The sequence below is a fragment of the Diabrotica undecimpunctata genome, chromosome 9 (genome assembly GCF_040954645.1).
Source record: "Diabrotica undecimpunctata isolate CICGRU chromosome 9, icDiaUnde3, whole genome shotgun sequence".
Classification (NCBI taxonomy): domain Eukaryota; kingdom Metazoa; phylum Arthropoda; class Insecta; order Coleoptera; family Chrysomelidae; genus Diabrotica; species Diabrotica undecimpunctata.
In genome coordinates, this window is record NC_092811.1 from 55,713,001 (window position 1) to 55,785,089 (window position 72,089).

A 72,089-nucleotide genomic window follows, 5' to 3' on the forward strand; every position below is an offset into this window, starting at 1 on the left:
ATATCGTCTAATTTTTCTTCTGTGTTTCTCCTGTCTTCGTTAATTTTTACTTCTAAGTTACATTTCTGTAACTCTATTTTCTGTTCTATATCTATCTTATTATCTTGAATAATCCTCTTTACTTCTGTCCTCTCATTGTCTATCCTTTTCTTGTAGTCATTCCGTATACTTTTTATTTCATTTGCAACTTTTTTCTCTGCAGCTTCAAGTTTTTTATCCATTTGTTTTTCCATTTGTTTTACAATTTTATTATTATTATCTTCTATTTTCTTTTCTAATTTTCTATAATTCTCTTCCAATTTCTGTTCCATTTTTTTCATGTCTTCTTTGACTTCTTTTGAATTCTCTTCCAATTTTTTTATGTCTTCTTTGATTTCTTTTGAATTCTCTTCTATTGTCTTGTTCATCTGCATCATTAATGACATCAAAGCTGCCATATTGACATTTTCCTCTCTTTCTGGATTCATTTCTCCAGTATCTTGTGGAACTTGAACTAAACTCTCCTCTTGTATAGGTTGTGTTTCTACTTCCACATCTTCTTCATTCTTTTTGCTTCTTGTACCTTTCTTTCCTTGAGACATTTTGAGACTTTACTTGTTCAAATATAATTAAAAATAAAATCTATAATTTTTCCTTTCTACTGATAATTAATTTAATTATATGAGAGCACTTATCTTCCCAAACTAATTCTTTTAAATAGAGAGCCCCACGTTGGGCGCCAAATTGTTATGATGTGTTGTTTGTTTGAATGATGAGCAATGAGTATTTTTAATAATATAATATATAGGGTTTTTATCGCGGTTCTCAAAGAATTAGCTTGTAAGTACTTTTTTAAATTATCTTTATTATAACTATTATGAAACACACATATATATCTAACCTAGTCAATGTAAATTTAAAATAAACTATCTTTAAACTGATATTCTTATAAAACTAATTAAATTCTATAGACAATCTAAAATTTAAACAAACTATCTTCAAAATTGAAATTGTTATGACACTAACTAAATTATATTAACAAAATTTTGTACCTTTCTTTCACTGAATGCCTAAATGAACTATTTTCCACTAAGTATATAGATTCTAATCACCACTGAATGTCTTCGTACTTCAGTTATCCTTGTTTTTTGTGAAATTACTTTTTTCAATTATCAGCTTCTACCAATTTAAGATATATTTTTCTTCACCAGCATCTATACACCACCAACCAAACCAGCAAACAGCATTTATATTTATTCTTCTTTTCAATATACCAATATCCAATTATTATAAGTTGATTTATACTAATCTCCAACCATAATATAATTTAATTTCTTCCAATATACCTTTTTTTATCTTCAATAATTATTTGTGTATAATTATAAATGTGCATTAAATTATATGCATAATTTTTAATCTTCATTTAACTCACTATATTAAACTATTGGACTATTTGTACTTGATTCACTGACTCTAACTAACTTTCATAATAAACTGCTTGACTTCTGACTAAAAAACTTAAAAACTGCCATCTTGAATCCAAATCACGGGTATTTATATGTTTTTGGATTTCTAGAACCATCTCGTAAGATATCATGTTCTATTCAGTTCTATTTAATACATGTCTGAATTTTCTGGAACAAACCATTTCGCAAACATGGCCATCTCCGGAGATCCAGAGAATTCCATTCTTTTCTATTAATAATTTTGTTTACATTTAGGCTTTTCAGATCAGAATATATAATTAAATTAGTAACTAACACTCTAATTGAATAAAATACACATTTCAAACAATATATTATATAACCCCACTTTTATTCGTAATTATGATTCTTAATTTGACACTTGGAGTATGTATAGTTGGTTGCCTAGGCACATGGCTCACTTAAATCTATTTATAACATTAAAATTACTAAATACAACTTTTTACAATTATTATATGCCAATTTATTAAAAATGCCCTCACATAAATATATTTTTATTAAATTCTCTAGTATACAACTTATTTAAAACAACCAAATATCTAATATTATGTAGTATATAACTTATAAACTATTTTCTATAAACCCCAATCGTCACAATATATATATATATATATATATATATATATATATATATATATATATATATATATATATATATATATATATACATACATATATGAATATACATGCAGATGCTGTATGCTTCAAATATAAATAAAGTTTTAGAAAACTACATTTTGTTTATATTGTCATTAATTCGGCAATTTTTGATTTATATAAAACAAGAATAAGTAAATATTTGTTTCTTTGAAGATTAATTGCAGTTAATTGTTAGAAATTTTTTTGGCAATTGCCCTTTGATAGATTAGGGGATAGATTTGGCAATCGTTAGATTGCAACAGATATTTGCAATTAACCTCGAAAGAGGCCAATATTTACTCGTTATTGTTTCATATAAAATAAAATTGCAAAATTCATAAAATAGTATAATCAAAATGTACTTTTTAAAAGCTTTCTCTCTTTGTATTTGACCATACAATATATGCATTATAAAAACATCCCAACACTGCCAAACCGAAATATTTCATTTCATGATTGACATTACGCAAAGGTTTACCCAAGGTTAATCGAAAAACCCAATGTAACTACATTTAAAAGGAGGTAATTCTTTGAATTGTCAGCAATAACTAAATTTTTTATTCTTAGAAAGTGAGGTTCTGTTTTAGCCAGAACGCATGCGCTGACAAATTCAAGTAGTTCTGATGAATCTTTGTGTCGTTAAGGTTCATTGGTAAAAACGAATGAAATTAAATCCCAGTATAGGGAAATATTATTTTGATTTTCTTTATTTAATTATATTCTATTGTTCATGTATTATATCTTATTGAGATGTATCTAAGAAAAGCAAGGGAATGTTATCTTTTTTAGTTAATGAAAATTAATTATAAAGGTAGGTTAGTTGTTAATGGATATATCAGTCAAGTTAGTTATCTGTGATGTTGTATTGTTCTTGGTATCTGATTTAAGTAAGAAGTGGTATATATCGCTTAGATTCTTAATGTCACTCTTAACATTAATGGAGAAATCGTTAAGGAAAATATACATTTCAATGAACTCTCTGTTAGATTTATTGTTCTCACGGTGGAGAATTGTAGTGTTCGTATAGTCCATGAGATGACCAGTGGAATGGACATGTTTGGCTAATGCACAACGGTCAGGGTGAAGTCGAGAATCACTTTTGTGTAGTGTAATACGTGATTTCAATAATTGAGATGTTTGACCGATGTAGGAATTGTTGCAAGAGAGACATGGAATGTTGTAGACAATGTTAGTAAGCCTATCTATGGGAGTCTTATCTTTTATCTTGGGCTGATCTACAAGCCACATTAAGTTTAATGTTGTTATTATTATTACCAAAGCTATTTTCAACACTTTTCAGAATCCTTGTTAACCCCGGAGTGATATCTCTGAAATATGGTAATGAAAAATATTTGTTGATAGGAGTATCCGAGACTGGGTTCCCACTTAAAACATCAGGATCAGCATTGTTAGTCGCGAAGGAAGGTGAAATATCTTCGTTATGGATAGTATTAAACAAAATCTTATTCACTAATGGTGTTGGATAAGCGTTTGAAATAAAAAGTTTCTGTAGGATTTGTAGGTTTTTTTGTATGAAATGAAGGATCTGATAGTTTTATTACTCTATTTTTCATCTGTTTGATTCAGTTGACTTTGGTAGAATTATTATGGTATGAGTGGTAGTTAAGGTATCTACCAGAATGGGTCGGTTTTTGATACCAATCTATTTTAATGTTGTTGTTTTCCCTGATCATCCTTATGTCGAGAAAGGGGACGGACCAATTACCATCTTCCCTCTCTATAGTGAACTGGATGTAGGGGTCATAACCATTAAAAGTATCTAATAGTTCATCTACCTTGTCATTGGGTATAGCCAAAATGATATCATCAACATATTTTTTAATAAATGGAATTTTAAAGGATAGTAAAGGAATGACTGAGTCTAATACATAATCCATAACGTAAGTTGCAATGATAGGAGAAATCTTTGCTCCCATAGGGGTACCGAAAGTTTGTTGATAGAATTTACCATTAAATGAGAAGTAAGTGTTGTTAAAGAGAAATTCGACGATGCTGATGAATCTGTCGTAAGACATGGAACAACAACCTCTAATACGGTCCCAGTTGATCTCTATTGATGTCAAACATATTCCTAGATGAACGTTGCTGAATAAGGATACAACGTCAAGGCTAACGAGGACATAATTTGATGGTAGTATGTAGTCATTATATTTATTTACCATCTCAAAGGAATCTTTAATGTAATATTGAGTTTCATAATTATATGCATTAGTAAGTATGTCTGTAACAAAAGCTGAGATATTTTCAGTGGGTGTTCCAATGGAAGCTACTATGGGACGAACCGATAGTGTTGGTTTGTGGATTTTTGGCAAAACATAAAACTTTGCAATGTTCCCATTATATGTTGTTAGTTTTTTCTTTGTGTTACGGTCAATCTCATTGGAAGAGGCTAAGGATGCGATTAATGTATTGCATTTCCTTTGTAGAGAAAAAGTGGGATTGGATGTAAGTGAAACGTAAGATCTATCATTATCTATAAGAGAAGAACACAGTTGTAAGTAGTGAGTTCTTTCTAAGATGACTGTAACATTACCTTTGTCTGCTTTTGTCACTAAGAGCTCAGGATTATATTTAAGAAATTTTTTAGTTTTAGTATATAAGTTATGAAAAAAAGTATTAGATGATTTAGAAGTATTCAAAATGTGATTAGTGATAATGTTGGTGGTTCTTGATCGGATTAAGTTTTGCTCTAATTCAGATGGCAATGAAGAAATTATGTATTCTAAGTCTGCTAAAAGTGTTTTTACTTGAAAATCTTTTCCTAACTTTGGTTAGATGCTAAATTTATTTCTTAATGCCAAGAAACCTAGAATATCATCAGGAATAGTTGTGGTAGATAAATTTTTAATCCATTTTAAATCAGTTTTAAGAACAGATTTACAACAGGACTGATATAGTGAGTTAATTTTTTTGATTGTCTGATTTAATTGAATAAAATATTTTATTATATCTAATAGATTGAATATGTGAAAATTGCATCCAATCATATTCCGAGGTTGATCTAATGATTTCGGTTTTTTGTTCAGTGAGTGATTTTTCTAACTGTTTGAGAACTCTATGATTGGTTGCAATCTCAACGTTTAAAAGTTTGCTATCTAACCTGATAATTTGTTGACATCCCTGCAACTGCCAGAAACCATTTCTGTGAATATAGTTTTGAACAGAGGAGGTGGCATGAACAATGTGTTTTGGTGTTATATTAATATTGATATATATATATATATATATATATATATATATATATATATATATATATATATATATATATATATATATATATATATATATATATATATATATATATATTAATTTGCTGTAGTTTTAAAATTGACATGAGAATTTAAAAGCCTATATTTTTTAAATAATAACTTTTATATTTCTCAACCACGAGCATATAAGTTTTTGGAACACCCTGTATAAGACAAAATTGTGTACAAATGATTATATTTAGTTTTAAGAAAGTTTATTCGGAAATTGTGTATTAGCCCCAGAAACAGTAAAGTCCACATTAGAGAATAGGTAATTTAGATAAGAAAGTTTTTGTTTGAACCAAGTACCCAAAGCCGAGGTCGAGGGTAAATCTATATAACAAAGGAATCGATTATTGATTTTTCAAGAAATACATTTAGTAGACATTATCGGTAGTTAAATTATACCTGGATATTATTATGTAAAGATAGAAAAAATACGTTTGATGTTTAGAATTAAGATAGTTGGAAATTTTGTTTTCTTTTGAAATCCCTAATGGCATTTTTGAAAAGAGAAAATAGTTTGGTAGAAAAATTCGTCATGACTGAAAGTTGTTTGATTGGCTAAAATTGGTAAAGAGGAAAGGGAAGGACTGGAGAAGGAGTGAGAATGAATGAGAAGAAAAGGCAGTCTGTTTTGTTCTGTTATAATTTAAGTTAGGTGAAGTCCTCCTTCTAGTTTGAAGACATCAAGAGACAAGGAAATATGTACTTTAGGAAATATGCACCAATAAACGTCTGGCCATCAACAATTATACTTTATTCCTTCTTACATACAGAACAATACAAAACTTGACTGACAGTAGTTTATGACCTATTTTTTGACATTACTCATTGCACTGTCAACAATGTCACTTCATATAGAACAACATCCACTTTTTATGTTGGATATTCTAACACTCTCCCTCAACATGAAAAGTAGATAAGCTAAATAATAGACCTTAACAAAATAAACATTATTTTAAATTCAAATTCTGACAGATTAACTGCAATTTCTTTGAATTTAACGACTTGGTCAACATATCAGCCACCATTTCATTCGTCGACATATATTTTAATTGAATATCATTGTTAGCTACTTTTTCACGAATAAAATGATACTTTACATGAATATGTTTCGTTCTCTTATGGTATACTTGATTTTCCGATAACTTTATGGCACTTTGATTATCATTAAATATAACCATCGGAAAACCTTCAAACAAAAACTTACAATTCACATTGTTTTCAAATATTTCTTTACATAAATATGTTAAGTATAACGATTCTTTTGCTGCCTCAGTTATGCCAATATATTCAGCTTCAGTTGAACTTAAAGCCAAAGTTCTTTGCTTTTGACATTCCCATGAGATAGGACCACCAGCCAACGAAAAAATAAATCCATAAAATGACTTTCTATCTGAACTGTTATTGGCCCAATCTGAGTCAACAAAGCCACTTAAACTAACATTTGACTTTCTGTAATTAATTCCTACAGTTCTTGTACCTTTTAGGTATCTCAAAACACGTTTGGCTGCTAACCAATGTTCTTTCGTATGAGTCTTATTAAATTGGCTAAGATAAGTGACAGAGAAAGCTATGTCAGGCCTTGAACAAACCGCTAAATACATCATCGAATCAATCAATTCTTGATAAGGACATTCATACAAAATTCCTTCATTAGAAAGTTTAACATTCGGTTCTAAAGGAGTATTTACAATGCTACAATTCGTCATTTCAAATTGTTCAAGTATTTTATCAATATACTGTTCTTGACTTAATTTCAATTCAAACTCTGACTTACTTCTCTCTATCTTCATACCCAAACAATGTGTAATTGGACCCAAATCCTTAATATGAAAGTTTTTATCTAATTCATTTTTCAAAACTTTAACCTCATCATGATTATTATAAAATACAAAAAAATCATCTACATAGAGTGCTACAATAAGGATTGAATTCTCACTATTTTTAACAAAAATACATGGTTCAATTTCACATTGTTTAAAATTCAACTTTAACAAAATTTGGTATGCCTTTTTATACCACAGTCTCGAAGACTGTTTGAGACCATATATAGCTTTCCTGAGCAGACAGACTTTATTTTCCAAGTCTGGTTCATCAAAACCTTCAGGTTGAGCCATATATATGGTTTCATCAATCTCACCATTCAGGAATGCAGTCTCCACATCGAAATGAACTGTATCTAGATTTAATTCAACAGCCATCGCTAACAAAAGCCTAAAATTACTAAAACGAATGACTGGAGAATACGTTTCTAAATAGTCAACCCCATATTTCTGTGTAAAACCCTTTGCCACCAATCTTGCCTTGTACCTTACTATTTCACCCTTTTCATTTTTCTTTATTTACACATATAACACCCATTTATTCTGAACAATATTTGTATTTGCAGGTTTATCAACCAATTCCCAAGTATTATTCATTCTGAGAGCTGTCAATTCATTCTGAATGGCTAATTTCCATTCATGGCTCTGACTACTTGACAGTGCCTCAGAGAGACTTGTGGGCTCAAATTCATTTGACATAGTAAACATGGCAAGATCAGGTACATTTTCCAGATCTTTATCTAACAAAAAATCATTATACAATTTTGGTTTACTTCTAACACGTGTAGGGTAACGCTTAGATTCTTGAACACTATCACTATTTCTTTCTTCTCTATTCACTTCTTGATTTTCACTCGCACTTTCTTCTACACTTTTTATATTCTCAGATTCCACAATCTCACCGATACCACTTTTTACTTCTTCGGAGTTTTCATTCACACTAAAACATTCCGACTGATGTTGGTTCACTGATTTGGCTTCAACAATTCGCAAATTGCATATAACCTCAGGTTTAAATCGTACGTCGTGGCTCGATACGATTCTTCTTTCAGATGGAATCCATATCCTAAAACCATCCCTGTCATTCACATAACCAACTAAATAACCATGTATCGCCTTGTCATCAAATTTACTGAGAAGATTCTTGTTAACGTGAACATAACATTCAGTGCCAAATATTCTTAAATGTTTCAAACTTCCAATTGGCTTTCCATACCACAATTCATAGGGACTTTTACTTTCAATTGATGACTTTCCTGTGCGATTCAGAATGTACACTGCAGTATTGCATGCTTCTGTCCACAATTGTTTGGACAACTTACATGTGTTTAACATGGAACGTGCGCACTCTACAATGGTGCGGTTTTCCCTTTCAGCAACACCATTCTGCTGAGGTGTATAGGGTGGAGTGATACAATGCTCTATACCTCTCTTCGCAAGAAGTTCAGATACCTTCTTATTGTCAAACTCTCTCCCTCCATCGCATCTCAGTTGCTTTACTACATGACCATTTGTACTAGCTTCACTTAAAAATTGTTCTAAGAAAGTACATACCTCACTTTTGTGTTTCATAAAGAAAACTTTCCGAAACTTACTAAAGTCATCTTTAAAACATACGTAATAATGTTAATATAATAAAACTGTCAACAATGTCACTTCATATAGAACAACATCCACTTTTTATGTTGGATATTCTAACATGTTCAATTGACAGGGATGGTCCTGTTTGGTGGTTAGTGTACGAAAAAAGGAAATTGCCGGTTTTGTTTGCCCAAAAGTGACCAGTGTAAGATAATTGGAACGAAGAATTAGGTCAAGTTGAGAGATAATACAAAATACTTGAATCAAAAGCATACAGGAATCGTTAAGTACTGTAAAAGGCGGGAACACTGCAGCAGGAGAAAGCCGGAACGATTGCAGGTACGAGGCATAGCAGGAAAAGGAAAACGAGGTGACAGCAAGCAGGGACATATTTGGAAAACGTGGACAAGTTTCCTTGTATCGCCACAGCAGCAACTACGGAGAATTGTTTTTGGTATGAGGACATTTTCGAAGCTACAGTGAAAAGGTCAGTCTTAATTTGTTATGACAGAAATGAATGGTTTTTGCGTATTAAATACCACAGTGCATATTTACATAAATATTTCAATATAAATTTTTTTTTTTATTTAGACATCATTATAATTTCTTGTATCCGGAATATTGATAAATCAAAATTTTTCCTATCAAACTAATTTGGGTCACAAAAGAAAACAAGATTCATAGTTTTAATATTGGTTACATACAATAAAAGATAAAGGAGTCATTGATAAAACTTATATGATTGAACATTTAATACAAATTGATAAAATAAACGAATATTGTTATGTCAACTTTGAAATTCCTGTGTATTATTTATGTCGTTTTTACCTAACCTTTTATTAGGAAGCCACTAAGAAATCTTTTTTGAACCTACGAAACAAAGTAAGTACTAAAATTATTAATGAGCCCTGAGATATATAATTTATAAATTTTTTGTTTTGACTTTGATTAATTAGATAGTTAGTAAATTAATTACTTAATAGGAGTAAATTATTTTCACAAGTAAAAATAGAGTCAAAAATAGAACACAACAATATATATATATATATATATATATATATATATATATATATATATATATATATATATATATATATATATATATATACAAGTAAAATAAATAAGAAAATACTAGATTCAATATTGTACCTTTACACCATCACTGTCAAATTCATTATGATCCACTTTTAATTTAAGGGGAATCATTTTTGCTATCTCCAATACCTCAGGCAAAGGAGATGGTGGTTTAGGACCACCTCCAGTTTTATTTAACTCTCTTCTCAACTGGGACATTTATTGTTTCTTGCAATTTATCTTGGCCAACTTCCACTGATTCATTAACTCTTTCTTATCGCTTTTTCTAACATTGGCAGCATTAAACCTTAAAATAAGTTGAATACTTAGTATCAAATTGTTTAAATACATAAAAAAATGTTTTAACCAACCATATAAATTTGTTAAATAAATGGTTTGAAATAAAAAAGGTTTTGATGAAGTATATAATTTTAAGTAAACACTTACCTCTCCGTTATTTGCAGCCATGCATTTAATTTTGATTTATTTGTGTTGGTACTAAGGTCTTTATTTTCTATTATGTGTAAATAATCTCCAACAATATTCCTCAAAAGATGTTGAAATTAACATATTTATATTGCATTTATAAGTAAAATAAATCAGTTGCTTACTTCTTCTTCACTTTCCCAGTTAACGCAACGTTCTCTTTTATTTCAAGCCATTTTATAATACTTTTTTTCAATTTTAAAATACTCAAACTCACAAGATGTAAAGTATAGTTTCCACCAGAGGAACATGAAGGAACTTTTGTGTTTCTGTTGCTTGTTGCTTAAAAATGTTTCGCAAAGTTCCTCAAAGTTCCTAAGTGTTTCTTCTTGTTTCGACAACAAATGTTGCATGTTTGCGATTGTTGGTGGTTTCCAGTTTTAGCGGTAAACTTCAAAAGAAATACGGCAACAACAGGCAACATAAACATATTGTTGTCTGAGTGGAAACAGATACAGCAACTTGTAGTGACTTGTTTTTGTCTAGTGCAGCTCGACGGCGAACGTGGAATAATTTATAGTCGGTCGGACGTGTGAAAAAATAGAAAAATGCCGTTCATGTGGACAAATGAGTTAGTACTCGAATTAATCGAAAACTATAAGCTTTGTGAGTGTTTATGAAATACAAAGCACGCCCAGTATAAATGTAGAAATGCGAAACACGATGCTTGGACAACATTGGCAGAAAAAACAGGCTTAAATATAGAAGAAGTGAAAAGAAAAATGTTATTGCACAATTCTATAGAGAAAGAAAAAAATATCGTACGTTAAAAAAGTCGGGAGCCGGCGCCGTATTTATTTCAAAATGGTTTGCTTATGAAGTCTTGTTGTTTCTTGCGGGCAGGAACAAAGTTAGAAAATGTACTGAAAAAGGAATAACTACAAGTGAGGTACGTATTTTTGTTGTTTTATTTGTAATTTTTATACAAAGTTAAAAATTATTTTGCCATGGAACCATTCCTTCGGGTGACATAAAATATTGAGCAAATTCATCTCGAACTTGTTTAGCTTCCAACGTTGAATTACGTGCTTGTTTTTGCAGTGATGCAAACATATTGTTCTTTATTTCGTTTCTCCAAGAACCTGGGATCCTTTCGCCCGTATCTTTGTCTTCTGAATCAAAGGTGCCAGGAGGTGAGTATGACTTTCGGGAATGTAAACTGCTTCTCAGAAAATTATGGAGATATACACATGCAGCAACAACTAATTCCACTCTGTCGGGTTCAAGTAGCATGGGTTTTCTTAATACCCTGAACCTAGCAGACATGATTCCAAAAACGTTCTCAGAAATACGCCTAGCGCGTGACAAGCGGTAATTAAAAATTCGTTTTGAGGAACCTTTCTCTTGAGTGCCAGGGTAAGGTTTCAATAAGTTTGGTGATAGGGGAAAAGCGTCATCTCCTAGAAAAACAAACGGAACAGCTTTTGTTCTTCCTGGCAATGGTTCTAATTCAGGCAAATTGAGCGTGTTTTGATATAACATTTTTTTGAAATGAGTACTGTCAAACACTCCACCGTCGGATATACGACCTTGGCTGCCCACATTAAGATACATCACCTCATAATTTGCGTTGGCCACAATAAATAACACCACACTGAAGAAGGACTTATAATTATAAAATTCACTGCCACTATGTTTTGGTGCTTGTATCATAATGTGTTTGCCATCCATAACCCCGGCACATTTAGGAAAATTCCAAAGATTAGCGAATTGATGTCCCGTAATAAGCCACTCCTCTCTACTCTGAGGCATCTGAAAAATTAAAAACCGGTAAATTTGTTTAATCAAAACTTCTCTCGCTTTAAATATAATTTGTATTTCATATTAAAAGAGTAAGAAGTAAAAATATATTTTTAATTTTCAGGGTGAAGATGATGGGTCAGACAGCAGTACAACGGACAGCGGGGAAGTTGAATCGCAAGATTCCAATATAGCAGACGAGGCAGATGCAGTAACTGATTCTTCTTTTATTGTTGGAGAGGCGAACAATGACGTCGACACTCTGAACAAAACTGTTGCTGCTATTACTGAAACACCTACAAAGCCTAATGAAAACAGAACCAGATCTCCAACGCCTTCCACAAGCAGCACTACAAAAAGTAAACAGGGACCTAGGCTCTTTAAAAGTCCAAAAACAATGAAGAAAAGACAAGCTGATGTGAAAACTGACGAACGACAGGAAGAGGCATATGTATTGCTGAAGCAGCTACAAAATAAAAAGCCACGTAATCGGTTCCAAATTTTCGGCGAACTAGTTGCTTGTAAAATCGAAAATCTTCAAAATGAAAACGCTAAAAACACGGTAGAGCATTTGATCTCTAATATTTTGTATGACGCATCTATGGGTAAATACGATCAGCCATTTCCATGTTATCAAAGTTGGCATACACCTTCGGCCAATAACAACACAGCAAGATATTATTCAGATAACCAGAACTATTACTCATCCAGTACCAATGATTCTGTAACATCACCAGCCTCAACAACACACACACCTATGCCATCCCCAAATAGCTCTTGTTATGACACTAACTATCTTCCCCAAACAGAGACAAACAATTCGACACTCTCAAAAGAAAAGCAGCCTTGTAGAAATCTTCAAGAATCATCTATATCTGATGCGATACGTCTGGCCATGTCAGATGCAGGACTTGATGTAAATTACTGATAAAATATTATTTGTTAAAAAGAATATCTCTTTAATTTTTTAATTAGATTTTTTAAATTTTTTATTTAGAATTTAAATAGAATATCTTGTTAATTTTTTTCTCACACTTCAAAAAATTGGTTTTTATTAAAATTTAATAAAATGTCTACTACTAATTACATTATGTCATTTGATTGAAAAGCTGTATATCTACCGAGGTATCTACTTACCTTAAGTTTATCCTTCAGAACTTCAGCGATTACTTTACATACTTCTGGTATAATTCTACTAATTGATGATACCGAAATTTTGAACAAGTACATCAAGGAATGGTAAGAATCGCCTGTTGCAAGGAATCGCAGTGTGAGCAGTAGTCGTTCCATTGGTGAAATGGCTTGTCTATAATTTGTATCTTCTTTCTGTATTTTGGGGGCAATTTGACATAATAACCATTCAAAATCGGTGCTGGACATTCGTAAAAAATTTTTGACACTACCATTATTTTTATTATTTCCTATGTATACATCGTCTTTTTTTAATACATTGAGTAGATGCATGCCACCATATTCACTTCTATCACAGAGACTTGGTTTAACCCAACATTTGTGCTTTCTTTTTTTCTTTTTTGCCGACAAGACTATATAGGCCGCCGCTGCTGCAGCTATTTCATCATCTTGATCCATGTTTACCAACCGCGGTGGAAACACTAAGTTGCTCTCTCTCAGTTATCAGAAACGACCGGAAACAAAAAGTTCTGTCAGTGGAAATAAAAAGTTTACATTTGTTGCTAATAAGTTCCTAAATTTACAAACAAGAAGAAACACAGGCAACAAAAATGTTGCTACATATTGCTATTTGTTCCTCCGGTGGAAGCAATTTTTAAGATAACCAAAAGATAACAAATAAAAATATATTTGGTGTCAGTTCAGTCAGTTGTCAGTTTTAAAGAAAAATCAAAATTGACATATTTCATTCAATATGTTGTTGTTCTATGTATTTGTACAAAAGATTGCGACATTGCCAAACTATTATTTCGGAATAAAGTGGGAATACTTATAACAAGTTTATACTGAGTTTATTTGTAACAAATTATTTTAGTATTATATTTACCTTATACTTAGGATAACTATTCTAGGTATAAATAAGGAATAACCTTAGAATACGAGTGTTTTATTAGTAAGACTGTAAATGTTTAATATTACAGAGGAACTCATGTTTTACATACTCCCAAACAAACTTTAGTGTGGTATTTTCCGTCCATTTCGATGCCATTTTGAAAAGTAAATAGGTAAAAACAACACTAAAAACTCTCACAACTTAAAACTTGTTTACTAATCCCTTGCGTGAAGGTGTTTAAACGAGGTAAAGGACCAGTAAAAGCGAGTCAACTTGCACGAAAAATAGAATAAATTCTAATACAGTCAACTAAATTTTCACTTGCTCCGTAACTTATTACTTACCACAGTACGCCGTTCAAACAGGTTCAAGTGACTAATGATTTAGTTAAAATTTAGTTGACTGTCCGTGTAAACACAAGCCATAAGTCGCGTCGAGCCGGAGCCAGAGCAGCACAAGCCACACAAGTAAGATACTTGCAAGCTTCCGGCGAGTGTCGGTACGTCAAAGGAAATTCGTGTAAGCTTGCGAGTCTATTTGGACAAAAATCTTCGCATTTTTTATACTTATGTGACTTGTATTAATCGGGCGTGCATATCGTGCAGCTTTAAGTTTAAAATGGAGTGGAATAACGATAGTGTGATTGATTTAATAAATATGTACAAAAAACACGCAATTTTGTGGGATAGTTCTAATAAATTTTATAAAATCCTAAATAAAAAGAACGATGCGTGGAAGGAAATATCCCAGGAGCTAAATGTAGATGTGCAAGAGATTAAATGCAAAATGACTTCACTATTGGCAACTTACAGAAAGGCTCGTCAAAAAGTGGCCCAAAATAATAAATCCGGAATAGAAACCGATGAATTGGATTCTCCTTGGTCTGCTTTCAAACATTTCAGTTTTATGCACACGAAATATCAACCTAAAGCTTCGTTCTCACTGTACCGCGGTTGGTTGTTGGCAAATCCAACGCAGCAAAGCCGATTTTGGCTTGCCGTCTACACCTGAGTTGGCATTCAGTCGCAAAATGTCTGCCGAGGAGGATTTACTAGTTGCTTTAGGTGCGTTTATAATTATCATTAAAAACAGCGAAAAAGTGCGTAAACGGCGCAAACAACGGTTTTGAGTGCGTCCAAGCCTTCAAAGTAGAAGAAAATACGGAACTAGTGAGTTAATGAAGGATCTGTTATTGGATGATGCAGGCGAATTAAATCTCGAGTACAGATCTGGATGTGGTTTCAAAAACTTTTTGAATGACAAGTAGTGACTTTGAAGGTCTTCTAAATAAGATAGCTCATATCATCCAGAAACAAGACACACCCTTCAGAAGTGCTATTCCTCCACATAAACGCCTTGCAGTTACTCTGCGGTTTTTAGCAACGGGAGACTCTTAGTCTTAGGAGACTCGTTAAGTTACACATTTAAGATTTCAAAGCAAATAATATCAGCCATCATCCCTATTGTTTGTGAGGATATTGTCAGAGTTTTAAAGGATTACATCAAGGTAAGAAAACATAGTCTATGGCATATACAAAACCTTTATTTGGTCGCCATGCGTCTCAAGTGAACAAAACAATCTCTACAAATGAAACATGTACTCAGTTAAAATGTGTCTTAAGTTTATTCTAACACAAAATGAAGAAAAGTCTAACTCAAATTTGAATTTTAAAAAGATAAGGTGGTAACTACAGCTGCATCAACATAGTGTCAAGAGAGTCATTGTCCGTTACCGTATGGGTTGAAGACGTGGAACTCATGGCTGACTGCGGACAGTTGGTTGTGTGTGTCCCTGAAAAGACGACTGCTCAAAATATGGGTTTGGATTGGGACAAGCTGGTGGCATTGGAGCAGAAATCGGTTGGTGTACGTTGTTCGGTATTATGTAGAAAGGCTATGAGTAACTTCCGCTCAATGGGTTGCCATAATCGCACTTGCCCATTTCAGCTTCAAATAGAATATTGCTAATAAGTTGTTTTACAATTTTCTGAGTATTTGACGATGGGAGGTCTTTAATACGCAGTCCTACTAGCTCTCCAAAAGACTTGAACTGATCCATACCTGATGTATGCCGTCCTTGGATGGCTCCTTCTTCTGTCGCTGATTTCTTTTGTGGGCCTCCGCCTGGCCGAACAGACGGTTCCTTTGGCAAACTTTTATTTCCATTCTCACCTCTTCGAGGTGTGCCTTTACTTGGTCCTGGTCGACAATCTGGGTTTCGTCTGCAGCATCTTCATCTGAATGCTCGTCCTAAAAAAAAAAAGAAAAGATTAATGATTGAATATTGCTATATCGTTATAATTTTGTTTCAGATGCCACAAAATGAAGCAGAGTGGAAAACTATTTCAAAAGAGTTCAATGATAAGTGGAATTTCCCAAACTGTGGGGGTCTTTGATGGGAAGCATATTACGTTGCAAACATCTATCCATAGTGGCACAGAATATTTCAACTACAAGGGGTTTTTCAGTATAGTTCTATTTGCGGTGGTAGATGCGCACTACAACTTTACCTATGCAAATGTTGGCTGTCAAGGAAGAATATCAGACGGAGGTGTGTTTAGTCATACAACATTCAAAGATTGCCTTCAGAAGAACACAATGCATCTTCCTCCTCCTACTGCTCTTCCTGTAAGAATAGATGAAACACCGTATGTTTTGTGGCCGATGATGCTTTCCCTTTGTCAAAAAACATTATGAAACCATTCCCAGGTGTTCAAAATGAGAATTCCAAGGGAAGCGTATTTAACTATTGGTTAAGTAGAGCGAGTAGAGTGTCAGAGAATGCGTTTGGCATAATATCCTCTGTGTACCGCATACTACGAAGACCTATGCTATTACAACCAGAGCGGGCTACGATGGTTGGCAGTACTTTATCTGCATTACTTGAGGAAAAGTAACTCCAAATTAGTGTACACTCCCTCCGGAACATCCGACTCTGAGTGCTCAACCACAGGTGAGATCAATCCAGGAACTTGGAGACAATCCCCTTCAAATCAAGCTTTGGTCAACATTCCTCGAACTTCAAGAAGAAGCGCTGCCGAGGCACAAGTCGTTAGAAATAAATTTGCAGACTTCTTTACTTCCCCGGCTGGAATAGTATCTTTCCAACACGACAAATAATAAGCCCTAAACTATGTCATGTGTGTTGTATATTAATGTAAAATATAATTACTAATCATTCTATGAACTTACTGTGTTAATATTTATTTACCTGAGTGATTGTGTCCGTCGTTTCTTTAAATGTATTTCGATCCTTGAGAAATAGCATGTTGTTGAAGCAGAACCATTTACTCTTGTACACATCAGAATTTCCGGCACCAGATTTACTTGAGTCTCTCTCCATCTTTACTTCACGTAAAAAATGACACACTAGGTTCTTGATTTTGCTTTCCACAACATTTTTAGCAACACCAAAAGTATCTGCGATTTCTTGTAGAGCATCTTGATTCTTATTTATATCTTTGTACCCTTTCAAACTTCAGTCCCACAGAACAGGACGATCACGGTAAAGCTCAATAAGTTCAAACATTTTCGCGTTGGTCCACTCCATGACTGCATACAGCGCTGTCTCGTCCCCAACTGAACCACGTGCGTGCCGCGTGAAGGGAACGGTTGGCTCGTCCCCACTGAAGGTTAATCTCTTCATTGTTTGTAGAGTCGAGTATTAAATGACCATATTCTAATCTTTTGAAATATGTATAAATGATGTATTAAAAAAAAACCAATTTTAAAGTAAGCTATTTAGTTTTCTCTGAAACCGAAATTAGGCTTTTCCAATATCATAGTAAACACAATTTAAGCTTTTTGATTGGACGGTCGTTTTGAAATGGGAATTTGGGAGTCGATGATGAGACAGGAGAAGTCAGTCATATTTTGGTCATCGAAAGGAAACAGTCGTGTGTCTCAAGATAAGGTGTGGTTCGTGAGTTTGGATACCGGCGTAACGAAAAGAAGTGAATAGTTTGAAGAAGGAGATAACAAGTAGATTAAAAGAGGTCCTTGTATCTACCGTAGGCATTTTATAAAGTATATGTGAAAGTATTCTTACGGCATCAAGTTGACAAAAGGAGGTCCTGGTGTCATAAATAAGTAGCGGAGTTTGGAGAAGTGAATCAGGTGTTTTTTGTGTAGTCTGCAGAAGGTTTGCAGAGACGTAAAGAAGGAGCCGAGGTGCCAAAAAGGGGAAATCACATCTTTGAGGAGACTGGACTTTTCTGGGTATGTTCCAACATACAACTCAAGAAGAAAATAAACTGTAAGTGTTTGTACAATTGAATTTTATATCTGTGAAGGATCGTTTCGACATCATGGTCATTAGCATTCAAATTTAAGAACTGAGGTTTTGTTAGGCTAATCAAAAGTTTAAAGTTTTGTGGTTTCTTTTTTCAAGTAAAGAAAATTTTAAGTAAAATTGGTTTTTCACGTAATATAAATGTATGTAGCTTTATAATCTTATTATCATAGTAATTTGATTTATTTTCTTGTATGCTGATTGATAAGATAACGACAGAATTTAATAATTGTTTTATTCGTTCATATAAAATAAAGAAACGTAAATCTTTGTAATATAATATATTTGTATTATTATCCTTTTCTTCTCTCCCGATAAAAGACAACTAGAAAATCTTTTGAATCCATCGAACACAGGTAATATAAGGATTATTTTACTTTTGATAACAGATAAGTTATAATTTTTTTATTGGCTCAATAAACTAAGTTTGAACTCAAAATAAACAATCATAACAATATATATATATATATATATATATAGTGGATTTTCTTGGGCTTAGGTTCATAAAAAAATTTTGATTTGATACTAAGACATTTTCATATATTTTTTCGACGTTTCGGCAGGAAATCCATGCCTTTTTCAAGAAGTAATATTGACTAATAAGTGATATGACATACATAATACGGTTTAAAAGTTAAACTTTTGACTTACCAAGCATGTAAAAATTCGGTACTAACAAGTAGACGTCACAATTAAAAAAATAATATTAAAAACATAGGACATACCCATTAAGTCACTACATGTAAAATGTATTTTAAATCTAATGTGTTGTTTATTGATGTTAGTTTATCGTTTAAACAATCAGTTATTTTAACATCATAGGCGTTCTGAGATTTTTTTTTTGTGTTTTTAAATTAAGTTAAAATATATTTTGTTTAAATTTTTGACATCTTTTTTATCATTTATTGCATTATTTTTTTTTTTATTTGTATAGACTCTAGAAGCTCTCTCTTCTTCCTGTTGGGTTCACTTCCCAGGATCTTGGTTTTCTCAAAATCAAATTTATGTTTTTTTTTCGTTTTCATGTTTTGTGAGGGCGGTTGAGTTTTTTTTGTCATATTTGTGGGAACGTATTCTTGAGTTAAGTAGCTGACTGGTTTGTCCAATATAAACTCCATCACAATTCGAGCAGGGAATTTCATATACAACATGCGATCTTTTTAATAGAGGGGTTTTTGTTTTTAGTCTTGTAAAATTCTTTTTTAAAAGATTGTGCCCTTTATGAGCAACCGTAATATTATGTTTGGACAGAAGATTTGCAATTTGTTCTGATAATCCTTTTATATAGGGAAGAGACATATAGTTTTTCTTTACCGTGTTGGTTTCATTGTTATTATTGTTATTGTAAAATTTATGCAGTCGCGATTTGAAAGTGTTGTCGATAAGGTGGTGTGGGTATGAATTAAGTGTTAGTGCTGTTTTTGCTTTTTTAATGGCCTGAGGTCCATTGAAGGTGAAGGTGAAGGAGGTGAAAACGACATATTGTTGTACCAAAACGCTTACGATTAAATTAAATTAGGTGCTTCTTTAAGAAGAGCAGCAGATAAGTACGGCATTAATTATGTTTCTCTTTTGAGATACAAGCGAAAGAGAGATGCAGTAAATGAAGATGACCAGGGGACAGCTGGAAAATATTAAAATGGGATATGTGGCTCATAACAGAGTTTTTAACGAAGACCAAGAACGGCAATTAGCGAAGTATCTCATTCGTTGTGCGGATATATATTTTGGTCTCTCCACAAAAGAGGTAAGAAAGTTGGCCTTTAACCTTACCTTAAAATATAATTTAAATGCTCCTTCCACTTGACTGGAAAATAAAATGGCTGGAGAAGAATGGTTTCGTTCATTCATGAAGAGAAATTCCGAACTATCTATCCGCGCTGCTCAAGCCACAAGCCTGTCTCGGGTGACAAGTTTCAACCGATATAAAGTCAATATGTTTCATAATAATCTTCAGACTGTTATGGATCGCGATCACTTTGAACCTCAGGATATATATAATGTCGACGAAACCGGCATTACTACAGTACAGAAGCCTGACAGATCAAGAGCATTTCATTAGAGACAGACCAGTGGGATCAATCGGTGCCGGTAATCCATCAGGGTGGATGCAAGAAAAGTCATTCATTATATTTCTTAAACATTTTCAAAAACATACGAATGCTTCTTTGTCGCATAAGATATTATTGGTGCTAGACAATCATTCGTCCCATATACATATAAACTCCTTAGATTTTTGCAAAAATAATGGGATAGTATTACTGTCAATTCCGCCCCATTGCTCTCACAAGCTACAGCCCCTTAGATAGATCCGTTTATGGGCCTTTCAAAAAGCCATTAATACTGCCTGTGATGCCTGCATGCGAAATCATCCAGGAAAAGTCATGACTATTTACGACATACCGGGTATTCTAACTATCGCAATGCCACTTGCTCTCACTCAGGTAAATATCCAGGCCGGGTTTCGAAAGACAGGGATCTTCCCAATCAACCGCGATTTGTTTCAAGAAATTGATTTTGCGCCATCGTTCGCGACAGACGGGCCTAATCCAAATGCTACTGAAGAGGTGGGTATTTCTAATCAACATAACATTAGACTTGCACCTGATGACGAATCATTATCACCTTCGTTATTGAATGAGGATCCACCTTCATTCAGCGCAGTAAGCCCAACTAAGCTCGAAAATAGAACATCAACTAAAGAGGCTGCATCGCAGCCATTTACTAACAGTGATTCAAATATCATAGTACGGCCAGCCAATCCTAAAAAGGAAACATTCATTGACCATCAAATGCTTACACCAATTAAAATAGCTGAGCTCGAAGCAACAAAAACACTGCCTAGACAAACATCTCTAGAACCTAGCCAAGAATGGAACGATGAAGTTCAGTGCCAAGTACAATGAATCTGGAATCAGACATCTCTCCTCGTGAAGCTGTTTTGTGTCAGCCATGAGAACCGTCTACAAGCAAGCAGTCTGTGTTCTCGCCTGAGACTTTACAGCCTTACCCTAAAGCTCCACCTAGAAAACTAGGAGACAGAGGTCGAAAAACCAAAAACTCTGCTATCTACACAGATACTCCAGAAAAGAAGCTGCTAGAAAGGAGTAAAAGAGCGACAGAAACGATTGAAAAATAGACAAACAAACAGTACAAACATACAGTGGCCTGTACTGATGGGAGTAGATATTATATATGACACAACTGTGATGAGTCTGATTTAATATAGGAAAATATAATTTGATTAAAAATAATAAAACTGATTTTATATGTGTGATTTATGTATTAATTTTGAATGTTACAACTGTCCCCTATTCGTGTTACAACCGCCCCTGGTATGGGGACGGTTGTATCAATCTCACACACTCATTTAAATGACATATTCCCTCCAAACTATTGTACTTGAACTTATCATTTTGGCATTAATTTAAAGACAAATGAATGTTACTTCACATCAAAGACTTTGATCGTTGCTTACAACTATAATAGCTGTGCTATGAAGCACTAAAGGAAAATTGTTACAACCGTACCCAGTCTACCCTAGTATTTAACAAGTTTATACCTCTGCAGTTTTCTGGCTGTTTTTATCTCCTTTTTTGAATAGTAGAATTAGTTCGCTCGTTTTCCATCTCTCGGGTATTTGATTGTGTTTTATAATTTTATTAATTAATGTTGTTAATTGTTCTATCATTGCTGCTCCACAATATTTCAATAACTCGTTTGGTATCCCGTCTTTAACTGCTGCTTTTTGTTCTTCAGGTTTTCAAGTATTTTCCGAACTTCCTGTACATTTATATTAAGTTCTTCAATTGTGGTAATATGAATTTCCGCGAATTATGAATGTTCTTGAGAAAAATACTTTTTTAAAAACTGAACTTCACAATTAAAACTTTTATTTCGACTTACAAAGATTTTAGTAACAACAATAATAATTTAAATCAGACTATATTTTAAATCAGACTGAAAAATATTGATTTTTACATGGTGTTTTTATAATTTATTAATTGCTGATCTTGCTGTTCAATACGTCGCAATTTAGTCCAGAATGTTCAAGCGGTAGCCTCGTGTTGGAATCCACGTGGTGGAACTTACTGGATGGTAGCGGTCATTGTACTGTAACTACTCCATCCCCTGAAGAAGTTTTGTGAGGGACGAACAGAACTGTTGAGTTGGCCTCTTCTGGAGTTTCGTCGCTAGAGTTGGGTTTTTTGTTGTTTGTTTTATACCTGTAACATATATAGAGGCAGATTATTGTAATAAAGATATATAAAGGAGTCATCCAAAAATGGTTATGGCTATGGTTCCATAATTTCGGGTTAATTGTCTCTAGATGTTCCTCTTCCTTAGAGAGTTCATGCAGTTTGTCTAAGGGGATGTGATCTATCCTTAATGGTTTGAATTTAATCGCTGTTTGAATATCTATGGTCCTTATTTTGGGAAGCATTAGCGGTTGCTCTGGGATGGTTGTCCTTGAATTTATGTAACTCTGGATTGGGGTTTTGAATTCGCATCTTGGCGGAAGATTGATGAGATAAGTTCCTTTTAGGCCCAAAATTTTTGTTGTAGAACATCGAGTTGTAATTTTGGTTGATTCGGGGAATATTCCTATATAGTGGGCGTCTGATAATCTTTGAATGATGACATCTCGAGTTTGGACGGGGGTGTATTGGCAAGAAGCTTCTTGGGTGCTCAACTGCAGGATTTGTTTGATACAATCATCAGTTTTCGTTGCTTCTAGTATTGTTTCCTCTTGGCAAAGATATCTTGTGTCGATTCGGGCACATGGTTCTTCCAAATATTGAAAGGATTTTTCGTTTATGAGGAGATATGGTTCCGGAGGAATGATTGTAGTAGAATTTGCGGTAGGTATAGGAAATAAATGATAATAAGTAAAGGAATCAGGGTGTAGGACAGGAAAATGAAGGATAAATATAATAGTACGGTTTGAATAATAGGCATCTACTTTGATGATGTCGTAGTACTTTAGGATGTCCTCTTCTTCGATGTACACAAGTTGGTCTGCCTTGTGGTGTTCCAGCATTTTATTGATGATCCATTTTATTTCGTCTTTCTTGATCACACTGTTATGGAGAGTGTTTACACGAGAAAAGGTAATGGCTTCTTCTAAGTCATTAAGTAACTGAAGTATAATTTGAAGGGTTAAATTTAATTGGTCCAGAACATTCCTTGCTTGCAAATAATGATTGAAGTCAAAAATGAATGTATTGAGATTCGTGCTGATATTATTTACTTCTTCTGCTATTATTTCTTGGTTATGTGTTAGTAATGTGATAGTTTCGTTGAACTCTTTTATAATCTTCTTGTTCAAGCTAATGTGACGATTAAGATGATTTATAAGATTTTCCTGATTCGTCTGTAAGGTTTCTATAGCATTGTTGTATTTTTCTGCGTCATCTTGATCTAGATTTCCAGAAATTGCTTTGATAATGCTTCCTATTCCATTAATTAACCCTCTTTCTGTTCTGCTATAGGGGTAAATTGTTGAGAATTTTTCTTGAGCTGATTTTAATTGATATCTAAGAGCTTGGTCGAAATTTTGTAAACTGCTAAAATACGGATGGCTAAGTCCATTTTGAATTGCTGTGGTCACTGCAACGTACTGGGTTTCAATTCTGTCTAATTCTTCCTTTATTGGTAGTAGTTTGAAAAGGTGTATAAAATCGTGTGTACTAGTATGAATCTTTGCTTGTCCCAGGTTGAGGGGAATTATTCCTGGGTTGTCTTTCAGGTCCTTGATCTTCACTTCCTCTCCCGTCGCCAGGGTGATCCTGTGGGGAAGGTTCAGAATTAGTTTTTGATTTAGGTTGATGTTTTATGTTTTTCTTGTGAACTGTAGTTTTTGATGTTTTTACAGTCACTTCGTTATTTCTTTTTATATGTTTTGCGGAATATCGCGGAAGTAATTTATTTCTGGTAACTGTTTTCCGTGTGTAGATTTTTGTACTTGGTTTATACGTAATAGGGTCTTGTCTCGATTTATTTCTATTTTCAATGACTTTATTTTTATTCTCTTGTATTTGCTGGTTTACTTCCTTGTATAATTCCTTTGTTATCTCTCTATGATTTTGGATATAATTGTTCAGTATTACTTTCTGTATGTCAACGTCAAAGGGATCTTTTGCGTCGATATGTCCGTTTAATATGTCGATGGGTCTTAACTTCGTTGCTGAATGTATGGAATTATTGTACCCAATTATAGCGTATAGCATTTGTTCTTTAATCGAGAGCTTTGCTTTGGTGTTCCTTAGGATTCGAAGATGTTCGATTAACGTAGAATGAAATCTCTCAATCATCCCGTTGGATTGCGGATTCTCTGGTGTTGTATAGTGGATTGAGATTTTATGAGAGTCTACAAATTCTTGTATTACTCCATTTTTAAATTCCGTACCATTATCGGCTACTATCATTGTTGGGAGTCCATGATGTGTTATAAAAATCAATAGGGCGTTGAGTACATTGATTGCATTTCCTCCATTTATTGGGTAGGCTTGCCCATACTTCGAAAATGCGTCTATTATGGTTAGAAACTTCTGTCCATCAGCCTGGAATAAATCAATGTGAACTATTTCCAGTGGTTTAGTGGGAGTTGGTGTAACCATAAATTTTGGTTTGGGAGGAAGTCTGTCGTATTTATTTTCTTGACATATATCGCAAAAGTTTATGATATCTTCTATGTCCTTCTTCATATTAGGCCAGTAATATCGTTTCCTTATTTGACTTTCTGTTTCAGCTATTCCTCTATGGTTCGTTTTTCCTTCATGATAGTTTTTTATAATCTCTTTTTGTTGTTCTTCTAGGTTAACATCTTCTAATAAAAGATTGCACTTTACTAAGTCATATGCGTTGTTTTTAAAAGTTTTCCTGATAATTTCGCAAATTTCTGCAAAAATTTCTTCTTCTGCTTCAAATAAAATTGCATATTTCTTTTTCGGGTTGAGGTGTTCCTTAAAAATTTTTATGGTATCAGCTTTTAACTGATCTTTCGACAGCTGGATATGATAACGTCTTTTATTCGGAAAGGTTTGTATAATTACTGGAGGTCGTGGATTGTAGTTGACGATTTTGACTATAATTTGGTTATTGTAGAAGTTAAGTGGTTTTTCCGAAATAGGTATACCAAGAATTGGGTTTTCTACTGCTGTATGTATTGTTTCATTTCCGTCTTCGTCCATGTTTTGATCTTCGTTTTCAACAGTATCTTCTGGGATGTTTTCTGGAATTAATTCTGTTGCTTTTTCTTCTACAATCTCGTCGATTATTCGATCTGCATCTGGATTATTAGTCGTTGACCATCCATCGTCTTCCATGTCTACTAAATCATCAAAGACTTCCTTAATTTGTGAATCGATGTCCTTAGTTTCCTTTGTGTGTATTTCGATTCGAGAGAGTGCGTCCGCATTTGTATTAGCTTTGCCTTTTTTGTAAATTACTTCGTAGTCAAATTCTTCTAATTTTAATCTCCAACGCACTAGTTTGGAGTTGGGTTCCTTTAGGGAGAATAGATATTGCAAAGGGCGGTGGTCTGAGAGTATTTTAAATTTTCTTCCAAATAGGTAAGGTCGAAAATACTTAGTTGCCCACACCATTGCTAACATTTCCTTTTCTATTGTGGAGTACTTGGTTTCGGTTTCATTTAGTGTCCTGGAAGCAAAGGCAATTGGTTTATCACTGCCAACTGGTCCTTGGGAAAGTACTGCACCGATAGCGAAGTTACTGGCATCTGTTGTGAGGTTAAACGGTTTGGAAAAATCTGGATATTGCAATAACGGCTCATTCATTAATAATTTCCTGCATGTTTCAAAGCATTCTACGAATTCGGGTGTATGTTCGATCTTTGCATCTTTTTTCAGGCATCTTGTTAGAGGTTTCGTGATTTTTGCGAAGTCTCGAATAAACTTTCTGTAATATCCCAGTAGTCCAAGAAATCCTCTTATTTCTTTTGCTGTTTTCGGTATTGGGTATTTTTCTATTGCTTCAATTTTCGCTGGATTCGGTTTTATGCCTTCTTGTGTGACTACGTGTCCTAGAAAATTAACTTGTTTTTTTAAGAATTCGCATTTGTCGACTTGGATTTTTAGTCGGGCTTCTCTTAGTCGTTGAAATACTTTTGTGAGATTTACTATGTGTTCCTGTAGTGATGTTGAATATACTATTACGTCGTCCATATAGACGAGGCATATTTCTCCTTGAAGTCCCTTCAATACGTTGTCCATCATACGTTGGAACGTGGACGGAGCGTTCTTAAGTCCAAAAGGCATTCTTAAATATTCATAGTGTCCATTTTCCACATTAAATGCTGTTTTGGGAATGTCTTCTTCAGCCATCTCGATTTGGTGAAATCCGCTTGCTAAGTCGAGGGTCGTAAAATATTGACATCTTCCCAATTTGTCCAAAATATCGCTAATGTGAGGGATTCTGTATCGGTCGTCAATTGTTTTCTCGTTGACCTTTCTATAATCTACTACTATCCTCCACTTTATTTTACCGGATGAATCGGGTTTCTTTGCCACGACCCAAATGGGCGAGGACCATGGCGATTGACTTGGTCGAATGATCCCTTGCTCTAACATTGAAGAGATTTGTTTCTTTACTTCTTCTTTGTGTACATACGGATACCGGTATGATTTCGTATATACAGGCTCTTCATCCTTGGTTCTGATGTGGTGTTTAACTTCGTTAGTAAAGCTGAGAGGAGTGTCTGGTTGGTGAAATATATCGGAGAATTTTCGACATAGGTGGCGAACTTGTTCCTCTTCTTCTTCGTTAAGATGTTCGGTTTTAATTAAGTCGTCGATATCTTGTCTGTAGTCTGGTCCGGAGGTTGTTTCCATGGAATATATATGGAAATCTTGAATGTCTATTTTATTGCTTTCGAGTGGTTCCATAAGAGAAAGATGAATGGGTTCTGACGTGAAGTTGGCAATTTCGGTCCAGGCGAGGTGGTTCTCGGCGTTAGTAAGGGCTTCTCGTACTACGACGCCTTGTACTTTTTGGGTAGGAATAATGATGGTTCCTTTTTCTTCTTTGACAGGAATTTTTACTTGGCTAATAGAATTTGCTTCCAAATGAATGGAATAAAATTGTGTTTTATTTGTTTCGTAATATTTAATGGGGATTGTAGAATCTTTTGTAACTAGAAGCGATTTAGGGAAGTTTAATTGGGCTTCGAAGAGTTTTAGATTGTCGAGGCCAATAAGACCATCGAAAGTTTTGTGAAACTTAAAGAGGTAGAATTTCATTTTGCTGTCAGAATTAAATTCTGAAAATGAAGGAATTTCGGCACAATATTTTTGGGAATAGTTTTGAAAAATTGATGTGACGACAAAGGGTTCATGTTTTATGTAACTTGGAAAATATGAAGAAGCTATTTCTGGATTAAGAAATGACTTTGTGGATCCTGTATCGATTAAAAGTCGTAAAGAAGGCTTAGAGATTTCGATGTAGGGTAGCTCCTTCTTGTCGGGAAATGAATGAAGTTCAATTACGTTCCGATTGCTTCTGGTGGGTCCTCTCGAAAATTTACGTTTTCTTCGTACTCGGTTGGTTGATTTTCATATGGATCTTGTAGAAAATTGTCGTAATCAGGTTCGTAGTAATCATTGTAGTTGGCATTCTCTTCTTGCTCATCTCCGTGGCATTGTATATTGTAAAGTTCTTCTACGGTGAATTTTGGCTGCGCCCGGTAATTTGGTGTAAAATTTTGACGGCCTCTGGTTGTGGTTTCTGATATTCCACTCATAGGTGTTGGTCTAGACTGCTTTGACTGTCCGGGTTTGGGTGCCCATACATTTGACTGGTTCTGGGTCTTGAATGCTGGAGGGTTTGAATTTTGTCTAAATTGATCGAAGTTTTGTTGCCGATGTGGTTGCTGAAACTGATTCTGCGGATAGAATTGTCTCATTGGTTGCTGCCATCGTGGAGGTGCAAAATTTGTCTGTTGGTACAATGGTTTCTGGATCTGTACAGGCATCTGCTGTCTCTGAGGTCGGCGTTCTTGATAATTTTCGCTTCTTCCTGATGTTGAAGGTTGACTTATTTGATTTTTTTGAAGATATCGAACATTATTTTCTTCTTGTACGTATTGTATTGCCGTGGCTAAACTTCCTGGTCTCATTGCTCTGATAACAGAGCCCATTGGTTCTCGTAGGCCTGCTAAGAATGTTGTAAGAGCTTGTTGACGGAAAAATTCTTGTTTGCTCTTTTTAATATCGGCATTTATGGTATGTAATTCTAGGTAATTATTAATACAGCTTAAAAGTCCCATGATTTTTTCGTAAAAATGCATAATAGATTCTGTTGAGCCTTGTCTTAAATTTACTAGATCCCTTGTAAGCGAATTTTCGTCTCTCTGGTCTCCAAAATTTTGAATTAATGCGTTTTTTATTTCATCCCAAGTTTCGCATCCATATACAGATATAACTTCTTTGGCTCTACCTGTTAATTTACTGATAATACCATGAAGCAAAAATTTGTTTTGTATACTAGCTGCATTAAGTCTGTCATAATAGTGGTTTAGAAGTATTGTAGAAACTTTAATAAATTCATGTAGTTCATTTGGATTTCCGTCAAAATTTGGAAGAATGCATAAATTTTTAACGTCAAATTGTGGAACTGCCATATTTTAAAAATTTTCAATATAATATATAGTCAATAGTCAAATCGGTATAGTAATTTTCAATAATCAATATATAAATATATAAATCTTAATCTACTTATTTTCTATCTATTAATCTCTATGTTTATTAATATATAGTATTTATTAAGCTATTCAATTTTGTCTAAATCTGACTCTAAAGTCAATCTAAGGACTTAGAGGAGATATTTTTAATTTACTTTAATCTTTGTTAATCTATTCAAATCTTTGTTTTATTTATCTTCTAATTTAGCTCTGATTCAATCTAAGGACTCAGAGGAGTCTGATTTATTAAAAATTCTTTCAATATCTAATCTTCTTAATTCTAAGTAATAATAAAATCGCTTACAGGATAAAGACGATGCCGATGTGCATTCCTTTGCTCCTGAAGGCTTCTTCTAAATTCTAATTCTCTAATTCCCTCGGGTGAACTCTGCAGACAGTTTCCCTGGGGCTGGTTCTTGGAACAGTGGACAAACACTTAAAAGTGACGAGGATCTGTAAAGACTCTTCCACTTCCGTACTGACTCTGCGCCAATTATGAATGTTCTTGAGAAAAATACTTTTTTAAAAACTGAACTTCACAATTAAAACTTTTATTTCGACTTACAAAGATTTTAGTAACAACAATAATAATTTAAATCAGACTATATTTTAAATCAGACTGAAAAATATTGATTTTTACATGGTGTTTTTATAATTTATTAATTGCTGATCTTGCTGTTCAATACGTCGCAATTTAGTCCAGAATGTTCAAGCGGTAGCCTCGTGTTGGAATCCACGTGGTGGAACTTACTGGATGGTAGCGGTCATTGTACTGTAACTCGCGCCATATTTCCTTTTGCAGACCGTAAAAATCATGTTCCATTTCTTTAGAAAAGCATTCCCAGTGATCATTTTTTATTCTTCTTACAAGTGCATGTGTTTCGTTTCTAATTGTCTTGTAATTATGGTATGCCTCTTGTGTTTTGGTTGACATGTATTTCAGGTTAGCTTTTTTCTTTTCTTTACATTTTTCCTTCACTCAAAATGAAGTGACAAATCTTTTTCCAAAATCATGGAGTGCTTCGCCTTGGAAATGATTTATTTTTATTTATATTTATTTTACCAAGAACTTCCTTGGCCGAGGCTAAGATATTAGGCTTAATTTTTTCCCTGCTTTTTTCGACTCTGACACTTTCTGTGATATATGTGTTTCTGCTTTTTTCGGTTATTCTTTTTTGGAATAGGTATCTTGTGGAGTCATCCTGTAAGCTTTCGACTGTAATCTTTGTGGTGTATTCTGGTGTTTTTTTTATCACATATATGTGTTTTCATTCGGATTTTCGGAAAATCTGTTCAGTCAAAATCCCAAAAGATATAGATTGTACAAATTATAAATTTAAATGTACTACTTTTTTTACTGAAGAAGATACGACTTAACTCTTAACTACTGACGTGGATGTTTCAGGACGTAGACTCTGACATGCGGTATGTCATTCCGTTGCCTATTCTCCTTTGTTTTTAATATGAATTTATCTTATATCACTGTATTTGTTTTTTATATCAACTACGGAATGATTCTTCACATTGCTGTAGCATAATATACTGCTACAAGTAAAATAAACTTTTTTCAAGAATAATATGAATGCATGCATAATATTTAAAAAAATGGTGGACGTTACTACAAAATCGTTTATAAACTAAATTACAAGAAAAATTAATTACTTGTGACTAACAAATGGTAAAATAATGTTAAAAGAAACAGACTAATGATTTAAATTTAATCAGAAACTAAAATACAAAATTCTGACAATAACCAAAAATTACAATAAAATAACTAGTCATTTTGCGCGCAAGGTCGCGCAAGGTTGCGCAATTTTTCTTTGTACACTGTAAGCACACTGGTTTTTCACAAGAAAAGCACACAAAAAGTCTTTCGCTTTAATGCACTTGGGCATAAGTAACACGTCTTCTTTTTCTCAAGCCTTTCTTCAAAATCTGCTTCTTTTTGGCGTTTTTGTCCTAGTATTCGTTCAATACCACATAATAATTCTCTCGGGATTCTGGGATTTTCGAGTCTTCTTTGTAGATAAGGTAAAACTAATTGTTTCGCCAACTCCTTTGTGTAGTTTAGCCTTTCCATATTATCTTGTTGTAGTGATTGGTACACAACATGCGAATTAACAGCAGCTATATCAATGATGCGGTAAAAAATAGTAAGTGGCCATCGGCAAGAACGACGTTTTACAGAATATTTGGCACACTTGGCATCTAAAGTATCGACACCTCCTTTCGTACGATTATAATGAGCTATAATTTATGGTTTTCCAGTAATCTGATCCGTGCCTATTGAATGGTGCATCGAAGAAATAAGTAAAACAGCCGTCGATTTTTTTGGCACATGGGAAATTAGGGATAAACTTTTCGTAAATCCGTAAGTAGTTGAATTTACTTGCCTTCATCGGTGTGGCTGGAATTCCGGAGGGATTTCCCGTTTATTTTTCTTGAGGGTTCCCACATACGTTAACATAAACTTTTCGTAAATCCGTAAGTAGTTGAATTTACTTGCCTTCATCGGTGTGGCTGAAATTCCGGAGGGATTTCCCGTTTATTTTTCTTGAGGGTTCCCACATACGTTAACTTCTTTACTTCTAACTGCTTTACTAATTCTATAGAACTAAACCAATTATCAGCTGTGATATTACGGTTAGTTCCATAAATAGGTTTAGCAAGCCGAAGAACAGATTGAGTTGGTTTATTCATCTTCTTTTCTTCCTCAGATAACCCAGTTCCGTCAGTGTCCTTGCCTCCATATATATAAGCATTGTATAAGTAACTTGTTCGTGCATCAGTCAGGCACATTATTTTAATGCCATATTTCACAGGCTTATTAGGCATATACATTTTAAACCTACACCTTCCCCTAACGCCGACCAACGTTTCATCAATACAAACATATGTGCCTACGGAATACAGTGTTTGACAATTTGATATGAATATATTAAATATGTTACTAATGGCTGCTGTTGGATCTATCTTTTTTCTTTCTTCTCTATCCAGAGGGTTATCAAAACGTAAACATTTTAGAAATATTGCAAATCTTTCTTTTGACATAACACATCTGAATATATCTCTACCAGTGCCATCTGTAGCAAATATAGAATTTATATCTTCGTCATTGGATTTGAAAGCTGATGAGTATAAAAGCAATCCCAAAAAGGCTTTTAGTTCTATTTGATCAATTTCATTTAGTTCTGGTCTATTCATTCTTTTATAGTTTGCACGAATTGCACGTAATTTATTATTTGTCCATTTACGTATTTCTTGTATCATCATCATTCAATCTTCGCTTATCCACTGCTGGACATAGATCTCCCTCATAATTTTCCATCTATTTCGATCTTGTGCCTCTTGCATCCAATTCCTATGACAACGTTTTAGATCGTCAGTCCAACGTGTTGGTGGACGACCTCTACTTCGGTAGGCATCATCTCTTGGTCTCCATTCCAGTATCCGCTTTGTCCATCTATTGTCTGTCATTCGAGCCACGTGACCTGCCCAGTTCCATTTTAGTGTTGCTAAATCTTGTATCATATCCTCAGAAATAAGAAAATCAAACAAAATTGATGAAGTTTTGTTTCTTACATCTCTGGACCGCACAGTTGGTACTTTTGTTACAAGGTTGTGTAACGGAGTTTTTACATTTTTCGAGGGTGCTGTAGTAGACCACTTAAAACGATTTTTGCCATAAAAATATGACTTACCATTATCATTTAGATGATATTCGTCTTCAGAACTTTCCGACTGCTCACTTCTGGTGTCGTGTGAACTTTCAATACATACTTCTTCGTTTGCGTAGTCAACATCACTATCACTAAAATATTCTAAATCACTAGGTACTTCGTCAGCCCATTGAGATAAAACAGCCTCAAAATCATCATCTGAAAGCTTTGCAGTTTTGCTGCTAAATTTAGAACAACTGGATGAACTTGCTGCCATACTAATAACAAAAGAATACACTACACTGCTTTTAACTATAGAAACGTAAATACTGACATGCGTTACTTGATACCGCAAGAAAACTTTATGTCAACGTAGCTCAAAGACTAAACGTGTACTAAAACTGCAGCAGTTGAGAGCAGGTACAATTAAACCCCACTTGAAGGTACACAGATGGTGTTCTAAGAATCTTTTATAAAACACGTTTTACAACAAAATATATTTTCGGCTCGGTATGGCATACCGCATGTCAGTGGTTAAGGGTTAAAATATGTAAAGCATATTGGGGTTTTCAAGACTAAAACAATCAAAAGGATTATATTTTAAAATTTGTTCAAGTAAATCAACCAATACGCCGAACAGTGAGTGAAAGTATTCACAATGCTCGCAGTTTATCAAAGACATATTATTTGAAAAATGATAATGGTAGACATAGGGTTTGTTCTCAATTTTTTCAGAAAACCTTGTTTATTTCAAATGAGCCTGTCAACACAGTGATAAAAAATGCTAGCTCTGTTGGCTGCTTTTCTTGAGAGGATAAGAGAGAGAAAAAACACCAGGTAACAAAACTAGTGAAAAAGACTTAAGCATGGTGAAAAAAAACACATTGATAGTTTTCCTGTAATGGAATCTCATTATGTACGCAAATCTTCTAAAAAATTATATTTGGACAGTACATTAACAATTTCGAGAATGTATAATCTTTATAAAGACGATTTCTGCAAGGACAACAATATAGAAGGAGTGAGTGAAAAAACATACCGCCGCATTTTTTGCAATCATTATAATTACTCTTTTTTTAAACCCAAAAAAGATATTTGTGCGACTTGTTGTAAATATAACGAGGCATCTAGTAGTGATAAGAACTATTTAGAATCGGAGTATACATTCCATCTAATTCAGAAAAGCCAGTGTACTGAAGCAAAATACACCCATTTATAATGTGTTCATTCGACTTACAAAGTGTATTACAGCTTCCATATTCTGGGGTCTCTATAGTAAATATAGTAAATTAAAAAAAAATAGAACTTAAGTTCTTAGAGTCTGGACACTCGCATATGGAATGTGACTCGATGCATTCTGCTATAGAATCGGCCAAAAAGTACAAATCACCTTATACAATGAATGACCCTGGGTCGACATTTTTAAAAGTGCTAGAAGTGCCAAAAGGACACAAAAATAAGAAAGGGTATATCAAGTAAATTTGCTTAAATTTAATGACTTTTATGATCTTAATGATTTAGCTTCGACTTGTATTAAAAACCGCAATAAAGATGAAAGTGGTGAAATGGTATCATGGCTCAAAATTAAGAGCATACAATTTGAAAAAGAATACTCTGAAACATTGTTTTACAGATACGATTATACATCTGATTATAAAAAGATTAATGTCGCTGGTAAGGGACATCCAAGAACCGATATTGTTGAGCTGAAACCAGCTTATAATACTTTATTACCAATTTCCGAACAGAAAAAGGCTGACTTAGTGAAAAAAATTCAGGACATATTCCGCAGGTTATGTGGTACAAAAATTTACCAACACCCACTGATGATTACTTGCCAGAGACAAATTATAATGAAGATAAATGATCGAAGATAGTTTTTCATTTTATATTAAATTTTATTTTTGTATTAAATATAAATGTTTTTGTTGAAAAAACAATAAAAGTGAATCTACATAATTTTTTAGTTTTTAGACAATGTTACGGCAGGTAAAATGTTGGTATTACAATTATATATTGTACATTTTTATGTTAAGTGTTGGCACCACCTGTCAGTGACACCAGTGTCAACGTCAATAAACAGTTTTTAGACATTTTTGTAAACAGGAATTTGTATTAAAATAAAACGTTTATTTTTGTCAACGTATCGTTTTAGTATTCAATCTATAAGCAGACTTTTTCCATCACGCACCCCTAAAGGTTATGGTCCCAGAGTGGTGGAAATTCAAGAAGCTTGAATAGTGGTAATCAGAAAACAAAAGTGTTTACGAAAAACGTGGTATAGAACTCAACGACAAAAATGGCGGAAACAAATGTTGTAAACATCAAACCATTTGATGAAAATAATTTCTCCAACTGGTTATTCAGAGTTAAATTGTTACTGGAGCAGGCTGGTGTCTTATCTGACTATCCCAAGATGAACCTGCAGGTGATGCCGCTCGAAATGTATATAAGAAAAACGATGTGAAAGCCCGGAATCTAATTGTGCAATGTTTGCGTGATAATATACTGGAAATGATTAAATCAAATACCTCAGCAAAAGAGATTATAGGTACATTGGAAAATACTTACCAAAAGAAGGGAATTTCGACAGAGGTTCAACTGCAGCAGAAACTAAGGTCATTGAAATACACAAAAGGGTCTTTAAATATGTTTTTAACAGAATTCAATCAAACTGTGTATGAACTTAAAAGTGCAGAAGGTCAAGTACAAGATGGTGAAGTTACTCTCTGCAATGCTGTGAAGCATATCAAGCAGTTACTACGGCAATTGATATTATGTTTTGTCAAAACGAAGCTAAATTAGACTTTGTTAAAAACAAGCTACTAATGGAAGAGGGCAAGGCACAATAAAAATGACCATGAAACAAACCCTGATGTTGCATTTGTAGCAAATGAACAGCCATAGAATAAATGGAAGACAAGAGCTGGAATAAGTAATGGTAATGTGAGAAATAATAAACCACCATTTCAATTTAAATGCCATAACTGTGGAAAAATGTGACACAAGCGCTATCAATGTTGGAAAAATAAAAATGGAAATAGGGCATTCCCAGCAGAAAATGGTGAAAAGGTAACATTTTTGACAGCAGAGGAAACCACCTTAGTTAGCAACTCAAAATCTGGGCAAATAAGTTTCATAATAGACAGCGGTGCTACAAATCACTTGGTTACAAAGGATGTTGAAAGGTTTTTAGATAATAGCCAGGAAATAATGTATAATATAAATGTAGCAAAGAAGGGTCAATCATTGGAGGCAATAAAACAAGGTGATTTGAATCTACAAGCAGTAAATGGTAACTGAATTGAGATAAAGAATGTATGAGTATGTAATTAACTTTCATGTAATTTAATGTCTGTGAAGAAAATGGAAGAAGCCGGTCTTCAAATTGTGTTAAAAGATAAACAAGTCAACATAAAGAAAGGAGACATCTACCAGAAGCACACATTACAGCTGGTGAACGTAATGTGCTAATGCATAGGAAAATGGGTCACTCTGCAAAGTATCCCATACCTGGTATATGTGAAATCTGTTTAAAAGCAAAAAAAAAAAACGATTGCCTTTTCACAGCATTGACGCTGAAAGAAAAGCAAAAAGAATTTTAGAAGTTGTATCAACAGATGTGTGTGACCCTATATATCCAGTAACTCATGATAATAAAACTTATTTTGTTACATTTATTGACCATTATTCACATTTGTGTATATGTTAATTGAGACAAAATCTGAAGTAATGTAAAAATTGAACGGATAAGGTCTGATAAGGGAGGTGAATACTCATCAAAAGCTTTTAAAAGATTATCTTCAAATATTGGAATTAAAATTCAGTATACAGTACCTAGGAATCCAGAACAGAATGGTGTTTCTAAACGTTTTAACAGAACCATTATGGAAAAAGCAAGATGTTTAATTTTACCTGATAACAAAACACCTGCTGAAATTTGGTATGGTGAAAAGTAAAATATGGAAAAGATAAAATTATTTGGTTGTAATGCTTATAATTTAAATTCCTAAAGGGAATAGGAAATCTAAGCTTAATCCTCGTAGTGTGAAAAGATGATTATGGTGAGTTATTCAGATAATGGCTACAGACTATGAAATCCGGAAGAAAGAAAACTAATCCATGCACGGAATATAATGATGAAAATTCAATTGAAAATAATAAAATTAGACTACCTGAGAATGAACAAATTGCTCAAATTCAAACTGAAAATAGAGTGGAAAATATTCCTGAAACAATCACTGAACAAGAAAATGTACACGAAGAAGAAATAATTAAAAGAATTAATAAAAATAGAAGAAGTACACGAAATAAAAAGAGACCAACATATCTTGAAGACTATGATTGTGAGTATAATATAGAGATGAATCTACTAGCAGCTTTATCAGTAGGTCAATTTCTTGATGATGTTTCTGAAACCTTCTCTGAAGCAGTCAAGGACATGGAATGGAAACAAGCAATCCAGGATGAACTTCAGTCTTTGAAAGAAAACAATACATGGACTTTAGTGAAACAACCTGAAAATATGAGTGTAATAGACTCCAAGTGGGTTTTTCGTGAAAAAGAAGTGAACGGAAAGGTAGTTAAGAAAGCTAGATTGGTAGCTCGAGGCTTGCAACAGTAATTTTAGTGAAAATGTGTATGCACGAGTAGCAAGAATGGCTACAATTAGAGCAATAACAGATGACAAGTGGTCGACGCGCCTTCAGAAACAGCGCGGTTGTAACTTACTAAGAAATGAAGCTGCTTATTCACATGAAAACGCGCCTTTAGAAAAACGCGCAGTCGCCGCTGAGCAACCGCTCGGGACTTTGTGTCCGCGCCTCCAAGACAAAACGCGCGGTTGACAAAGTACATTGGAACACATCGGCCTATGCAGTTGGAAGGCGCAGTTTGTGCAGTGTGGTGTATTTTCAGTATATATAATTTAATAATCTAAAAATATCAAAAATATGGGCGAAGAATTTAATACAGATCAATTCATTGATGAAATTCAAAAAAGACCAGCATTTGGGACATAAGTAGTAGTGAATATAGTAATAAAATTATTAAAAAAACGATTGGGAGGAGATAGTGTTAATTTTTTGCCACAACGAAGATACCGATGAAAAGAAAAAAATATTAGGTAAGAACTTTTTTATTATTGTTTTTTTACAATCCAAATCATGCTATTTTGCCTATCCACTTTGCCTTCATTAACGAAATAATGCATAAATTTATTTCGTACATTTTCTGTCACTCTTCCAGTGTGCCGAGTGGAGGATTGCTGTAGATTAGTTAGCGGTGCTGTATAAAGCGTCTTTTCAAACGTAGAACCATCTTTTTGCCTAACATAATTGTGGAGTACCCAAATAGCTTTCACAATATCTTCAGCGAAATTAATATTTACATCTAACGGTCGATGTAATATTCGCCATTTGTTGCACATGATACCAAATGTACATTCGATATACCGTCTTGCAAGAGTTAAACGATCATTAAAAATTTTTTTTTTCGTACGTGAGTAATTTTCCACCAAATGGTTTCATTCAATTTTCCATCAAAGCAAAAGCTTCATTACCCACTATTACATAGGGTACAATGGACCCACCTGTTATTGCTGTTGGTTCAGGAATGTTCAGTGTCTTCTCCATAAGCATTCTGTACAATGTAGATTCTTGAAATACTCCCGAGTCGCTATTTTTCCCATATGCACCAATATCAACCCAGGTAAAACAATAATTTGCATCACACAATGCTAGTAGTAGTAGTGAGAAAAAGTGTTTATAATTATAATATAGTGAAGCAGACTGTGCCAGTTGGAATACCCGTATATGTTTCCCATCGATTGCGCCAATGCAGTTAGGAAACTTAGCGTGTTTCTCAAACCCGTTAGCAATTTCTCTCCATTTATCTGATGTGGGTATTTCCATTACTACAGCTTTTAGTTCTCTCTATAACACTTTACATACTTCATGAATTATTCCTGCTACAGTAGACCTTCCAATCTTATAAGAATAATGTAATTCACCCATAGAATATCCACTTGCCAAGTATCTGCAACAGAGTAACAATATTTTATGTATGACAGAAGCATCATTACACAAAAAATGGAAGAGCATAAGGGATCACTATGTCAAACAAGACAAAAAAAACAAGCTGCTAAAATCGGGCTCCAGCGCAAAACTAACAAGCACGTATATTCACTATAATAGGTTGATGTTCCTGCAAAACTCAATTCAAAAAAATGTTACTGAAAGTAACTTCGGTCCAGAAGTACATGCAGAACTTCCAATATCTGAAGAGGAAAATGGTAGTGTGCAGAACTCGTCTTTAGAAGCGACTGTTTCTACACCTACAGGAGAACGTCAAAAAACAAAATTCATTCGGCTGATCAGCACTTTGCTACTATATTAGAAAAAAGTTTAGCACAAAGACAAGTGCCAGACAAACAGGATCAACAAGACGAAGATAAATTATTCTGTTTGTCCCTTTTTAAGGAAATAAAGAAAATACCCGAAAATAGTTTGAAAGCAAAAATTGAATATATATATATATATATATATACATATATATATATATATATATATATATATATATATATATATATATATATATATATATATATATATATATATATATATATATAATTTAATATTGCAAAAACAGACGCCCGAGCCAGAGAAAATTTACCCAAGTACATCTAATTATATGAGTCCAGCACCGCCATTACCAAGGTATTCTATACCACACACTCAGCAGTATTGCCCGGCTTTTCCATCATCTCATTTCCCTAGTTATACACCTGGACATGGGACATATAGTAGTTACAACGATTCCGTTTATCATCCAAGTAATGAACAGTCACAAGATATGAGTATGACATCACCAGCTTCCACAGTTGCCACTTATTCCTCACAGGAATCCGAATTAGATTTATTTACTGATAATTAAAAGTATTATATCTAGTTGTTTTGGAAAATAATCGTAATGTAATTTTAAGATAGTAAAACCCGCAATTTTTTTATTTTTATTTTGTATGATTCATTAACCTTCCGCTACCGGAGGGGGGTACAGATTGTACCCCAAATGCGATTTTTCATAAATAATTTTAAAAAATGTTGGAATTTTGTTTAACTGTTCTAGTTACTTCTTCATTGGGATGTGTAAAATCATATCCAACCATTTGTTTTCAATTTGACATATTTTTACCTATGAAAAGTGCAGCACTGTGCTTGGGGTACAAGTTGTACCCCCTCCGTCAACCGCGGTACAGTTCATTGCGGTTGACGCCACTGACTAAACCAGACGTTTTGCGCACGGCACCAAACCTGTTGTTTGCAATAACACACAAATCAGGTCTGTGGATGACTTACTGCTAACATACCGTTTTAGTTTATCCATTTGTGATTACACGATTTACCGATATGTCGAAAAAAATAAAGTTAGACCTTCGGAAAGAACAGGATCGTGAAACTGCAGTGCAGTGGTTAGAGGAAAGTGATGATGATTACCTTTCTGAAAGAGATAGTTTATCGGATGATTCAGAATTAGATGATAATTTAGAAGTAGCGGAATATGAGCCTGAAATTCTGCAGGTAATTTTTATTTTTGTTTTATGTACGATGTTTCTATCTTAGTTTATTATATTTTAGCCATCTGAGAGCGACAGTAATGATTTCTGATAAACCAGTTTTGGGGGCAGTAGATTCCACATTTATTTCCAAGAATGGTACAGTTTGGAAAAATCGTCCTTTACGACAAACTAGATGTCACACAAAAAACTTGCTCGAAAAACCAGGGCTTACAGAAAAATCTAAAAATGTCGCTAAAATTAGTGATTGCTTCAAATTATTTGTAGATGAGAAAATTGTAGAGATCATCGTCAAATGTACAAACCAGAAAGCGGAGAAATACTTTCAGGATTGGAATGGGAAAAATCCTAATAAAACAAGAACCTGGTTGCCCACTGATTCAGTGGAAATTTATGCGGTCTTGGGACTCTTGATTACGGCGGGTGCGCTAAAAGCCAATAGGGAACCAGTGCACTTTTTGTGGTGTCGAAACCCTTTGTACAGTCGATCTATTTTTCCGGCTGCCATGTCACGCGACCGATTTTTAGATTTAATTTCACTTATGCGATTCGATGATTTGAACACTAGAGAAGAACGTAGAAGTTATGACAAACTAGCAGCTTTTAGGGAAGTGTTTACAAAGTTTGTAAAGTTTTACTGTAAAGAAAGTTTTAAGTGCCACTCGCATCTAACTGTTGATGAACAACTTGTAAGTTTTAGAGGTAAGTGTCCATTTAGAGTCTACATTAAATCAAAACCAGCCAAGTATGGCATCAAAATATGGGCTCTAGTTGATGCAACAATCACCTATGCTGCTAACCTTCAGATTTATACTGGAAAAGATGGTAACAAACCAGAAAAAGACCAGGGCAAAAGAGTAGTACTTGATTTGGTCTCATTTCTAAAAACTGGTTATGGCATCACTACTGATAATTTCTTTACCAGTGTTCCCTTGGCAAAACAACTCCTAGATCGACAAATAACATTATGTGGAACACTTCGAAAAAACAAGCAGGATATCCCTCCAGCCCTACTACCCAATATTTCTAGACAAGAAAAGTCCTCAGTTTTTGCCTTCACTGAGGAAATAACACTGGCGTCTTACGTTCCTAAAAAGAATAAGGCAGTAATTTTATTGAGTACAGAACATAACGACGATAAAATTAGCGGAAAAGAGACGGACTATAAGCCAGACATAATCTTGCATTATAATTCTACAAAAGGTGCCGTAGATACTATGGATAAGATGGTAAATGAATATTCTTGTAAAAGAGCCTCTAAGAGATGGCCATTTGTTTTGTTTCAAAATCTTCTAGACATTGCAGGTCTGAATGCATATGTACTGTGGACGACAAAGAATTCCATTCGTGCGTATGAAGCTTCTCACAGACGCAGAGAATTTTTACTAAACCTGGGTCAAGAACTTATAAAGCCCCATGTCGATAGGCGACTACAAAGTCCACAAAAATTCCATAAGCGAATTATAAACGCGATGTACGAATTATGCCCACCGCCACCAAGGGAGAATCGCGAAAACGACGCCACCATATTGAAATCCCCAGGGCGATGTTTACTTTATCTACGCAAGAAGGACCGCAAAAACAGAAAAACGTGCAATTCTTGTAAATTCTTTGTTTGTGCTGAACATCAAACAACCACAACAATTCAAACAATAATATGTACAAAATGTAAAGCTAATCAAAAAAAACGATAATTATTTTTTTCAAGACACCATATATTTTTTTATTGTTACTTATATTCAATAAAAAATACTTGCATTTGTTTTAATTATGTTTTAACTAAAATTATTGCATTATGTGCATATGTTTAAAATTCTATATTTAATCTATAAAAATGCATGGGGTACATAATGTACCCCCTCTGTCAACTACAAAACAACTTGACCCTTCGGTAGCGAAAGGTTAAAATACGTTAATATACATAATTACCTTAGCGTTATTATGGGTTTTTCTTCTGGTAAAATACAAATATCGTACTGCATGACACTGGCTGTTATTTCATGTCTAATAAGTGCTAAAGGTAGCATACCGCATCATGCGACCGAGACAGAGACAGGCGACAGATAGGCGAGACCGCGACACCAAGTGAACTGTCGCCCCTTGAACTGGGTACGCGACCGAGACAAGCGACATACGAGAAACGTGCGGCTAAAAAGAAGGTATAATGTCTTCGAAACTACTCTTTAAAAGGTTAATGGAAGAAGAAGATGACGATATACTTCTATATTACATGTTTCGAAAAAAAAACGGAGTTGTATAAATTCTATATTTAAAACAAAGCGCGAGGAAGGCTTTTTTAATTTATTAATAATGAATCATTTATCATTAGATGAAGAAAAATTTAGAGGTTATTTTAGACTGAATAAAACACAGTTCGATTATATAAACAATTTAATAGAGAAGGACATACAAACGAAGGTTATCTTTAACTTTAAGGTAAGTTTTATATCTTAATACTAAAAAAAATATTAATTAATTTTATAATGAAAAAAGGGAATTGAAATAGTCTCCATCATGTTGTGAAGCAGGCGTACTACTATTGGTTGCAGAGGCTGATCCAGAGGAAGAAACGACGGATGAAGCATAAATATGTTCGTCTGATGTCGGGGGAGCTGTTTGAATGCTGCTTTCCATATCCATTTGCATTAGTTCATATTTTGTCAAAATGTTGAATATTTCGCTCCTTGCCTGTACTTGAAAACGCTGGTTCAATTTTCGCATTATAGATTTAATATGGTTGCCAAATGTATTAACTTCGTCATCATTTTCTTTGATAGTGTTTATTTCTTGCAAGAATATTTGTCTCTGGTCGTCTCGTTTCTTGAGATAAGTCAAAAAATCATCTTCGACTTTCTTTCGTTTTGTAACTGGCGGATGTGTAGATTTGGCTGCCTCCGGAGACGGTTGGATCGACGTATCTAGATTTTCTTCACTAACAAAGGGGATTTCTGACTCTTCAGTTGACATAAGACTTTCGGAAGAAATATTGGAGGCACTGGCTCTTTCGGTGGATGCCTGTTCCAAGAACCAAAGTCTTTCAAACAGCTCCCATTTGGGATTTTTAGCTGGAGCACCCTTGTGATGTGTAATGAATTAAAAATAAAATTGTAACTTACCAGTTCTGTTCATTTTTTCTGCTATATCCTTCCAAATATTTTCCCGAACGATAACATCCTTGTAGGATTCTACTTGAGGATCGTATAGTGGTGGGCTCTTAGATAATAACTCTATTAGCAATTCATCTTCCTCAGCACTAAATTTTATTTCGGACATTATTATTAACAAAAATGCATATACAAATCAGCGCCAAAGCAGAAGTGTAGCGGGACGACACACTTAACTACTGCTCTTGTAGGAGACCGAGAAGACACAGACAAGCGACAATCGTTTGTCGCTTGTGTCGGTCGCGGGCTACGGAATGACCCTGATATAATTGCATTGAGAACAGACGTGGAGAGACCACAATCGGTCTCGCCTATCTGTCGCCTGTCTCGGTCTCCTGTCTCGGTCGCGTGTTGCGGAATGGTACCTTAACAGTGCATCAAATGATGTCGTCGACATCCGAAAGTAATTAAAAAATTTAGGTCCATGTTGCCTGAGATTTGGGTAGAGGGTAATGTATAAACTATTCGTTAACCGATTTCTTAGAATTGGATGCACCCAATACCTCCTTCGTCTTTGCTGACGTCGTTTCATCCTTCTATATCACACCCAAAAGCACAACGCTGATTCAATGTCCATCGTCGATGAAAACTGATAAATTACTATTTTGTGGCGCTACATGTGAATACTACCGAAAAGGGCGACAAGCATTCCAAGCGCGTTAAAGGCGCCTCGACCGCTTGTTATCTGTGATCACCCTTAGAGTATTACTGACATTGTATGTAGAATATGATATTTTTGTAAAACAGCTAGATATTAAGTTCGCTTTCCTTTGGAACGTTGAAAAAACCAGTGTATATGTATCAACCAGAAGAGCTTGAAGGATATGACAAAAATTTAATTTGTACGTTAAGTAAACTACTATATGGTCTAAAAGAAGCTCCTAAATATACACTTTTTCATGAAAGTCTAACTGATCTTGGTTTTCAACGATCTAGGAAGGATCCTTGTTTGTATTTTAAGGATTTTACATTTTTACTTGTGTATCGTAATGATTTGATAATATTTTCAAAAGTTGAAGACAATATTATTTTTATAAAAGCTCAGTTAAAGAAAAAATTTAAATTGAAAGAGTTTGATAATAAAAAATTAGTATTTTTAGGTTAACGTATAAGTAAAATTGGAAATGAAGTTTATATTTCACAAAAGGACTTAATTAAGAAAATATTGCACATATTTAATATGAGTTACTGTAAAATGTCAGATATTCCAATACAACCGAGTGAATCGAGGAGGAGTGTAAAGTATAGGTTGGTAAAATAGCGTAGGTTGGCTACAGTGTACTTATGACTTACGTCAAAAGTCAACGACTATACTATAATAAATTGTAAGCAAGAAAAGATGGTTGTAATATGTTGTAAATAAAGAAATAATCCATTAATAATATACTTATTTTGTGATTTATAAACTAAATATTGAAAACTTCAAAGCTCAAATCAAAGAAAAAAGGCACCAAAGAAACAAGTCTGTATGGAACTTATTTCGAAATATCCAGTACTTTTTCACAATGAGAACTGGTTAAAACTTATACGGCTCCGGAACATGGGTTTTAGATACAAAACAAACCAAACTACAAATACTCCAGAGAACGATAGAAAGAAAACTTTTAGGAATAACACTGAGAGATAGAAAGGCTAACAAATAAATTAGACAAATGACAAAAGTCGAGAACATAGTGCAAAGAGTGTGTTCCTTGAAATGGAGCTGGGCCGGACATGTGACTAGAGACCTTGGGAGAGAGGGGAAGCGTGAGAAGACCGTAGCAAAGATGGTTACGTTCGATTTCTTTAGACGAGTCTCGAGAGTCATTAGACTTGATGATACAAATACGCGAGCAGCGAGGCAAATTGTCGATAAGTTAGCTCCCATTAGAAAAATTTTTAAAATATTTAGTAACAAGTGTCAACGCTATTATTCAATGGGAGAGTACTTTACATTAGATGACATGTTGCTGGCTTTTCGTAGTAGATGTGACTTCCGCATGTTTTTGCCTAAAAACCCAAAAATAAATATGGAATAACAGTATATTCTCTTGTTGACGCTTGAACTTACTATACATCAAAATTAGAAGTTTATGCTGGTGCACAGTCGGGTGGGCCACTTCTGACAGACAATTCTACTAAAGCAGTGTGCCTTAGAATGTTTGAAGGCATATTGAATTTCGGTGGTTCAACAGATATGCTCTTACTGAAGAAGCTCTTACTCAACACAGACTTACAATTGTTGGAACTCTCAATGCACGTGCAAAAGGTATACCATAGGTTTTTAAAGAGTTCAAAAAACGAGGTAACGTGGGTAACTCCAACCTAGCGCGTCCAAGCCGCGGGGGTAGACATCTATCACTTCAATCTATTCTGGCTCTGCAATTGTGGTTTTTGCTTGGCCCGTCGTTCGCCAGACGTAATTGGCTGAAGTAGTGTGCGGAAGAGTCTTCCAAATCTCCTCAAGCGGCTCTTCAGTTATATTTGCGTTTGGGTGAACGTCGTGTTCATCTTTACCACAAAAAATCGTCCTAGTACAAACCTCCTCGTTGGTAGAGCTGGGAATCCATATTCGTTGAATCGGAAATACGGGCACTTTTTAGCGCACGTACTCCGATTTGCGAATAGTGATTGCTGATTATACAGGGTGTGTCCGATTGGTAGTGTGCGCCATATTCGAGCTTTCGGTCGTTTTCAGACCCTTGAGTCCGCGCACCTGTGTAGTTACTAGCCAGTCGGATTTTTCGAACTCCTATAAGGCTACACACCCTTCCAGTTTCCTGGAAGCTTTAGTTTTAGAGTAACGTAGGTCCCAAATATCTAAGAGGCGAGTAAGTTTTATTTCCTACTCGTCCAGTTACTCTCAAACCATCGAACGAGATGGTCGTCTGTGTCTGTGGTACCAACTTCGCCACGCAGGCCGGTATGGATATTCACATACGGAGGCTACGCTGCCGAGGACCCAGACAAGCTGACGACAACGTCTGCGGCATGTGTGAGCGCGCATTCAAGTCTTTTGCTGGGGTGCCCCAACACATGCGCCGAGCTCATTCTGATGAGTACAACGGGGATCTCGAGAGGAAGTACGAGAATCCCAGTCGGCGGGTCATATTCACCGACGAGGATCTCATCCGGATGGGGCATGAGGAACTTCGGTACGAGGGCCGGTTCATCCTTCAACATTTGATGGGAATTTTCCCTGATAATACGAAGGAACAGATCCGGTCCGCGCGTAAGAAGACCGAATACAAGGAGTTCCTCGTAAGTCTCAGTAAGGAAGAGCGACGTAGGAATCGGTCTCCGAGTCCCGTCGCTGGACCTTCCAACGCCGAGACTTTCGCCAACTATGCCTCTTCGGAAGGAGAACCCTCCCCCGGTGAGGATATCCGCTCAGGGTGAATCGGACACCCTCTCGTCCCCCGGGCTCAACAACGCCGGTCGGAGCAGCGACACCCCACTGTCCGCTGATGTGCCGAACCCCGAAGTTGACGAGCCTGTTCCGTTGCGAAACCGTGAGACGATTGCCTCTTACATGAGAGAATATTATAACACCAAGACCGGGTGGTCGAATGAAGAGCAAGCAATTTTCAGATATACTCAATACGCAAACGCTGAGCGACACCGAGAGGGAGTCAGGTTATTGTTAAATGAGTATATCACCGTCAGTATAACTGCGAGTGCCGGGAAGCGTAAACAACAAGTGCAGCCAAATACACGCAAATCGAAAGCTTCTAACGCCCCGGCTATTGAAAATAGGCGACATCAAAGGGCTCAACTTTACCGTTTGACCCAAACACGATACCATGCCGATAGATCCGCTCTGGCTCGGGCGATCATAGATGACAAGCCTCTCTTTGGCAGCGATGTGCACCCACAGATCAAGGCAGTGGAAAGGGAATATCGGAAGATCTTTTCATCAAGATCGCCAACAGACGATGAACCAATTTCTGATCAAAAGGACCCGCTACTGATCAGCTATGCTGTAACAGAAGCGGAAATCCTCGGGGCCTTACAAACCATGAAATCTAATGCAGCAGGTCCTGACCTACTTAAGATCCGAGAGCTGCGTAAGGTACCCATTCAGAAATTGGTTCTAGTCTATAATACCATGCTCCATTATGGAGTCACCCCGGAAGTATTGAGGGATTGCAGGACCACCTTAATACCAAAGGGCGGCGATCCATTGGAGGTAGGTAACTGGCGTCCGATAACCATTTCTTCGGTTTTGGTCAGGGTGTTGCATCGCTTGCTTGGGAAGAGGCTTGCGGTGCTAGATTTCCACGAGCTTCAGAGAGGCTTTCGGCAGGTGGATGGCGTCCTATTAAACAATCTGACTCTTCAAGCGGTAATCAAAGAAAGAAGAAGAGGCCTTCGTCCATATAATATCATATCCATCGATCTACGAAAAGCTTTCGACACGGTTTCACAACGATCAATTGAACGGGCTATGACTCGCTTCGGGTTAGACGCTACATTTAAGCGGTATGTGGCGGACTCGTACCTGAATTGCCGTACGAGGGTCGCTGTCGGGAGCAAGTCAACGAACTCCATCGAGATGTGTAGAGGCGTCAAACAGGGAGATCCCTTGTCGCCCTACCTCTTCAATATGGTGGTCGATGAGCTGATATGCAAGCTCGAAGCAGGCGGGCCTGGCCTTCCTATTGCAGATGGCAGGAAGATCTCGGTGTTGGGTTACGCCGATGATTTAATCCTGCTATCCGAATCGGCCAAGGATGGTACCAAACAGCTTCGGACAGCCGTCGAATTCTTTGAGAAAAGAGGGATGTCGATAAACGCTGGTAAGAGTGCCGCTATTACGGTTAATGTTAACCGTGGTAATAAGCACTCTTACTGCGTAACTCGCTCTCTCTTTTCCGTAGAGTCCCACCATCACTATGAAAGCGTTGAAGGGCTTTGACAGGTCCGTCCGTATAGCCGTTCGGAAGTTTCTGTCCCTCAATCGTACGTGCGCTGATGCATACATTCACGCTCCCACCAAAGAGGGTGGCCTGGGCGTCATGGCTATGGCCATGCACGTCCCGGCTATTATGAGACGGAGACTGACAAAACTGAGATCCTCAGATACTGATACGTCGTACATAACCCTCAGTCTACCATATATGTCCCGTCTCTGGGAGAAAATCCTTAAATGGACAACATCATCGGCAGGCAATTCAGCATACATCGCACGTGAATTGAGTCAGAAACTTGAGGACGGCTATAGTGGTAACGGACTTCGCCAGGGCTCTTCACACTCCGAAAGCTCAGCCTGGATAAGCAATCCACCGCCCTACTGGTCGGGGAGAGACTTCTTTAAGGCTATTCAACTGCGAGGAAATCTCTTACCAACGAGAGGCGTCCCTTCAAATCCACCACACGAAAGACGGTGCCGGAAGGGATGCGAACGTAACGAGAGCCTAAGTCATGTACTACAGAAATGCCCCGCATCACACTGGCATCGCATAAAGAGACATGACCAGCTCGTTACGTGTTTGCGAAAGGCAGTTGAAAAGAAAGGGTGGACATGCGAGGTTGAGCCGCGTATCAGATGCGCAGATGGGACTCTGAAGATACCTGACCTTGTCGCACATCTTAATGAGCAGGTAATTGTCGTGGACGTTGCCGTCAGCTGGGAGGGTCCTGAACCCCTAAGTACAGCTGCTGCGAATAAAACAGCACTGTACACTGAGCCTCGATTCCTTCAGACCATGCAGACCCGATATCCAGGGAAACAAATTTGCATGGCACCTCTAATCGTTGGTGCTCGCGGAACTTGGAGTCAATCAAATTCTCGTGTCCTGAGAATTTTTAACCTTTCAAGGTTTGACGTCAGCAACCTTATCACAAAGGCAATCATGGGTGGCATCCATATTCATAGTTATTTCATGAGGTCCTAACATGAATAACTTATGATAACTACGCTTCGAATATCACATATCGGCTTCTTCCTATCGTGGGACTACGTTCGTCTAGTTAGGGTTTTATTAATTAACTGACAACGTAAATGTTCTGTATCGTCCTTTATGTCTGTGTCGTCCTATTCTACTTTTTTAGATTTTTTATTTTACTATTTTTAAACTTATTAGCAGCCCCTATTGGCTGCAGGCTATCTTTTTCCAAGCCCACTTTACCGTGTGGCGTTGGTTTATGCTACAGGGGGGGACGGTCGGCTCGTGAGATAATACTGGCCAAACATCGGGCCATAAAGGGCCATACGCTGCTGGTCTGTTACTTTCCGGATCGGAACGGGGAGGAACAGACCAGCAGGAGAGGGTCGGTTTTCGGATGACTGGGGTTTGGCTGCGTGATGAACGTAGCCACCCAACCGGGCATCGCCCGGCCTGCATAATAAAAAAGGATATGGCTCCACTCTGATAGGCCTGAGTGAATAGATGACTAAGTTCAGGTTGGGACCCAGTTCCGTGGGGTATAACACGGACCCCTGCCTAGGGATATAGGTGAAGACCACAACGGTAGGCACGGCGGAGAAGAAGATCTTCGGTACGGCGTGAATGTAGGAAGTGGCATCCCTGGATTTTAGGGATTGTATAAAATCAATAGTAGCGGCTGATCCAGAGTGGACGGCTACGAACAGCGTCTGACCCAGAGTGGGCGGCTGAATACTAGGTCCTCCAAAAGGGGGTTCTGGCGTCAGGCGTTAGCAACCTGAAAGATTAATCCCCGGGTGGTAACCCACACCTCTGAAGAAGGGAGCCCCATCGGATACGGGGGGGGGGCAGTTTTGCTTTAAGTGAAAGAAGCCCAGCTTCAAAACTCAACCAAACAACAACAAGAAAGAAAATCCAGAGAAAACTCGCACTCGGCACATGGAACGTACAAGGATGGCGAACAAAGGACAAAGAGGTAATAGCGGAAATCGAAAGAATGAAACTAGATATAATGATAATGACTGAGACGAAAAAGAAAGGAAACGGTACCGAAAAAATGGGAGAAGTCATTCACTGTTGGAGCGGAATAGATAAGAAAGAAAGGGCAAAAGCAGGAATTGCAATTATACTGAAAAAGAAATTGGAACACGCAATCGAAAACTGGGAACCAATAAACGAAAGAATTGCCAAGCTTAACTTAAAAGTATACGGAAGACACATTATCTTACTAGCAGTATACGGTCCAACAGAAGACAGCTCAATTGCAGAAAAACAGAAAAAGAACAATTCATAGAACAACTGCAAGAAGAAATCGAAAAGAGAAAGAAGAACCAAGAAATAATTATCGCCAGTGACCTAAATGGAAGAACAGGAAAAAAAGAAAACGACAGAACAGTTGGTAGATTTCCATTCTCCATACCAAATTTGCTATAGCAACTCCTATGCTCCGGAAGCGACGATGAAATACATTAATGTACACCATAGGACTGGAGGCAAAAATGTAGCTACTGAATAACTAGTATAGTAGAACTTCAAAAAAACATATCATGTACGACCAAAGATATCGAGTTTGAAGAAAAGTGACTTACTGTCTTTATGTGACTAATGTAATCCCCACGGTATACCGCAATTATTATGCTGGATTATCAGCCTCAGACAATCACACTGAGCATGAAGAACAGTATGAGAACAATTAATTTTTATTGTAAAATATTTTTGTTATCCTACATTCTACTAAGTTAATTTTTCATTTGATTAACCATTTATGTACTTAAGAATAAACGTTCATTTAAAATGTGTTGTAATTTATTTCTTTCATTAACACAACATTAAGAAATATACCATTATCTCTTTCACTTGCAATAGCTTTCTAATACATGCTCTTAATACATTACTGGAACATTTCACAAACTTATTTATTATTAAAAAACTCCAGAATTGTAAATTTTCTAACAATTGCTCATTAAACTGTAACATTTGTTCAATACATTGGCGTATTAACCTTGAAAATCGGAGAGAATTATTTTGACTAAATTGCCATTTCAAATACTCTTCAAACTTTAGCTTGTATTTTCCAACAATAACATAATTTGGAATGTTCCAATAATGAATCCGACCGACGATACGTTAAATTGTAACAACTCAAATATTATATTCCTCTGGCGGAATAAATTTAAACTACTAAAAGTGGTACAAACAAACCAGACAGCTGTTGATTTGAATAGAATTATTAATATTTTTTTGGAAATTTCGGCATTATGACTACGTTAAAGTATTTTAAATCAAATCGATATTATTCTGTTCATCAATGCAATTCAAGATCGACAAAAGATATTTCCCCATTTCTCTTTCCTAAACTGGAAAACTTAAAGAAGAAATGGCCTGAAGCTTTAAAGATCGAAAAGAAAGTAACACCTTATATGTACGTTTGCAGTCTACACTTTCTTAGCAGTGACTTAATTTTGCCAGGTTAGTAATTAACTAATATATTTTTATTGATAATATCCCAAAATACATGTTTATAAATCAAACAACTCCTTTGATTAAATGTCAGACATCTTGCAAATGTATCAATAAAGAGAAGGCTGAAGAAAAATGCTGTGCCATCCCAAAATTTACCTCAAAGTTCTGTCATTACAAAAATAAATAACCCTGCAATGACACAAATTAGGATGGACAGAATCCAAAGAAAAAATATAGTATAAATCAACCAGAACAAATTCCACTAGAATTACAGAGAGATGATGTTATCAAAATAGTAAATAGTGCAGATAAATTGCACTGTTTAACCCAGGGATGGCCAACCCGCGGCACGCGTGCCACTCTGTGGCACGATTGAGTCCTATCAGTGGCACGCGTAGCGTTTTGGATTAAAACACTTTCAAAAAAATTAAAACTTGAAAAACAAAAAATAATAAGAAACTTGGTAGGTTTACGGAAGTTACGATAGATGCGGCATCATTGCATCCTCTGCTGTCGTAATGTGCAATAGGACTGCGTTACCCTTGCTTAGTTTATTTTAAACTGCCCCGTTGTATGTGCACATTTTGTCATCGCGCATTGTTTCTTTAAAATTTTAAAAGTATTTGTTCGATATGTCCACGAGTAAGCCTTCGACTTCAAAACGAAAATACGAAGATGATATTGCAATTCGCGATTTTCAACCTGCTTGGGAAGAACAATTTTTATTTACTAATCGTAATACTTCAAAGCCTGTTTGTTTGATATGTGGATTGTCTGTAGCAGTTCCGAAAAAATTTAACCTGGAACGACATTATAAACAACTGCATAAGGACTTCAGCAACAAATATCCTATTGGTTCACATTTGCGAGCCGACTTTATTGAAAAAAGAAAGAAAACCCTAGCCAGCCAACAGTCACTCTTTCAGAAGAGAAGTGATGAAATGGAAACTATGGTTAAAACATCATATGAACTTTCTCTGCTGTTAGCCCGGAAGAAAAAAGCCTACTCTGATGGAGAGGAGATAATTAAAAATAGTCTGGCAATATTTGCTAAAAATGTGGGAGATGTAAAGATCAAAAATATGGTCGATAATATTGCATTATCCCGAAATACAGTCATGCGCCGTATAGATGATATGGGCCAGGATGTTGTTTCCCAAATTATAAGTGGATTAAAATCCTTCTTTTCTTTAGCGTTGGATGAAAGTTGTGACAACACAGAAAATGCGCAGTTAAGCATTTTTGTCCGTTATACCAATGATAATTTTGAAAATGCCGAAGAGCTTCTGGATTTGCGCCAACTAGTCACAACAACAGGAGAGGACATTTTTCAACAGCTTAAAAACGTAATCGAAGTCAACAAAGTTGAATGGTCAAAATTAGATAGTGTTTGTACAGATGGAGCTCCTTGCATGGTTGGTAGACTAAAGGGGTTTGTTACATTACTGGAAAACTATTTGGGAAGAAAAGTTTTTAAGTACCATTGTATTATTCACCAGGAAGCTCTTTGTGCCAAGGACCTAAACATGTCATCTGTTGTTGACCCTGTAACACGCTGCATTAACAAAATACGAGCTCGGGCATTGAATCGACGACAATTTCGAGAACTGTTCGCGGAAGAAACGGAGCAAGATGGAGAGTTACTTCTCCATTGCAGTGTGCGCTGGCTCTCCAAAGGAAATACACTCGAAAGGTTTTGGAACTTGAAGGAGTGCGTCTTAAAATATTTGCAAGAAAACAATGAACTACCCAGTGAGTGCTCGTTACTTAATGATAAAGATTGGCTTTGGGATTTAGCTTTTCTCACTGATATTATGAGACATTTAAATTTATTAAATTTAAGATTACAGGGAAAAAATTGTATTTTTCCTACTCTAGTTGGTCATATATCTTCTTTTGTGAATAAACTTATGCTTTTTTGTAACGATTTTGGAGAACAGAGATTGACACATTTCACATTAATGCAGGAATTAGCCAACAAGGTCAGTAGAACTCCAAATTATGACAAATTTAAAAACCTTATATCTATTTTGCTAGGTTCATTCAATACCCGGTTTGAAGATTTTCAAAAAGACAAAATGAATGTTGACCTTTTCATAAATCCTTTTTCTATTTCTCTGCAAGATATCAATTGTTACTCAGCTGAAATACAGATCGAAATTATTGATTTACAGAACCACACTATACTAAAAACCAAATATAGGGAAATTATTTCAACTGTTACTGATCCCAATTATATTGAATTTTGAAAATTTGTACCAGCAAACAATTTTCCTAATTTACACGAGTTAGCTCTAAGATATTGTTGTAGATTTGGTTCAACGTACGTTTGTGAGCAAATGTTCTCTATTATGAACATAATAAAATCAAAATATCGGTCACGATTAACTGACATGCATTTAAAAAATCTAATTCTGTTGGCTAGTTCCGAAATTAAAATATAGATGAATTAATTAAAAAAATACAAGTTCAAATACCACATTAAATAAGTAACTGTTTAATAATTTGAATTTTAGATAATAAGAAAATATTTAAGTTTTTTTGTTTAACGTTTTTATTTTATTTTTATTAACAATAAAGTAAGTTTGTTGTTATGTTTTACTTATTACGTTATTTTTTAAACCTCCACTATCTTGACTAAACGGAAAAATGTGGAATTTACATAAGAAATACATATTGTACCGTATATTATTAATGTTAGTATGTCGAAAAATTTTAGTGGCACGCCAAATTTTTTTTGTTCTCATATTGGCACTCGACTTAAAAAGGTTGGCCACCCCTGGTTTAACCAATAATGTTGCAGTACAAACAACAGAAATAGAATTGAGATTGCAAAAATTCAATGTGCTAGATTTGCTCAATAGCAAAAAAGAATTAAATGCGTTTATTGGTATTCCAAATTTCCAGTTATTAAATGATATAGTTAAGTGTGTTGAAGTAGTTCAAGGTTCTTCAAATAGTAAAATGTCAGTGGTTCAATCGTGTTGTGCTGACAATGATAAAACTCAAACAGAATCTTTCTTTTATGTGTATTTCAGCATTTTTTAAGTTAATTAACACATGTAAAAATTATTTTAAAAAAACTTTAATATCCTTAAAAACGGTTTTGCATTATGTAATTCGTTTTCCTGAGCAACAGGAAATATTAGGCAATTTGCCAAAGTATTTTCCAAATACAAGAATACTAGAGTAATACTTGACTGCACTGAAATTGCCTTTAAAAATTTAAGTGTCTCACGTGTCGCATCAAAAGTTATTCCCATTACAAAGGAAATCACACAATAAAATTTTTAATTGGAACAACCCCTTCTGGCATGATTTCCGTCATCAATAAAGGTTATGGGGGTCGAGCTTCAGATAAAGCAATTTTAATGCAGTTAAAGTTACTAGAAAAATGTATACCAAATGTGGATGCAATAATGTTGGATAAAGGGTTTCAAATTGAAGCAGAGTGTGCCTAACATAAAATAGGGTTATTAAAACCACCTTTTTTGAAAAAGAAGGCTCAGTTGTCTCATTTAGAAGCTTTCGACACTGCTAGTATTGAAACAAAAATTATACTTGGCAACCCTGCAACCCATTTTAACGTAGGATGCTGTCAACGGCTGTCATATCGACATCCGTATTATTACTGTCTCTTCAGCAATTAACATGTGTGTGAACCTCTATATTTGACTGCATAATGTTTTTTAATAATAATTTTTAATTCTATCTAGTTCGTTTGAAAATCATATCAACGATCTAACTAATGTGTTTCAAAGATTGCAATTATTTATATTGTGTGTAAATAGGGTGAAATGTACTTTCGTGCGCTCTTCTGTCAAGTATTTAGGGCACCTTCTGACGCCCAATGGGTCGCTCATGATCCTAGGAAGATATCACTAATTGCTGGAATGCGTATACCACGCAATGTTAAACATGTTTTATCATTTTTACAAACTTGTAGTTGGTTTCGACGTTTTGTGCCAAACTTCGCAGGTATATCCAAACCTCTTTCAGACTTAACTAAGAAGAATTTAGCATTTGTTTGGAGACCGACACAAAACCAGGCTTATTCAACTCTTAAAAAATTGCTTACGCAAGCTCTTATTCTGCAACAAGCAACCTTTACAAACTCTATAAAAATAGACGCAAGTTCGTATGCACTTGGCGCATGTTTCCTCCAGGGGGAGGAAGAAAATAAAAAGCTGATAGAGTATGCAATTCGCTTAGTCACAGCGGCTGAACGTAACTATAATACGACAAAGCGAGAAGGTTTAGCTATAGTATACGCAATTAATAAATTCCGGGGTTACATAGAAAGTTCACCTATTATTGTCAAAACAGATCATCAACCACTGAAATGGTTGATGTCTCTAAAATCTCCTACTGGCCGCCTTGCCAGATGGTTATTGGAAGTGCAAAGTTATGACTTACGAATTGAATATGTTCCTGGATGAACGAATCGTATCGCCGATATGTTATAAAGGCCTATTTGTGGTCCAGACAAGAAAGATATTTGTGACCTCTGTAATATCGCAGTAGATGTACCAACGATAAGCAATAAGAAACTTAGAAAGGAACAGTTCACTGACTCACAGCTTAAAATAATTATTGATTGCCTTGAATCGGAATAACCTGAATAGAGAACTTGACAATTTTTTTTTTATTTACTTATTATATTTGTCTACATATAGAAACAACGCATACCAAATATCAACCCTCAAATTACAATATTTAATTTACAATGAACATTTAAAATTAGGATCGCCAGCTTTTCATTTTAAACAACACGGCGAGCTATATGACGACTCGTTCCAGGACAAGAGAACAACGAACTGTCACAAACTATCAACTGTAAAAACATTGTGTTTTAGGTTAGATTTTGTTGTGCATAATTTCTTTTTTCTTTTTATTATCTGTGCTTTAATAATATTAATAATAATAATGGAAGAAACACAAAATCAATATTACAAATGAGACCTCTACTTGCAAAACAACCAATCTCCACTTTTTGGGCAATCTGACCTGCATACGCCACTGGATTCCTTGTAAAAAGACGCATCCCGGTATGCATAAATTTTCGTAACCCATTGAAATTAAATGGAGAAAATTGGTTGTTGTTTCAAAACGACCATTCTCCAAGGTCGTGTAGGATTCAAAACAACCAATATCCCTCTGCACCAATCAGAGCGCTGGATTGTATCATGTGGTCGATGATTTTTAAGATGGCGATCATACTAGTGTCAAAGCTGAGAAAACGAACAATATTTTCTAAAGTTTTTGAATTTTAATAATAAATGGAGACAACACCAGAAGTATTAACGCCTACAAAGTGTAGAAAAAGAATCGCACAACCAGAGAAATGGGTGAGAAATGTGAGAAAACGGCTAAGGTTAGTATATTTTTAAATCTATATAGAAGAAAAAATGTCGTCTGTCGTGAGTGCAACATGCTTCGCAGTTTTGTTAAAATGCAGGGAACATGTATAATTTTCATTGTTTTTTACATTCAAAAAATGATTTACATATAATTACCAGATATTTAGAATAGAATGTGAATTTAACTTATTTGTAGGTATGGGGAAACGAAGGCGCCTAAAATGCCAACATGCAAGCATGACGGGAGAGCCTACCAGTGCACAAAACTCAATATTGCGGATGTGATGGCATTTTATAAAGCTTTTCATAAAAATGAAGAGAAAGTTAAACAAGACACCTTTATACTGCAATTCCTAGATTTAAACCCTGTTCGCAGACGTCGCCCAAAAACTGGAGTAAATCGTAATAAGACAACTACATGCAAGTGTTTCATAAAAGGTCCAGATGGCAAGTTACCCCAATGAAATAGGAGTCGGGAACTTGGCCAATATTAGTAAAGAGAAATTGAAGGACGTAAGGAAGCTACTGGAAAGTCACTACGGCGAAGAATGGCAAAATGATCCGAAACTGGCTTATTTCAAAAACGACCTACATTACGAAAATGTTCCAAGCGTCCCTGAAGAAGACGACGTTTATTGCGAACCACTCGATAATGACAACGACGACGAAGTCTTAAGAGTATAGAATTTTGGTATTAATAAATATTTTAATGTATTAAGTACTGTTATTAAACTCTTATTAAATATTTGTGTTTTTACTACAAAATAACCAATCTCCTGGTCTGTTCATTTCAAAATAGCCAATATCCACTTGTTAGTTGCAAAGTAGCCAATCTCCAAATATTTTTCTTTAATTAAAAGAGTATTTTAATAACAACCAAGAAACTGGCAACGAAAAAGTAATTTTGAACAATCAAAGTTTATGGATAACGAATTTTGTGGCTCCAGGTTTTACAAATATGTCCACGGTAAAAAATTACGATTTACGGCAAATTTTCCAGGGTGGAGATTGGTTGTTTTGCAAATAGAGGTCTCAAATATTGTATAGTTCCCATGTGTTCCAATACCACTTATAAAACGTCCGGAAAGCTATTTATTCGTGTGCCTCAAGATCAAAAACGTCGCTTAAACTGATTAAAGGCATGCAGAAAAAATGAGAAAGATATTTCACAGAAAACTGCAGCCCACGTATGTGAGGATCATTTTACTGTGAGTATAAAAATCAGACTCTATATGTAATCATCTACATATCATTATACATATTTAGGTATTTTATGTTTATTTCTTTGCTATACAATGCACTTAAAACCTTTAACAGTATTAAAACAGGCATACAATGGAAACGTTATCAAATCTATTGCCACAGAATAAACACCAATCAGAATGCCCACTCTCAGATGCCGACTTTGAAGTTTGTCAGCACGCGATCGCCATATTTTAAACGGAAACAGACTCGAATTATGAAATTTGTGACAAGCTAAAACAGAACTGTAATTTAAATTTTTAGAGATTAATAATTTAGTACATTTGAAATAATTTAATCTATTCTTCAACTAAAAGTACGAATAAAATATTGCATATTATGTCTATAGTTGCTGTAAATAAATTAAACCGGGTTAATTTTTCTATGCACACCAGGTACAATGTCACTGAACAGCACTGGTTCCATTTCAAACATGGCTGATTCCGTCTGCGCGAACGAGATGTGCGTACTTATTTTTTCAAGCAGAGTGGACTGTTTATTATTCTGTGCTATTGCCACGTGCATAAAATGCAATACCGTTGCAGTTGCAGCGTTGCAATACCTATCGTTTTTACCCGTATATAGGGATGACCAACGAGCAGTTTGACGTAACAACCAATTCCGCCCGTTGAAAGAATAATTTAAATTCTGCAGTTTAATTTTGATGCAAGTTCCCCATTAGTAGACATACCCGATATACTGATCGCGGTTATGTCATGAATCAAGGAGTCTTGTATCGATATAATCAAAACCTTAAATGTGAGGACGCTCAGTTAGTAGTGTCTCAAAATAAAATAGCCGATGTTTTGAAAGAGTGTCATGACATGCCCATCGCAGGACATTATGGTGTTGAAAAGACAATTCAAAGAATTGCTCTTCGTTACTACTGACCTACTATTAGGCGAGATGTCGTAAAGCATATAAAGAATTGCATCGACTGCCAAAGGTATAAATCTTTGAATCTGAAACCAGACGGTCTAATCCAAACTCCTGTGTTTGCACAACGCTTTGAATGCGTTGCAATTGATTTAATGTGTCAACTACCTGTAACTGAAAAAGAAAACACATGGATTTTTGCAGCGGAAGGTACTTCCACGAAATGAATAGAAATATTCTCGTTAAAACAAGCTACTGCGAAGGGGTGCATAAAGGTACTAATAAGGGAAATATGTTTACGATACGGCACACCTTGTAGAATAATAAGTGACAACGGACCCCAATTCGTTAGTAAAATAATGCAGCAGTTTACATACTGCCTAGGTACTCAGCAATCACTCATTCCTGTTTATTACCCTGCCTCAAACCGGAGGAACGTAAAAATCGCGATTTAAAGATTCAGAGTTCAATTTTAGTTCAAAGGGACCAGAATACGGTACCAATTTTAGGTACCGGTTATTCCCCGGCTTATTTGAACGTTGGGCGTGAGCTACGTACGCCCACAGATGTGCATAAAGACCTACAAGCTGTTATAGCGAGTGAACCGGTTATTCCTGAGATAACGCCGTACTTGCGCAGACATACAGACATTTTACTAAGTGCGTGTGAGAATAATGAGTTACGCCAAGACGCTTCGAAACTGTACGGAGATAAACACTTTCGCGAAACCGTTGTGTTTAACAAATGACAGAAAGTTCTCGTAAAGACTCACATCCTTAGTAGGAATGATGCAGGACTGTCTTCCAAATTTGCGCCGAGTTGCGATGGCCCATACCTTATCCTCAACCAACTTTCTCCTACTTCGTACGAGTTAGCAACTGTAACGCAACCGGATATAGAAATTAGAAAGTACCATGTATCTGCTCTCCATCCTTTTGTAAAGGATGATTCCAATTCGCCTATAACACCTCTACATGAGTTACGTAGTAGAGGACGACCTTCAACCACGTTGCAGAAAGGTGTCCCAGATGAAGCCAAAGCTATTCCAAAACGACACCCAATGCCAACGCAACAATCCGCAAGTTCTGGTGTACCTGAAACAACAGCCAGTGATCCCAGAAGTACCTCTTTGCCTGCAAAGAGTAATGACGCCTTTGGAGTAAAGGTTACCAAGACGCCCAATGAATGATCCTGGAGGTCTGTCCCAAGCCCTCGCCAATAATCAGTTTTGTTTTGTATCAGTCATATTCTAGGTCTAGGGGAGGATGTAACAAAAATTTATACTTGCAACCCTGCACTCATTTTGATGTAGGATGCTGCCAACGGCTGTCATATCGATATCCGCCATTATCATTGTCTCTCCAGCAATCAACATGTATGTGTACCTCCATATTCGACTGCATAATGTAGTTTTATAATAATATAGTCTATTGTTTTATTTTAATCGGATTACACCGCATCAAATAGTGTTTTATCATTATTTACCTAACCTGTGCGTTGCAACCTATTGACGAAATGAACCCTTATTTTGGCTACGAAATTGCCAATTAAGGAAAATAAAAGACTGATTTGATGAATTTGGTTCAAGGTAACCACATTCCTCATTTCTATTTTGACTTTTTCGATAATTTGTAGACAACCTAGAGGAGAAATAGATTTTTATAAACTTTTAATTAATTGATTTCTTATCTAAGAATTATTTTTAATTTGTATTACTTTTGTCTTTTTGCAATATTTTTATTTAGTTTTGTTACTTTTAGTTAAACTAGGATAATAATAATAATAATAATATATTTTGTATTGCTAAAACCAATTTATATACATAATATTTCGTAACTCTTTCTTTATTTTATCTGTATAGTGTCACAACTCAAAAAAACATTTTTTTAAACATTTTTGGTATACCTAATACGCTATTTTGTTGAGCTTCAAAAAGCATTGTAACTCACTAAAATAGTTATTGTTCTAATTGTCATAGTTTTTGAATTAAACTCGAAAATGTTGTATAACAAACTTTAAACGTCCTTTTCTCGAAACTTTGCTTTTTTGACTTATGACACTCTTTGAGCGGAAGTGCGATATGTGTTTAAGTGAAAATTAACTAAATAGAATATCTGAAAATGTTTAATAGAAGTAGAAAGATACTAGATTCTTATTGGAAAATGCATCTCAACAAGCAGGTAAATACAACATAACCTTAATAATTATAAACTTATTCTTTAACTTAAAATAATTTCTGTATCTGTAATATGGAACACATTTTATCATTGAAAAGCTTAGTAGCATTCATCGTTTGTTATTGGTTTGGTAGTATATTAATTAATTAAATTTTTTGCTGATTTTGCAATTTAAAAATTGATAACATTTTGCTTTAATAGAATATTCCAAAATTAATATAAATAATAGATATGATATTTGGCCAAAATAGGACATCTTTCTTGTTTGATGTTTTAATTATTATAATATATTAAGAGAAATAATAAAAGTTATACCATGTTGTGTATAGATAATTAAGGACTTTAATGTGATGGATAAAATGTTAAAGTGATTAATTTTGTTCTTTTCAGGCACTTCTTCATGTGGTAACTTTTTTGTAGGAGAACAATTGCTAGCTGTCAATAAATCTGAAAGTATTAGATATGGTAAGTAGATGTACATACATATTTTAACTATTTTTTTTTCTGATTCCTATTCGAAAAGCCAACGAGTCAACACCTCGGCTTCTTCTAATAGTATTTCTTATAAAAAAACTTGTCAGTTAATGTGATTTGTTATCAAGTAATTATTGAAAGTGAAAAGTTTTTTGTGAAGCGACTTGGTATGTAAACTTTACAATTGATACAAATACACTAATAGGCCAGGCATTGCGGCTGATTTTCATTAAATATGTTGGAATCCAGAATATTTAAAAATGCTTCTTCAACCCACCGCTCCAAGCTACGCAGCTGTTACCACATCAAAAACAACAAAACCTACACCGGCGACCACATCATATCCTAGCAGAAAGCAAACGATAGTATTAAATGCTCTTCCGGATACAGCTCTCTTCGATTACATTAAGGCGATCGGTGAAATCGTAACACCAAAGCGTATTACCCACGCTTCCCGCATATCCAACCAACGCATTTGCATCTTTCTTACTTCTATTTCTGACGTCGATATTTTTCTTAAAAACAATCCCACCGTTTCCGTTAAAAATGAAATCGTCCACATCCGCAGACTCATTTCCCCAACTAAAAGATTGTTAATATCTAATGTATGTCCATCGATTCCAAATCAACTTATCGAACAGGCATTAAAAAACGAACTTGGTTTGCAACTAGCCTCACCTGTATCTCAGATTCGTACAGGCTCACCCGATGAAGATTATTCCCATATATTAAATTATCGACGGTCTATCTACGTAATACCAGATAAAGAAAATTTCGAAATACAAACCTTCGTATTAATACATTTTGAAAACACTTCCTTCCGAATCTTCGTTACATCAGACAAACTAGAATGTTTCCTTTGCCAAAAAGCCGGACATACGGCTGAAACCTGCCAAAACCCACCGGATACCACTACCCACCCCCGTTTCGCCCAAGTACCTAATGAATCCACCAACAATAGCCCCACCGCACCTTCCGACACCTCTCACACTTCTGCCTCCGACAATTTATCCAACATCACACCTCTACCTTAAGATCAACCTCAACCTACACCTCCTACTATCGCCCTCCTGAAAAGAGCCCATTCAACTGACTCAAGCCTCGATTGTCCCCCTGTAATTGCCATTTCAGATCCCACTACTCACACTCCAAACGATCCACATTCCCTCGATGACAACTCCTTCCGGGCCCCCAAATCAGCCCCTAAAAAAAATCGAAAACCAAAGATACAAAACCATCAGCCACTATGAGCCCGTCTGCCCGTTTAATTATAGCAGCAAACCCATCATCCTTTTCAATTAACTCGCTACAACTAATTGCTTTCTTGGAAAATTCTTTTGACTGCCATGACCCATTAGCTGAAGTATACCAATTTACTACGAACATTAACGGCCTTCTTGATGACCTCAAACAAATCTACCATAATATCTCTGATAGATCACTTAAAAATCGTATAACTCGCCTACAAAAAAAAAATTAAGGCTACGATGAATCTAAATGATGTTACTGACACTGTTAGTCTTGCATCTGTTAGCTCTAATGACAGTGACCCATCCTTAGACAAAACCGACCTGCCTTAATTTATAACTTTTATATTCACTATAATTCAATGGAATTGCGACGGATATTATCCGCGCTTAGAACGTCTGCAGCTACTGATATCTCTCCACCACCCCACCTTCATTTGCTTACAGGAAACTAACTTCGCGTCAACTAATCTCCATACACTCAAAGATTTTGAAGGGTATCATTACATCAGATCTGTCTGCTCCAGAGCTAGTGTAGGTGCATCTATATTTGCTTCTAAAGACCATTACTCCACTCTTCTTCTATATGCTCTATATACATCTCTCCTGACTACATTCTAAAGGAAGAACTTCTTGATTTAGTATACCAACTCCCCCAACCCTATATAATTGTAGGAGACTTCAACGCCCACAACACTATGTGGGGCTCCTCGCGTACATTTGAACGTGGTAAAGTTGTTGAAAATATTCTTGATTGCACTAGCTCATGTGTTCTCAATACGGGATCATACACCCACTTTAACATTGCTTCAGGTGCTTATTCTGCCATCGATCTAAGCATATGTGATCCCAAATCGGCTGCCAACTTATCCTACGACAGCAACCATTTCCCTATAATTATACGTGACAACACCTATGACCAAGTTTCAGTGAGAAGTTATTGGCGCGTCAACAAGGCTAATTGGCCAGAGTTCTCCAAAAATCTGAATCCCTTATATGCAAATTACCTAACTCTAATAATATCGATGATTCCATAAAACTATTCTCAGATACCATGATTAAAGCAGCATTAACTCATATTGGCAAAACTACAATTAGCCCCCGACATAAAGTTGTACCTTGGTGAAACTCTCAATGTGATCTCGCAATTCGACAATCAAAGACTGCGCTCAATCAATACCTCAAACATAAAAGTTATGAAAATCTAATTAAGTATAAAACGCTGAAAACCAAAGCCAAATACGTTGTCAAACAGAGCAAGAAAACATCCTGGCATAACTATGTATCGTCTTTGAATGATAACACAAATCCCTCCCAAATGTGGCAAAAAATCCGACAAGTTCAGGGACAAAAAACTAACACCAAAATTACCCATTTAATCTCTAACAGCACTTCTAGCAACAGCCAAATTATTTGCAATACCCTGGCTAATACATTTGAGGAACAATTTCACAACAAACTCAAACCCCTAATTTCATTCTAAATTTAATGTGTCACTTACAAAGTTTAGTAAGGCAGAAACCAACCAGGATTTGATTAGGAAATCCTTACTAGAAATTCTTAATTTTAAGAAATTCGATCGGGTACTCTACACTAACGCATCAAAGAGCGAAACGGGGGTTTACTACGGGGGTCAAATACCTGCCACATGCAGCGTCCACACCGGTGAACTGTATGCTATTTACCAAGCCTCCAAACTTTGTACAGCACCCAATTAACACATTGCCATCTGTACAGACTCCCTTGCCTCTATCCAATCCATCAATAATCTATTTACTAATCACCCTCTTGTAAAAAAATCCATGTCATTTACAATCTTATCATCCACAACATCCATATCACTATCATATGGATTCCCTCCCACATCGGGATTATGGGTAACGACAACGCCGATCGCTTTGCCAAAGAAGCTGCTGTATCCAGTTATACCCCACGTAATATACAAATTGCCAGTGACCTAAAAACTAGTATAAAGAAACTCGTACGAAATTACTGGCAGAATCATTGGAAACAATCCACTACATTTTTACACCAAATAGATCAGACGATTGAGCGGTTCGTTATCCCTGGTATAACTAGAAATGAGATGGTTGTTGCTAGAAGATTGCGTATCGGTCACACCAGATTTACACATGGTCACCTAATAAATTCTACACCTTAGCCAATCTGTCACTATTGCCAATCTCCACTAAGCGTTCTACATATCCATGTGGACTGCCCTCATAAACGACGCCAAGAACTGGGCATGAAGGGCGACATCACAGATATATTACCGAACCAGAGCCAAGTCATCACAGCTATTCAGTTCCTGAAGCTAGAAAACTTACTAAATAATATATAACTATAGTATATTATAATATGTAATTGTACCTTATATATAATTGTATCCACGGTGCCTCGTGCTAATGGCCGAAGCTGTCACAAGCACGTTAAATTAAATAAAAAAAAAACTATTTTTTAAATGTTCTTTCTTTGTTACACTTCATCTACATATATTACACTTAATATTTTTCCTAAAACCCTCTATTCGCCTTCTTGATATAGTATTTTTAAATTCTTTGAACAAATAATACTCCCCAATATTGTGAGTGAGTATTTTCTACACATTTTAACAATTTTTATTTTGGATTTCCACGTAATGTAAACTCACCATCATTTGTAATAACACCTTCAGTTGAGAATAAGCAAAACCAAATGACATTTTCGGTCCTTCAGGAGAACAGTCATTCACCCGAAAACATCCGTAAAAAAGATAGCGATGATAGCGTAGCTGACAAGGATTATGTACCTTTAGACGAAAGCAGCGATAACCCTACGATTGCTAAAAAAAATGGGGTTTTTCCCATAAGAATCATCTTAGCTTAGTACCTTATTCTGACTCTGATACTGAGCACGAAAATATAGTAGGTGTTAATGGCGAACCTAATAATAATAAGAAAAGTAAGTGTTCATACACAAGTGCTACAATAAAATACAATAGAAACAGAGGATTGGAATATACCAATCAAAAAGGAAAAATAGCTCGAGCAAGAAATGTAAAACATTTGCAACCATGTAGAAAAAAATGCGCCAACAAAATTAATTTTGAAGAACAAGAGCAAATATTTAAAGAATACTGGAAGCTTGGAGATTGTAACAAAAGAGTGTTATATTTGGCCCAATTGATTTTTCGAGCTCCTAAAAAGGCTGTTCGGATTAGAAACAGTGGACAAGCTACTAAACCAAGAAGCATGAACTATATTTATTAGGTAAAACTTCGTGGAGTAATAGTTGAAATTTGTAAGGAAAGTTTTAAGAAAACATTTTGTGAGAGCGACAAATTCCAACGCAAAGTTATACAAAAATCAGTTGTAGGAATATCCGGTGTAACAAGTAATGACCAAAGGGGTTCTAGTACACCACCTTCCAAAGTTTCAGAAGAAAGAAACAAATGAATCCTTGACCACATAAATAGTTACCCTGCATATGAATCCCACTATTCGCGACGACATACAAGTAAAAAATGTTTCCCTTAGGTCTAAATTTAACAATAATGTTTCAAATGTTTCACCGAACGAGAGAGAGGCCCGCCGGACCGGCGAATGCCTTGCGTCTCTCTCCCACTCAAACATGATCGGTCCGATGCGCGCGCAGCACTAGAGAATTAGGCGCGTTGAATCGGTGCGTGCTTGTGTCTCTGTCTTTCTCGAGCGTTCTTGGCGTTGGAAAAGAAAAGAGAAAAAGACGTTGTCACGTAAAATCTTCGACCGTAAAACCGACTTTACAGGCAACCGATTTTTTTTTACTCAATTGTATCTCCCTTATTATTCAGTTTTATAAAAAAAGTGTACATAAAGAAGTACCCTTATTTTTGGACGTACTATGAGCTCTAGAAATTAATGTACATAATTCTGGACCACCTTGTATATACAAGGACTTGACCCATAAATTAAAAGTCGAAGTGCTAAAAGAATTTAACAAAAGATTTGGTCAAATTGAGTAGTGCAGTTTATTGGGTTTGGCTACATTATTGGACCCACGATTTAAGAAGATCTATTTTAAAAATCCACTTGCATGTAGCAAGTAAGTATTATTTTTATTTATTTATTTATTAATGGCATACATTTACAAAAGTTTTGAAGCAATGCTACACCTTAACAATAAATGTTTAAAATATTAAACATCTCAACAAACTCATTTTATGACACCTTTTAATTGTTTTGTTATCAATATTAGTTGTCATGGTCAATAATAATGTTTTTCAACATGTTTTGATATCAGATCATGTGTAATACTCAACCAGTGTACTCAACATTATTGTCACTTTATTGTTACAGGTATATAAACACAGTAAACGCAAGATTAAAATTACTGGAAATTGAAACAAATAAACAAACGATTAGTGATAGTAATGAAACTGACAGAATTCTTGAAAAATCTGGAAGTATATTCAGTCAACATAATAAACAGATCCAATCAAAGTAGAGACAAACAAATAAGGAAAAAACACTCCAAAAAATTTACATCTAGAATTTTCATTATATCTATCAGCTCCAGCAGCCAAAATAGAGGATAATCCCACAGCATTATGGGTAGATATGAAAAGAACCTATCCCAAGTTGTCAGGAGTTGTCACTGAATTTGTTCCTTTGATTGGTACATCTGTTTCATCTGAAATATTGTGTTCAAAAGCAAGACAAATTATAACAAAATTCTAGAAATCGTCTAGAGGGTAAATTGGCTTCAAAGCTTCTGTTTTTAAGTTCCGTTCCAGAGAAAATGTGGTAAAAGTAGAATATTTTCATTTTAATTACTTTAGTTTTGTTTATGAACTATTTATTGTTTGTCTATTGTTCATATAATTATTGTTTTAGAAATGTTATATATTTTAATAAATAAAATAATAAAAAATAGTATGGTTCTGAAACTGATTCCTTGTGGCATGTTAAATTTAGTATTATGCTTATATGGGATTGAGCCACAATCGTTGGCGTAATGAAAACTACATTTCTTAATTAACTATTGTTTACAAACAAATGTAATTTTCATTACACCAACAATTGCGGCTCAATCGCTCAATATTTGTTAGTGGCTACTAAAATCATTTTAACTATGTTAAGTATGTATCTAAATTAAAACGATGTTAATGGCCTTTAACACATAATATATGCATACAGTTGTAAGTTTTGTCAATTTCATTAGTACATTTTTGTGTGGATTTTTTCAAATATGATATTTTTTGATAAACGGGGCAAATTGAAGGGAATATCATGTTTATTGTTTAAAAAACTGTCTATTACTAACTCGAGACTAATCATGTGTAATGTTTTTTTTTAGTTTAGCCATTCTCTTATATCAAAAAATATCAAATTGGGAAAAATATAGGTTTCTTAACCACTTGAAAGTTTTTTTTGAAACTTAGAAAATAAGTGAAACAAGAACAAAAAAAAATCAATTTTACCCGGTTAGCAAAACTGAAGAGAACTAGAAAGTTTTTAGATTTTGGCATCTTTAGATCATTAAAAAAAAAGGAGTTTAGAATTGAGCAAATCGGCACAGCAAATACCGGGAATATACTAAGTACTCCGTTGAAGATATATCGTCGGCTTAGCATGAAAACCACGTATCTACAAAAACAAGATTTTACAAGAGACAAAAAAACTTTCTCGTTTATTTACATTTATAGTATTTTAACTTTTTTAGTGCTTAAGCTCAATAAATAATGGTTATAGTTTATACTATTACAACAATATTTAAGTAAAATAAACCGTTTCGTTTAATTTGCAGTTACGAGTTTTTCATTTGTAAATTATCTATCATAAGTGGTACTTACGAGCTTCTCATTTTTGTCGACAGTATGTTCCAGGTAAAATAGTAAAAAATTTTGTACAAAAAAAGATAAAGATTTATACTTTATTTCCTAAAAATAATAATACATATTAAAAAGATACTTAAAGAAATGAATTTGACTTCTAAAATACAAAAATAACTTAATTTATTTGCTGTTCTTCTTTTCACTCAAATATGGCAATTGGTCATAAAATGGATGAATATCCCTTGGCAAGACTGTTTTTAGTTCCTGTAAATGTTTATATTTTGTTTGCGTTATTGGAAGTGGCTTCGAATAAAGTTGTTCTATAGTATCGGTCTCAGAAGGCTTTTTTAAAATTCGCCGAGGTAGTTCTCTGTATTCCTCATTAAAATCTAACTTTACCTGAATTTCACCATCTGGACTATATTTGATACATTTTATATCAGTAACCAAGGGGTCCCCTGCCTTAGACCCTGGCCTTAATGATGACAGGTAATTTAAACTGCTAAATTTTTTAAAAAAAGTAAAATCTAACGTTTCAACATAGTAGGGTTTAGGATTTGTTCTAGCTCTTTTGCAAGCTTCCGTATATGAACAAGGTGAATAAATATCCCTATTTTTTAATGCACATTCAATTTTGGCGTGCATGGAGTCAACCTCCATTTGGGTATGGCCTTTAGTCAGGTAGGGGAAAAGCGTGTACCTTGGGACAAAATTTACTTTTAAATTTTTATGTTTTTTTCTTTCATCTGAAACTGAAATGTATTTGATCCATGTAAAAGAATGAAGATTTAGGCACTGGACTGATATTAAAAATATCGATAATAACCAACGAGTAAATCAGTAATTACCATATAAGTGTACAGTGATATTAGTCCCAAGGTTCAACCTGTGGTTTACCCTTGGGACGTTTGGTAACTTTTTTAATGATGAAAAAACCAATAAAAGTATTTTATTGTATTTATATATTATTTAAAAGAAATATTTTGTGGAAAGGCAATGTTGAATGAATGAAATCCTCGCCGTATTTTGGGCACAGGCAACACTTTCACTATGCTTGAATGCTTCACGACGGCAATATCTTCAACATTTGGGAAGACAAAATAAACTTTCCGTTTTCGGAGAAACTTCACAGTAACTTCTTGGTTTATGCTTTCTTGAACCAAACCAGCATAGTAAACATCAGTGGATGTAGCTTTTCCAGTGACTTCAAATTTTACCACAACCCAGCTGCCAATGGTAAAATTGAGTGCAACTTTGTCTGATGGAAAGAAATCAGGAACATCTTCATCTTCGGAACTTGAGTCAAATCTGCTTCCATCAGAGATGTCTTTAAGCTCGAGCTCGTCTTCATCTTCAGACGAAGAAGAAGATACAACTAGTGCTCTTTTGACTGCCTCTTTTTTCCTCGGGACTGGCTTACATATTTTAATTTTCTGCTCCTTGATTTTCGGCAACTCCGGTGAGTCTGTGACAATCATACATCTTCCCGGTCTCCTTCACCTTCCACCAGTCTTACGCGGTGGAACCTTCGGAAATGGGCGAATTTGTTCAGGGGTCATTCCAGTAGTGGAACATGGCGCACTGCTTGTTGATGGTATGGCTTCATCAACTTCCATAAGTTCTGTCTCTTCAATATCAGTTTGTTTTGGTTTATATGGCCTGTTGGTCACCTCAGCTGGTAAGAACTCATGGTCTCCGAACACGTTTGCATTAAATGGCCATATACCTGCTAATTTGAAACCTGACGAAATGTTATTTGGGGTAAACGCCAATGGGAATGCTTTTCCTATCAGCTCTGACATGTCGTAAATAGATATAGGCTTTCCCGGATGGTTCAGCATCCATTCTTTGCTAGCATTATTGAAATAATTTTTAAATGGCCCAAACACAGACCTATCCAACGGCTGAAGTTTGTGACTGGTATGCGGAGGAAAGGTTAAAATTACTATTCCATTATCCCTAGCTATGTGTATAGCAGCCAATGAGAGGTGGCTTTCGTGGTTGTCGAGGATAAGCAACACTTTATTTTCAGGAGATGGCTTCACAACTGAAATGAAATGTTGAAGATATTCAACGAACAATTCAGCATTGGACCAACCACTAGAAGTTGCCATACCAATAGTTCCAGGTGGTGCGTTGTTAATCATGTGCTCTTTGAAGTGAACACGTGGAAAAATTATACCTGGTGGAATAAATGTTCCGGCAGCGCTAACGCAGGCTATCATAGTAACATTAATACCCCTCTCGCCAGAAGTAGCTGCTCCAATTTGCTTAGCTTTTATATCGCCAAGCACACGAACTGGCTTGTGAACAGTAGGGCAGCCGGTCTCATCGAGATTCCACACATTTTGAGGTATTAACTTTAATCTCGAATAAATTTCTCCCAATTTATCAAAAAATATTAAAACGTTTGGCTTGTTGAAACAGGCCATTCGACCTAAGCTTGTGGCTTCAGGCTTCCGAAGAGATATTTTGTTATTATAAGAAGTTCTAAAACATCGGTACCATTGTCTACCAGCAGTTTTATTATTATCCCATGATTCAGGGTAGTTCACATTGTTGAGTTTGGCGTACTGATATGCTAGTTTTCGCATTTCTTCAACAGTGACGCCATAGTTCCACTGTGCAGCTTTGATAATGTAAGTGAGCAGTTCGTTTTCTTGTTCAGTACTGAAGACTTTGCGTGTTGAATTATTCGCTTCATACTTGAAAGTCGCTTTCATAGACACTTTATGTTTTTGAATATGCCTACCAAGAGTACTTTTTGAAACACCATACAGATTAGCTATTTCTCTCAAAGGTCGACTATGCGCCAGTATCTCATTGGCAGCTGCTTCTAATGCTTCTGCATCTGGTTTCACCCTTTTTTTCCTGTAGCACTTCTTCCCATCTGCAACAATAAGATTAACATTAACACGGTGAAGAAAAATATCTGGTTGTACCTTGGGACAAGTCCCTACGTACAACCTTAACAACGTCCCAAGGTACAACCAAGCACATGTTTTACTAAATCTAACCTCATCAATTTAAAGTAAAGTTTTTTCTCATAAAATATAGTTTACAGTGAGCATTAAATATATAAAGACGAAATACGCCGAA

At 35.3% G+C, this 72,089-nt stretch overlaps 1 protein-coding gene across 1 annotated transcript; it reads right to left on the bottom strand.

The window, feature by feature from the left end:
• Positions 1-70,486: 70,486 nt before the first annotated feature.
• Positions 70,487-71,990, bottom strand: LOC140450825 (uncharacterized). The gene is made up of 2 exons (XM_072544499.1): positions 71,933-71,990; positions 70,487-71,880 (listed from the first exon to the last, which is right to left on the bottom strand). Exons 1-2 carry the CDS (start codon positions 71,988-71,990, stop codon positions 70,487-70,489), a joined length of 1,452 nt encoding a protein of 483 aa, XP_072400600.1.
• Between the last annotated feature and the right edge of the window lie 99 nt (positions 71,991-72,089).

Bases quoted from the DNA above. Each gene is read 5' to 3' on its own strand.
- LOC140450825 (XM_072544499.1), bottom strand. From the start codon at position 71,990: ATGTGCTTGGTTGTACCTTGGGACGTTGTTAAGGTTGTACGTAGGGAC. The intron at 71,881-71,932 runs GTACAACCAGAT...TTATTGTTGCAG, and splicing joins ACGTAGGGACTTGTCCCAAG to ATGGGAAGAAGTGCTACAGG.